Consider the following 71,488-nt stretch of genomic DNA (forward strand, 5'->3'; position numbering starts at 1 on the left):
GGCAAAGCCTATATAAGTTTTCTCCAATAGTGGCAAAAGTGAGAAGAAAAACAATGTGTCATGCTTCAGTGGGATAATACTTTACGAAGGACAAGAGTTTCTCTTTTACAAGGGTACATAACACGAATACGCGAATCATGCATGCATAGGAGGACATCCTTAAATGACCTAGCTGTTGATAGGACGTTAATTAATTAAAAAAACCAGACAGTATAATAGGCATATATGATGCTATTCGCTAACTATATGCTGATATTCAATGTCTTCCGGATAAGTTATTTATGTTTGCCACAATGCTTTATAACTATTTAACTATATAACGCTGACGTTACTTATACCATGCCTTGGTTGTCACGCCCGGGCGGATGTCACCTTGCACAATTGATATACTGGTGGAGCAGCAACACGCAAGGCGTCCATTAATCAATATATTCATATTGAACGTCAAAACGAGATACACGGGCAATTGGGTTTTATTTTTAACACTGCCACTTGGTGTCTGCTAGCTATACCTGTTACCAGGGGTAGAAACTACTTTATGGTTTGAAATTGTAGACATCTCAGTGAATGAAAATGGAAGTAGAATCGGTCGAAGAAAAAACAATCGACAATATGAAAGATATCATTCACTTAAACTTAAGAGGAACACGATTTTCGACGACTAGATCTACTCTTAGTCGACTTCCGGTAGCTATCCCCGAGGACGAGAGGGGTGTTTATGACGAACATCACAACGAGTATTTCTTTAACAGAAACCCGACGATCTTTCAGGAGATTCTTGACTACTGTGAGACAGGACGTCTCCACCTTCCTGAAAATGTCTGCTCGCAGAGTAGTCGGGAGGAACTCGCTTTCTGGGGAATCCCTCAAGATTCCATTCAGCAGTGTTGTTGGAAAGCTTTCTATAAAGTTGATGATGAGATGGATGTTCTCGGCAAACTTTTGAAGTATCTCCCGTTAGAAAAAGGCTCAACACGATCAAGGTTCAGGAGTTCTGCCTTTGGGACCTGTCAGTCAAATCTGTGGCGATTTCTTCATGACTGGACATACTCTAGTGCAGCTAAGGTATTGTATTATTTCTATGAATCACTAGAATTGATCGAACATTATTGATTCATACTCCTTCAAAATACAATATTTTTACTTTTATAACAGGATCGCATACGTACATACCTTATACCATATACATGTATCAATCTTGATTACATGTCTTTGTATTTTAGACGAATATGTGATGATTGCATAGAAACGACACTAAAAGGAAACATTTTATTGATACCAAATCTGAAAATATCTGTAAAATCCTAGATATGAGATATTTATAATCAAGACAATAGATTGAACTTTCTTTTGTTATTAAGTAGCCGTAGCATAGGTATATGACAATAGTTTCATTTCTGTTTAAAACCATCTATATACGAGCTTTATATATAGACAACTATAAAGTTAAGGTTTCATTAACCGGGGATGCCTCCTCGGGACAATTAACGCACCGGATCGATATCCCGACGTCCTATTGTACCACGGCTTATTATACTAAAAGGCTTATCAGAAAATTCTCTAAGGACATTGAATCATGTCGATTTGTACATGTGATCTGATAATACATCGACAATCTGTATTGACCTTTAATAACTTTATATGGAGTTATTAAGTTTATGAACACGTCGATTTTGTTATAAATCTCGTGAATTATGTCATTTTATACTTTATCTATTAATATATATTTTATTTTATTGAAGTCGATTCTATATAAATCTGCATTTTGCAGAACTTCTTGTCATAGACAATCCACATAAGTAGGTTGATATATATCATAAGATTTCCTTAAACGCACATGTATAAATATGTGCGTGTGTGCTTTTTGTTTGACCCTCATTGTTAATAGTATGTTAATGTAAAAAATAAAACAAAACGATTACACTTTAAACGTACTTATTTTAGTGGTAGCTAAATTTTTAGCGCTGATCACGCTGTTTTTGAAGTGCAATTTCATGTACAACGATAAATGTATGATATTTCCGTATTTCTGAGATACCGAACTATCGAATTGCGATAACTATATATATATACAGTAATAAATTATTATTTATCTATTTTGCGTTTACGCTTAAAATCTGCATTAAGTACTTTTCGTACTTGTTGCCGAGAATAAAGCTCGTTTGTTCAGTCTTTACCTTTAGATGACCGTTTTAGCCCACGGTACTTTTTGAGAATTAAAATAATAACGTGTAACACAATATGCAAACGGTGACTTAGCGGATGCAAAAACACAAATAGAGAAAAAAAAAGAATAACCGAGTCTTAGGATGAAACAGATAAGCGAAAAAAAGCTTTACCGTAATCACGATCTCGTCTGTAGGTACATGTATTGCACTCCCACCTACTACCGTATAACATTAGATGTTCGTGTACAGTTTCATTCGTGGTGAGAAGTTGTGATGTGTGATATTTTATATCTGAAGTCTTAATCCCGTTGTTTTTATTGTGCGGTTCCACAGATCACGATAATAACAAAAAAAGTGTACATGATTTAACAATCATTACAAATGTGGAATCTTTAAACAAAGTGTTAAATCTTTCATTCATACAAGAAGTTGGTCAAATCACTAACTAACCACCAATTTAGAATAGAAGAAAAACTTAAGCGTTAATGATATGCAAAAGTTTCAGACCATTAACTCCGTTATGTTGAATCTTTTCATAGACAGTTTTATAACAAATCTTTAAATTTTGTTAGAAACTGCTGTTGCTTTATCAATTTGTAAAAAAAGACCTGATGTGTCTATATATTTTATAATTTCGTTTAAAGGATCAAAACCTGATCCCTTTGATAAAGGCCGCTGAGGTTTCTCAATCCCGCGCGGAATAAAGGGTACCTAGTTTTCTCTTGAACATTAAAAAACGTTGAGATGTCTTCACCACAGTAATCAATGCAATAGATAAACCAAATATTATAGTAAATGTGGCCCGCGTATGAAGACTACTCGGCAATAATAGTTTTCTCGCCCATGAGTGCTTTAATATGACGGTCTGACTGAAATTAAAGTCGAGGTGATGGCGACAATTGGCAGATTTCTCGTAGCAACACCAGACTGATCCCCGGTGATGCCTTAATATTATTGTTACTGTTATTGATTTGTTTTATAATTTTTCAGTCACGCATTATTATAAATAATTAAAAGGTGTGTATCTTCTATTAACGAAGAAAAAGTAAATCAAGCGAACGTGTTATCTAACAGACATGATAATAAGAATGAATAAATGATTGGTTTAGTTTGGTTGATAAACTTCTATAACATACGCTTAACAGAATAGGTATATCAGCACTGTTCACATTTCAAATACACAATAGATAATGCTGATTGAAAGTAATTAAATTGCACATAAAATGACTTCCAACCTTATGACGATTGCTACCTATGGAAGGTAAAGGTGAGTCTTAGGTGACCTTTCGTTAATTTGGAGAATTAAAATACCAATTCATAGAGCCAACTGGTTATTAACTGAGCTATATTTCAGTGTTATATCACTATAAAATAAGAACATATTCTCTCTCTAATCATACCACACTACAATAATGTACTACGGTCCAATTTTCCAATACAAATATTTTGGGTGGTTTTAATATTGATAGGTCGTTCAGCATGATCAAAAGGAATATATATCCAGTCCTATATGTATAATTCATTTAGAAGACATCACGGCTGATTGCTATGAATTTCAGAGTCTACTATCTTATACATATTGTATTATGTTGATAATAAGCCTTTGTGAATTGTTATGAATTGTATAAGAATCATGTGACCATATACATATACATTGATCTTATGTCAAGTATTGAACATACTTTGCCTGTTCGTATTGATGACTAAAACCTTTATATTACTAGACATGAAGTTAACTAAGAGTGCATATCTGTTACAAATAATTAATAACCAAGTTTGTCAATGTTATTGTGTGTGTTATAATGGTTGAAATATTCAAACATTACAACTGTGAATAGTAAAACATAAATAAAACCTTAAAACAATAAATACCATAACTGTGCGAAATTTTCTACATGTTACTTTTTCTAATAATTTATCTATAATTGAAAGCACTATCATTTGATGAATTAAACTGCGCAAATCATTCAAATGTTAGTTACAACACAGTAGAGTATCATTCTTGCTTGTGTGCCTAATACGTATAATACCTACATAAATCACTTTACAATTACTTCTAACATTATGTGACCACAACTTGTCGTTATGGCCCGATCTTATGTACTCATTAATTTCACTGCACTGTCATTTTCAGTTCTAATTGTACATGTAAAATTAAAACCTGTACATTCTAAGTATTGTAATTCCACAAATGTTGGTAATTTTAGCTCCCGAATACTTAAAGGCTCTGTAACTACATGTAACACGTATCTACATGTAACTACACGTAACACTATCTACAAGTGACTACACGTAGCACGTATCTACATGTAACTACACGTAACACTATTAATATTTAACTACACGTAACAAGTATCTATATGTAACTACACGTAACACTATCTACATGTAACTACATGTAACTCGTATCTACATGTAGCTACACCTAACACGTATCTTCATGTAACTACATGTAACACGTATCTACATGTATCTACACGTAACATGTAAATACATGTAAATACATGCAACTACATGTAACTACCCGTAACACATATCACTTTCATACAGAAGACGCCGTGACATTAATATCACGCAAGTTATTACCAACCAACCGATATTCTAACGTATTACTAAAGGTGTTGTGTTTATTTTCTTTTACTCATAACGAGCTTTGTAATCAGGGTAACCTTATCGATTACTTATTACTACTTTCCTTCCCTTTCGTCTAGGTTTGGAGGATTGTGATGATTGTAACAGTACTGGCATCTTTACTGAGTTTCATGTTGGAGAGTGAAAAATCTCTTCGGATTTTCTACCCAATCAACGCCTTATATCATAACTCTACTGGAAACGTCACTGGTGTACCCGATATCATTTATGGATACAAATCTAAGGCTTGGATAGCATTTACAAATATCGTTACAAACACCATTCTGACCATTGAACTGACATTGCGCATAATTGTATGTCCAAATAAAGCACAGTTTCTTCGCAGTTTCCTCAATGTGTCTGAACTCTTTTCATGTGTCGGCGTGTGGATTCTTTTGTATATGGACAACTTTACGGTTCAATTCGACAAGAACGGAAAGAGAACAATCAGCTTTGTTCTTGTTTATCTGCTCTGCTTATTCCGGGTTTTCCGAATTTTCCGTTTTGTCGTTAACAATTCTGGAATGCGAATTTTGATGTTGTCAGTTCGCTCCAGTTCACGGGAGCTGTGTCTTCTGTTTTTGTCATTTGTCAGCTTTGCATTTATGTTTGCAACAATACTTTACGTAGTCGAGTTCGAGGCTAAAACGTTCAGCAGTATATTTGTTGCAGTGTGGTGGGCTTTCATTACCATGACAACAGTTGGATACGGCGATTATGCCCCTTCCACTGCTCTTGGGTTCTTATTTGGAGGAATCTGTGCTATATTTGGAATAATGTTGATAGCAATGCCCGTTGCAGTGACGTCATCAAATTTCAATGACTTCTTTAACTACAACAGGTATCGTTCTCGCCATCACCATCATATGAATACTCCTGGAAAACTAGCATGTGATACAAAAACAAAGGACTGTGTGTCTGGTGTGTTATTTCCCAACGGCACTGAATGTCCAGCGGATCATGGAGTAAAACCTGCTTTCGAATCTGGAGGTATGGTGTCAACAGAACTACGACCGTGCGAAAGCGTATCGAAGACAAAAGTAATGCCTTTTAAAACTACTTAGCGCTGATTTAGCGTCTGATCACAACCATGAATTATCATAAACTTTTTTGTGGTTGCAGCATTGGGACACAATCAACATACGATACTGGATTACACGGCAAGCCTCGTACTGACTAGCTAGATCGTATACTCGATTTTATAGATGTCCACCTGCCAGACCCATGTAGGCTATTGTTAATCTCATATCTATATCTTTGAAAGCCATTTTTGTATGTTTGTTTTGACCAATTCTCAAGTGATAGACGGTTTCATAATAAGAGCCTCTATAAAAAGGATATATCTGATGAAGTTGGACTCGACGTTGGAACGTTTTAGTTGGCTTATGAAAATAACAGAATTGGGATCATGTTTGGATTATCTCGTATTTCCCTTGGAACCAGAACTATTTTACCAAATCTCATTCTTATTTGATTTGAAAATCAAATATTGCTGAAAAAGCAATATTGGAAAATTACAACAAAAATAAAATAAAAGCACAAAAATAAAAGTACATATTTTAGAGTGATTTTCTTTGTGTCGTGAGATGAGTAATACTGACAAATGTTATTTAAGAAAAGACAGACCCAAAGTCAGTCAAATATTCGGTACAGGATCAAGAAATCAATTTTCCTGACTCAACTTTTAAAGTTCAATTAACCCGGTTGTCAGTAAAATGTTAACGAGTTGTTATCCGGTGCCTCATTCTTCAATGTGTGAAAGGACAATAGTTCCACAAGGCAAGAAGACATAACATGAATATACCGCAGTCGCCTCAAACACGCACCACTTACTTAATACACACTACACACCGCAAACATGGGATGCCGTCCTTACATGACCCTGGTTGTTAATGGGACGATTATTAATCAAACAAACAAACAAACGTTCCATAAACAGTAATTTAACGATGGTATCCCAAATATGCAAATTATTGCGGCGTATTATTGTCTTGCGACGCGTAATCGTCTGCCGTGGCGTGTTAGTGTCTATTGTGGCGTGCAAATATCTATGATTTAAGAGGCTGCGGTATATTTGTGTTGGGTCTTGTAATAGTGGAACTCTGTTCCTTTTTATACTGCTATCCCACCGAAGCATACCGCCGAAGACCTTCAACAAACACACTTCATCTGGTCATATTATACTGACAACTGGCAAACCAGTCGTCTCAATCCCTTTATGCTGCACACTTAAGTATGCGTTATAAGAAACTACCTTCAATATAGTGACAACAAGCCGGCTAATTAGTGCTTTCTCCAACTTTTAGCCATAGTTATGTTCGCACTCTAAACAAATGATTCTCATGGGATATTTTGGGCCTGAAACTGAGAACACAAAGTTTACAAAACAGTATTAATAAATCGTGAAAAGTGCAAAGCAATCCATAAATAACTCGTTTATCTCATGGCAATTAATATCATATCCTAGTAGAACCTTGGCGCCAGATTAAGGCACCTTTCCCCTTGCCAAACGAATCTTTTAGCGTATAATATGATACTATATTATAAGCTTTGCGTTGTCAAATTTCAAATTTTCTAGTTAATTTAAAAATCCATCTCGCACAAATATGTTCATAGGAGAACATAGGGGTCAGGGAAGTAATATCAACAGTTATTTTCCATAAAACACTTGATCCTAATAGACGTATGTCTGTAGGATACGAATTACTTAAAGTAGTAAATATAGGGCAAATAAGTAATTCTAACAGTGTGGACAAAAGATTGTTGAATCTTAGAGATCTGCCCCTTTGTCAAGACACAAGAAGAACAAATAAAATTATATGTTAAGAACGTACACAAAAACATGAACAATGTATAAGAGAACATACATATAAATGTACAGTTTACGAAAGATTCTTTTTAATTGTTAGTATAATGCAAATTACAGAACATTCCAATTACAAATATTTATTTTGAAATAAAAATATGTGCAAATAGTTTAAAGGTAAATCTACAGTATTATGAATTGTGTGAAGACAAAATGTCTGCAAAATACTGAAGCCAGGGGATGGTTAGCGTCACTGTACAAATAAGATGCAGTTTAAAAAATCAACTGGACGTAAAAGGGCCATTTCAAGGTCACTTGTAATAAACACATGGATAAGTGAAGTACTATTTTCTAGTATTGCTATTGGAAGCACAGTTATGCCAGTTGGGTTCGATATAGACGTGACATATTGATTCATTTTCATTTGGTTGATCGCCTCTGATAAAAATATATGACGATCGTATCTTATCTTGCAAAACGAGGGAATGTAGGTACGGATATTGTATTGAACATTTTGGTTTTTGTCCTCTGCTAATGAGATAACTGATCGCAGACTCATTACCAATGGATGAGAAAATGATCAGGTTCAAAGGATACCTTAGTACGCTTCACTGAAGCGAATACAGTCCAAAAGACAAAACGCTAAGAATTAGTAATTAGATACATCATAAACTGTCATTTTATTTGATAAAGGTTTTATGAATTAATTATGGTAACGGTAAAACCAGTTTAGCATCACCAAATCGTTCATATATTTCATTTTTTATGATTTTATGGTAGTTCAAATAGGGATAATGATATAATTTTACAGTGTCCACAAAGGTATCATACGAGATCATATCGAAGGACCTAATTTCAGTGATTCACGTGTATTTGTCTGGCCTGTCCATCTGATACAAGTGCCCAGGTCCTGCATAAGTGACATTTGAAAGACCAAAAATTAAAACCCTATTAATATTTCGCTACCAAACCATATCTAGGTGAACTAATTAGCTGATGTCCATCTGGAAATTTGGATAAACATTTCCAACGGTGATTTTAGTTTAAAATCAAATAGCAGGTTTTCTTGCTCTTGTATGGAAATTGTTACTTTACCGGAAAGCTTCAGAGACATTTAACTATTTCTTTTAATTTCTCATTTCAACAGTAAATAGTTGGAATTTTTATTTTCATCATTTATTCATAAAAATGTTTTATTTTTATGCATACTTCCACGTGTAGTGATAGTGTGGTTTCTCTTCATAGATATCATACACAAAACTATCTATACTTTTAAAACTGTTGTTCCTGTAGAAGAAACTAGCTTGGGATACATTTTAGAAACATGCTCAATAAATATTTATTATGACTACAAATATTCATAATAAATGGAAGCACTGTGTAACGGGCAAATGTATAAATTTGTAGAGTATCATCATCTATATTTAGAAAATTAATTAAGAGTCTTAGATATTTTCATTTTTGTGAACAAAAAAAAACCCATAAGATATCATATGACATTAAGGCAATTATATATATATATATATATACATCACATTTTTGAGGAATGTTTTTTTTTTAGAACAAAAAAAGAGCTAAGATGAATAATGTTCGCAGTATTCTGTTTACTGGTGTCACATGATGACGTCACATATAATTGCCTGCCCTGTTCAGGCAATGAATAGAATCAAAACCGTACACCAATGATATTTAAAAACTGTTACAAGGGCGAAGTGACTTTATATGGTAACAAGAGTTTTAATTAGTTAATATGATTACTTTCACTGAACACTGGCATTTACTAAAACTCACATTCAAATATGTAATTAATTGCATCTATATTTGTTAGAAATTGGACACGAATAACGTCTTTTACTTTAAAAAATAAGATGCGCCTTCACTGTCTTTTCAAAACCCACAGGAACAATGTAATATAATTTGCTTAAATATATATTTTTTTCAGCTAATATTTTCAGAGAGATTACTGTATCATATCGACATTGAAGTTTATCTTCTGATGTAACCGCTAGAACATGGAACTGTAAAAAGATATAAAAAGGGCAACAGTTCCACTATACAAGAAGACACAACATGAATACACCGCAGTCTCCCAAAACACGCACCTCGCACAACATACACGTAACACTCCGCATACATGGGAGGCCGTCCTTACATGACCATAGGACGTTAATTAATCAAACAAACAAAGTAAAAAGATATTGTTTTATTAATATTATGAATGTATTAATATACAGTTGTGAATAATTTTCCTGGCTGCTAATAGGGCATTAAAGAGTAGTATGCAAGAATATTATGTTAGTTTGATTTCACGTGAAAAAGGAATACAAATATGTTACCTGACGTAAGAAAGTCACAGATTCAGTCCCTCATTTGTTTGAAAATAAGATAAGAATTAAAGAGATCATCCAATTAACGCTGGCTTGAGTAGAAAGTACATCTGAGTTATTCACTTGCTGTTTTCTGAAATACCTTACAACGTTTAGACAGAATATGTTAATTTATGTTTCCGTTTTCGTAAAAGATGAGGATCTTCTGATGTTAACAGAAGGCAATACACTGGACATTGCGACAATCAACAAACTCAATCCAAATCATAGATTTTCTAACCATGCATACCTAGTTGTGTTGAAATGCAAGAAAACTGCATATGTAAGTGAATTCATTGAAGGCACCACCCACGTCTGACCAATGTATTTGATAACGTGGGCACGAGTTGTTCTTTATAGACACAACACATGGCTACATTAAAAAGCTATACAATTCTTTTCGTATTTATTTGATAAGGGTTGACTGGGTTAAGAAGTCTATAAATAGAATAGATTTACATCATTATCGTGATGGGTGGGGATTTAACATTTAACTTCCGTTTACGTAAGTCGCGTTATTTTTTGCTTTCAAATACTGTTAAAAGAATTTGGGAACTTAGATTAAGATACATATTCGCTCATTTTTACAGGTGTAATACTGGCTGGTCTCGGGTATTATACTTATGTCGTCTGAGGCTGGATTGCATGAAAAGCCATGCCATACAGCCTTGTGACGAAACAGCATCAACAAAATTACTATTTTCTCAGTAACATTTTGTAATTTTTGTTTTCAGAAACGAGTTTCCTTTAAAAGATACAAACAGGATATGCGTTGAATATATTACGCAATTCTCATGCATGAAACATTGACTTATAGTCGTGATTTTTCCGAATATATTTCAAAATGATGGATAATAATAGCAGTAAAATTGCAATAAAACGTCGAGGAGAGAGAAAAATACTTTCAAATGTAGATATGAAGGATGGGTATATTCGACCCTCGAGAGATCCTTCATATTCATATTTGAAAGAATCTTAAATATTAACGGCGAAAGAAGGTTTGGCTGATTCAAACCAATACAAAACGACATTTTATTTTAACTTTTTTTCAGTTTGTAACAACAAAACAGGCTGCCTCGTATTCCTTCAAATATTCAAAAAAATAAAGGTATTTGATACATATAATTATCTTTACTATTTCCTAGTACCATGCAGCCTAAATCAATTTTTAGAGCAATCTGATTAAAATACAGATCCTTATTATCACTACGTTTGATATGAGGATCTGACAATATCCCATTAGGGGTCACGTCAGGATGACCTTTGGAAATGGCCAATCAAATTGACACTGCCAGAATCTTGACTGGGGACGAACTAGTTTGAAAAGGCTGTGCGAATTATTTTCGTGTACGTAGTCATCTCGCCCTAAGTGCACAACAATGCTCAATGTGTATGCTTACTTGGACGAAATGGCGTTAACAATTGACGTAGAAATGTGTAGAACATGTATTTGATCTGGGGTACACGTGATAAAGGGTCATCCGAACGTGACCCCATATGGGGTATTGTCAGATCCTATATTGAACGGAGTGGTTACAAGGATCTGTATTTCAATCAGATTGTTTTTAGAGATACGAGTGAACATTATTAGAGGTCGACAAGAGTACGCTTTATCTTTTCATGTTACGAATAATGATTTTATTTAAGGATGTTCTTCAACAGCTTTGTGTGCATAAGAATGACTTGAATAAGTTGGTAACAAACCTTCAAACAAACAATGCAAAAAACATTGTATAATGTTGTATTAAAATTAACTTTTATGAAGCCATCATCTATATAAAGCTCAGTTACTTCATCAAACTGTTTCCTATCAAATAATGAATTATCATAAATGTACTTGTAGATTTCGATAACAAAAACATTAAAGATGCTCCACCGCTGACAAATGATATTTTTTTCACTATAAAAACAGGAGCAGACGATTTAGTATTTTTCTTCAGCTACAAAAGTAACTTACTTTACACCATTACCACCATTGAAAAGTTTAAGCTTCTAATTTTACTTCAAGCTAAAAATATGAAAAATAAGTAATTGCATCCCAAAAGAATTCCGTTGCACTATATCCTATATGGAATGAAGTACTGATCGCGCATGCACCAAAGGCAAAATAAATTATTTTATATTAGTTTTAGTGGAGCATCTTTCAATTATGTCTTGATTACACACCAATAATTGTTCAAATGATGAATATCATTTATTTTATATTAGTTTTAGTGGAGCATCTTTCAATTATGTCTTGATAAACTAACAAAAAAAACCTTCCCATCATGATTCTTGTCGCTTACATTAGCATCTGGTGTAATAGAATAAAATATTTAGCAACTGTCCTCGTCGCTGTAAACAATAGTTAAGATGGGTTTTTTTTTAAATATGCATGGTGGAACTAAAAACATATTGATGCATCTATATTATAAAGAACAATATATATCAGTGATATCACTAATTGTGATCAACTTTTTTTTCAAACGTGTTAAAAAATGTATTTTTAAAAAAAGAAACTCAGTGCCTTTTTTGTATGTCAAGAATTACTTTAGAATGTAACTGAAATTTAATTTATGACTTCAAACTAAGCCTTGGTATATTAGGGATAACTTCAAAGTAGTTTACAGCTTGTTAATCAGGCAAATACTTACTACAAAATAGATTTTAATCATGGGAATTTATAGACAAAACTATACAGTTGCCAGTAGGCAAATCTCACTTGGTATTTGGCCCAGAAAATGTCTTCATTAAATGTCTACCATTCCATTTGATAATTGTAGTAACGGAACCTTTGATAGTGGGGCAGATTTACTTATTCATGAACTTTATACATATGCTTTAGAAAAATAACCTTCAAGTGAATTCGTCAATATAATACACCAATTTAAGAAGGAATTCAAACGATTTGGGGCTATTATACGAAGTTGTTGCTTTCAGCACAACCATGATATATAGTATTTACCTAAGGCACATAAAACGATAACGAGTAATACCTGCAAAGAGACAAATGACGATTTTATGGTAAAGGAATCCGGTCCGATATCGCTACCGTTATCTAGCGGTCAGATGTGAACTTCCGGTCGAATCAAATAACACACTCATTTAGCTTCTCAAATATTTAGAAAATAAAACATCATTAATTTGGCATTATAAATCCCTACGTGCGTACCGGTATACGTCAGAAGGGAGTGTTTTAGTTAAAATCAGGTGTCTGAAAACTGATTGGTCACATTAGCCATGTTCAGCCGGAATAACATATAAGTATTTTTGCAGCTGTTTTATTTTATATATTTTTGTATACAATTCATCATGAGATTAATATTTCTTACATACGTTTTACTTTGGAGTATGGATGCAGTGGAAAATTTTCATTTGAATGTAAGTATGGAATATATATATTATTTATTTTCCAAGTTTTTGTCTGCATTCTATTAGGGATGAGTTATAAGCAATGTTCCTGACCTTTTTGTGTCATCGAATCTAGTTCCGCTTTGAAATATAATGTATGTAGGTGGGGCATTTGAGTCGTACATATATTTCTGATAATTATTATGATTGAATATGATGTTGCTGCATCTAACTAATATATGTGTCAGTTTTTTGATGCTATATGTCGCGTCTTTTAGAGCTGAGAAAATATCTCAAAAGATATTTTCATTAACACGAAAAATAAAGATCTTGTTAGAAGTTTACATTCATCAATTTATATTATGATTATACAAAATTAAAATGAATACCACTGTGAATATCACCGATTAAACTTAATTAAAATCAATTAATACTATATCAAATTTTATATCTCTCCTATAAAACACATTATTGGTCCTTTTTCAGCTGCACCAATACCATCACCATCGACACGGAACACTATGTAAGTAGTAACTCATCTTACACATGATACACATACAAAACTACCGATGAAAAATAATATTTAATTTAATTAAATTAAACTGCTCAAAAAGGTGATCATGAGTGTAGTATTAACGGTAAGCTAATAACTTTTGCAACTCCATTATCAAAATTATCAATATCGTTTTACATTCCCATTTAAAAAAAATAAAGCCGTTCCGTAAAGGTAGTGGGACTTTAAAGATTGAAACATCTTTTTAAAACAATATATTACAATATTATGTCCATATGTTGCAATGTATCACATCTACAAACACTTAATTGATCGGCAACTCATTTTTTTTTATAATTATCATTGTCTGGAAGAAATATGAAAACATATGTGTATGTTGATATTTCAGCAATCAATGTTCTAGAGAAATTGCGTTCTATCTCCCATTGGCTTGATGGCAGACCAGACACAACGGCATATGACTACATCTATCGAGCCAATATGGGTAAGTAATATAATCAAGGATAAAAAATATTAGTCAGATATGGGTTTTGTTAACGATTGATCTTTTCATACATGGGAAACTGAAAGTATCATAAATGGGGGATGGGTAATCGCGTTCTGTAGAACTTCCCATTTTTTAAAATTTAGCTAGCTAATGAGATTGTTATCAATTTCCCCGGGGTAATATGTGTAATTGCTATACTGATTGCGCCATTCTTTGCAGCAATGTGTTTAAGTTATATATGCCGTATTTTTCATACTCACGAATAAAAAAGAGCTTTTAAGGTTTTAAGTTTAAAAGGACAAAATACGAACTGAAAGTGATTTGCGGCAGCAATGCTGAAGTATTTATATTTACATCTACAATGTAGTGAAATGAGTACATACGATGAGAGTATGAAGCCGAATTGTGGTCTGAAATAGCATTTCACATTTCGACAGTGTTATCAGTAATATAAGTAGTTATAAAGTAATTTCTGCGGGTATGTTTCCATCTAAACATACATTTTAAAGGCATAAAAACAAGATTTGTACAGTGCATACAATCCGTGAAAACTATCGATTATAAGGCATTATGCGTATTTGTCTGTACATCAAACCATATGATTTTCAATATATTAATGAACATAACATAAAATGTAACTTTTTCGCCTAGTTATGGCACATATAGAATGTTTGAAGAGAAAAATCACTGTATAGCTGTTTATATTACCGATTAGGACAACTCGCAAGTTTGTCAGGAAATTTAAACACCAACAAATGACAATTTAGGGATTTACCAACTACACTATATATGTCTAAACACGGAAATTACATAGATTTGTATGATGATTCAGGACATTGAACAATTTCGTTCAACCGCTTTTGTTTATTTTATCCTTATTTTATAGTTTGTGACTTAAGCAATTGTTCTTTTATCATCATACGATGTTCCAATTTTGCTTTAAATTAAAACATAATACACATATAGACATAATATATTTTATGTCAAATTATTGTTAATATTGTTCACTAATCTCAATTTCAAGTTAACAGTTAAAAATTTATTTCTTTTTAATTTCGAAAGCTGCCTATTCTGATCACCTTGAGGTAGATATATGTGAAATTGAAAACGATTTTCCTTCATGACGTTTTACAGCTGCTGGGTTAAATTTATATCAAGGCGATATCGACGGTTTTAACCCAACTGTGAGTAAAAATACCATGTAGCTATGTTTTTAAAACATTACAGACATTTTGTCAAAATAAATTTTGCTTAAATCGATCTGGTAAATGTAACATAGACATTGCAAATATCATTGTTTGGCCAATATCAAACTAAGATGTAATCTCAAAAATAAATCTTGATTTAGGCACGTGTTCAGTACATGTATTTCATATAATTAAACTAACTTATTTTAGAAGTGACACTATTTAAGTCACCATGGTATGTCATGGCGATAGACACAATGTCTCGTGGATTTAGGTATTTTTTTAGTATTTTATAATTAAAACTTCTTTGTTTGAGAAGCGAACACTATTTCAGTCAGCATATATTTTATTGGGACAGTCACGAAAACTTAGGTACTTTTTCAGTATTTTATAATTAAAACTAAGTTGTTTGAAAAGAACACTTTTTCAGGCAGCGTATATTTTATTGTTATAGACACGAACTGCTACCACAAACAAACAACGGCTTTGGAATACTAGGGTTGTACCATACGTCATCGATGCTTTATTCGGTGAGTTCATATGTACAGCGTTGTTACAACTTTACGTGAACGTGTCTTTCTATAATTGACTTAACATACCATGGGTATATTCCAATGATTTTTTCCAAAAGTACAGAGGGACCCACTTAATTTAAAAGCGGTTATATTGCTCAATATAAAAAATATCATTTTCACGCATGTTCTTTGTCATTTTTATTGGTTATATTGAAATCTAGATAATTGGAAAAGATTTTCATTACCCCCAATAAAGTCAATATAACCGGTTTTCGCTGTATATATTTTTTAAGAAATCATTCTTTTAATAGTAATACTTGAATTATGATATTTCGTTCTCTCATTTGATTTTCGTAACTCTATCACTTGTACGCTATAATTTAACACAAAATACAATATTTTTTGTTATAAAATACTGTATATAAATACGAACAGAATGGAAATAAACTCAGTTTCAACCCAGCATTACAAACGACTGCAAAGGATTTAGCTGTTTTCATTTTTTATATTCATTTTCTATTTCGTTATTTCTATTCGCCGTGCTAACTCTATAATACTTTATGATTTTTGTGTGTGGATGAATTGGAGGTTTCTGGTTTACTTTGTATTCATATGGTTTCATATTTTAAAAAGATGATTCAATGAACAATTGATCTTAACTAACTAACATGTTACTAGCGATTTTATTGCCATGTTTTCGGAAAGTTAAAATAGAATTAAAAGTTAATGAAAGTTATTACAATGTGGTTGATAATATATCCTGTTGGAGGATTGCGTGAATGGAAATGATATATCTCACGGGAAAAACGGCAACATTTTCATATTGGACAGGTTATATTACATCTTTGTCATACATATCCAAAAAACATTTCAGTGTTGGTACATATTTAATTATGTAATCTGGTGTCAACTACATATCATAGCCGTTAATAACATTAATATTCTCCAACAAGAGTGTGCGAACTGCAATTTGAGCTTTGACATGCTTCGCGGAGTAAGCAGAATTTAATATAAGCTATATTACTCCCAGCGGCAACATTTAACGTCATTTTTCCGTGAAACATCACATGATCTGTTTTTGCGAAATGATGAAATTGGAAACAATGTAGTTTAGCTATGACAACACCTAAACAAAGAATTATAAATTATCCAAAAAAAAATTATTTACAAAAGCATACCTGTTTGAAATATTGTGAACGTATCGCATTTGCAAGTTATGAAAGAGCAAATGAGTGAAAACGAATATTAGTCTTCGTACGTATGGTTGGTTAATGTTGTATTTTATTTCGATGTTCATTATTTATTCATGTAAACTGCATGTTTACGGGTTCTACCGTGTCACTTACTGACGGGAAGCGATTATTTGTTTACATCGGAGTTCTTTTGACTTTGTCATATTTTAATTGCTGATATGTTATGAAATAAAAATCTAGTAATCCGACAACCGAAAATATTTTGCGAAAAAAAAGGTTGAATTGATAATTTATTCTGTCAGTGCATTCGGCATCCCATCCGGGATTAGGCGTCATGACAACGATCGACCGGATTGTGTAACAGGTATTGGAACTATGGATGTATTTGTAGATCTATAGCCGACTCTGCTTTTCTTTATGTCATTTTTTTAAATGATCTTCAAACATCTTTTCCAATATTTGTTGGTTTACATGCAACATTCGTACAATCCATGATATAAAGAATTTCATTATCTAGACATTATCATTAACACGTATTTCATAAATCACCCTAGAACACCCCGCTACTCAATCTCAATATCTACAACATGCGAGTGTAAACCTAAAGAAATTATACGTTACTGTCAAACATCAAACAGTGCTGTAAATTTTCCCAATAATGCAAATTATTGTCAAAATCATGTAGTCAATTAATTGGAAAATTGTCGCTTTATGCGCGTTAACAATGTAATGACGGTGTGCTCTGAATACATATACCTAACAATGTCAATGAAGTGTTCAGCGATGGTCACGTGACAACATAAGGACATGAAAACCCAAAAAAGTCCTGATGGAGACATCCACCAATGTGAAAACTGCATTTGTCTAGTAACATAGTGATTTTCCTTTATTGAGACGTAAAAAACATCATTAACTAACATGCATATTGTTATTCTAACGGAAAGGACTTTTGTTCCTTTCATAAGATACCAGCGAAGAGCAGGTCATTCTTGCTGCGATAGAGGAATATCACCAAAAGACATGCATACGCTTCGTTCCTCGGACAAACGAGGTAGATTACATACGCCTGACAAAACTTGATGGGTAAGTTGAAGAATTATAAGAACATGGGACCGACACCATAAAACTCAAAGACAGATTTTTTACTCGATTATATGATTTTATATAGACTTGAGTACAAATCTGTCTGGGTAAGTTTTATGGTGCCTGGCCCTGATACAATGTAAATAATGGAATTCATATTTCAAATTTTAAAGATGCTCCACCGCCGACAAACGGTATTTTTCTCTATCAAAACAGAAGCAGACAAATTACTATCTTTCTTCAGTTACAAAACTTACTTACTTTACAGCATTACCAACATTAAAATGTTTAAGCTTCTTATTTTGAGTAAAGATAAAATATTAAAATTGATTAATTGCGTCCCGAAAAAATCCATGGCACTATGCCCTATTAGGAATTAAGTACTAAATGCGCATGCACCTAAAGCTAAATAAATGATTTTATGTACATGTTTGTGTTAATTAGACACATAAACACGATTATACATCATTTATTGATTAAACGATAGGTATCGTTCATGTTCTGTTGGCGGTGGATCATCTTTAACTTCTCATTGCAACTTAATTATTATGAAATATGAACGTTTTATATATTAATGTCTTCACTCAATATTATACAGTTGTTTCATGAATTTTCAGTCAACAATCAAGACTCTTTTACCGAAGTGTAGGGACCAACCCGAGGCCGAGGGAAACAGTTTACAGGGTTGGGACAAACACCGGGGCAAAAGAGTTTTGACTGTTGCCTGAAAAGGCATGAAACAACTGTTTTGTTACCTGAACCGCAATCTTAAACTTATCACTGAGCTTATGGTGAGAACGACTTTTGCCGAAAGAATATCGGTATTTGGGTCGTTCCGGCTCGCCGGTGTTTATGATGTCACCAATTAATTATGACATCAACAATGAAGTGCATGCAACGTTCCACGCCGGTCAACGGTCAAACTATTGACCGGTCAAATAGTAAATCTACTACATGATTTATAATATTTACCATAAAACCTGATAATTAATTTTGAAATGTAATAAAATATAGAAACCTGTGTAATGTAATGATGGAATGTAATCATTTTAACTCATTGATATCCTTTATCGTAGTTTCCTATAAAAGAATACCATAATGACACTATACTTGAACGTAAAGGGTTCAATAAACCGCCATTAATGAGTCAGATAAAACTTTTTGGTATATGTTTGCTGTATCCGCAATGATAAGAACGAAAAATAGATACGTATGTTCCACAAACATGTCTCGACAGCTTTTCAGAAAACCTATATCGGTATGGAATAATATGGTTTTTGGTAATGGTTTTCTGGTCAATTGCTACTCTAAGATACATCAAATAAAAATAACTTTTAATACGTTTCTCAATAGATGTAATATAATAAAGTTGATAACTTATATGTTTACTAATTTGCACAACAAGCACATATATGATGCAATTATATATCGTTTACAGATGTTACTCTAAGATTGGACGTGTGGGAGGGGCCCAGAATGTATCTCTTCTATCTGCTTGTCTCACGACCAAAGGAACTGTGATTCACGAACTCATGCATGTGCTCGGTTTTTTCCACGAGCAGACTAGACCAGACAGAGATGCATGGGTCCAAATCATCACTGAAAACATTATACCAGGTAAATTCACTTAAATACCATGATAGGTTGAATGTTTTCGCCGTGCAGAATAATTGGAGGTCAATCATCATTCAAGTACCGGTATGCATCTATAGTGTCTGTTCATGCTTGACTATATATACATTATGGAGAGATATTTCCATGCGCCGTCTCTATAATGGAATCACATCGCCGTGGAATATTTGTTAAGCATGACGCGGAAATAATTGGTATCAAAAATAAGTTGCTATACAGTATTACAAATAGACAACCACGAAGGGCCAGTATGTGCAGTAACTATACGCGGTCATATTTCGCATGGTTAAGGGTGATTTTGCTGCTAAAAACGACAATGATAAAAATAGAAAAATCATGACTTTATTCCGCACATGGAGGTAAACATTTCTTTATTACAATTTGGTCTCTTTGTTTCATGTAATTAATCGCGATCTGCCATATTCTAATTGTAGGTACCGAACACAATTTTGACAAACTTGACAGCCGATTGGTGGATACATTGGGTGTTCAGTATGACTATGGCAGTGTGTTACACTACGGAAAATTAGCCTTCTCCGCCAATGGCAACCCTACCATCATGCCAACGCGTATGACTCTGGCAACTCTTGGACAGCGGGACGGATTTAGTTACCTTGACCTTCAACGAATCCATCTCCTGTATAGATGTGGTATGTAGTAAGCATGGCAATTGTTCTGATTATTGTATTGATAACTAGTGAACTCTGGCAAAGATAGTTTCTTGTATTTTTTATTTTCTAAATAAAATTAATTAATAATGAAATTCACGTTGTCATCAGCTATAAAGTCAATCATGAACTATTCGTAAGGTCATTCTTGTGTAATAATGCCCTGGTAGATAGTCCCTGAGAGTTATATAAGGCATGGGTTGTCAAAATGTTAAAACCATCATTTCAAAATAATATTAATTTTAAGCTGTAATTATGACACCACCCTGAAGACCATCTAGGCAATGTATTAATGAGAATATCATCATTTACGTGACCATATACTATTATAAAGGACTGATGAAAAAAAAAATCATAGCATATCTCATGTTATAATTATCAGTAGGTGTTAGTTTTTAAGCTGAAACCACACTGACCTTCCGAAAGCGATGCGATTTTTCTTTGTTACACAGTTCAGTTGAATATTATACCGTCTGATATCAAATGTATATTATACCACTAGTGCAATAAACCCTGGAGCGATTAGTATTGGCTGTGCCAGTCAGGAATTCCATTGTGACGTCATGACAGAAAGAATAAATAGACATCAGGAAATATGACGGCGGGCATAATGGCTGCCTCTGCTTAGCCAAGGCTCGCAGATCCATTTTGTAAAATATCATATGAAATAAACCTTCCTTTAAGATGCTATATGTATCAATGTTTTACACTCAGATATCCCTGGACCTCTATCAGTGTCACCACGCTCTACTGCCGCCACCACACAAACTACCACACTACACCCTACACCATTTGTTACACCATCCCGGCCTAACTCTCCACCCACCATATATCCTGTCCCGACGACAATGGTTCATCCAACGCTTCCGCCAAAAACACCTCCTACACCGTATCCAGTACCTACGTCATCACATGTTGTCACACAGGGCAATGTTCATTCTACACAAAGTGTAGTGACGTCATCAGGTTGGTCACAGTGGTCTGTATGGTCCTTCTGTAATCTGCAGTGTCAGAGGACTCGGTACCGGTTCTGCTTCAGTAACCAGCGGTCCAGCTGTCCGGGTGTTAGTGAAGAGAAAAGAGGATGCATTTCGGGATGTAGGGGTACGCTGTATAAGTTGTCAGCTCATAATTCATAATGTTTTATATATTATTTACAAGCAACATGTAAGCAAAATTGTAAGCTATCATTTACAACGCAACAAAATTACTTTACGACTAAGGCATTGTCTTGAGATATTCTGTCTTTGTATGTTAGAGTTACTTCCCTTGCAGGTAGGTACAATGTATCCCATTGTAACGTCATCATTTGTAGTGATACTAACGTCGTTTCATCTGAAAAGTATGATGTTTCGCTCGCAAACAGATAACGGCACACTCAATATCTAAATGCAAGGGCAGATAACTCTGTAATATGCAAATACGGACTTGACAGAGGCGTAAAAATTATCCTTATTTTCTCTAAAAAAATAAGGTCTATATAATTGTACAAGTGCCAGAAGCGATAATTAAGACCCGCAGAAATAGTCCTGTACATGTATTATGGGTACATTTAAAATGATTAATGAGCATCACATTTCATTTACGCTGTTTTTCATTCAGTTGGATCAACTCTGGGCTGCTGGCGTAACAACGTAACAAACACTGCTATTCCGTCTGTGGAAGGTCAGTACCCGACCCTACTGGACCAGCACGATACACGCGAAGGAGCCGTCAGAAAATGTGCTGATGTGGCGTCAGATTCTGGTCACTTAGTGTTCGCTGTCTTCAATAACGGCGTGTGTTTATCTGGACCAGACGCACAAAAGACGTTCTACAAGTATGGACCGTCCACACTATGTAGTTATACAGGGGAGGGTAGTCCGACGGCCATGAATGTCTACACCTTTCAACAAGGTACTGAATGAAAGTTTGAATTTAAAAAACTGATTAAGTTAACATTCGCAAGTTATCATTTGTTTTGCGTATGAATACTGAGGTAATTTGCGACTATACTTCGAACGTCGCTATTTATTTCAACTAGTATAATATTAAATCTTGCGTGTAGCAATGCAATTATCTCTTTTTGACTTAACTCTATAACACTTTGTTACTGATATTAAAGCTAAGTTTTATGAAACATTGTGCTATGATCGGTTTTTATCTAAAACCATGACTCTTAAACTATCGACATGGAAAACCAAAAACCATTCAGGAATATTCATTATTTGATCTTACATACTAGCTTCATCTTTTCCCGTTATAAAACAGATATAGACGGTGCCTGGGGACCATGGACTGACTGGACTCAATGCACGCAGATGTGTAATGGCGGGAGAAAGTACCGCTATCGATACTGCAACAGTCCTCCACCTGTAGGTCAGGGCGCCACCTGTTCTGGATCTGGCAATGAGATACAAGACTGTAACATCCAGCCCTGTCCAGGTAAAATTTTAATTGTCAAGTTTCCATGTTTAGATAGTTTGATATATTTACCGTAATTAATATCACAATTAGCGATTTCAGAATAAAGTATAGGAATCCTAAGACGTCCTCCCGGCTGACTATGCCCGTGGTTACATTTCCACGCAGCCTCGCTTTCAATGTTTTCACCTTTTCTTTCTTTTAATGGTCAGAACTGGGAAACGTAAGCAGACCTTGACCGTCGCATTAATATGTGAGAACTTTTGGAAGGCCAATGAACGCATTTAGACTGGTTTTCTTTGCCCGACTATTCACTTTAACTGATCATTATTTATCTTAAAACCACAACATACTTCTAATGTGATTAAGTAATATTAAAATACGTATTTGATATCCAGGACAGGACAAATGGATTTGTTGCACACACTTTTAAAATTCTTTACTTATTTCGATTTTGCTGAAAGTGCTACTCAAGCACCATCTGAAATGTAATAAAGTCTACGAGAGATGAGAAAACATACTCAACCAAACTATATTATAGCATTAAACAGTACTATATCAATACGATACTTTATCTACTGTAGCGGACACCAAATGTGGAGTGAAGTACCACACAGGTCTGCCAGGAACTTCCGGTATAATTGATGTCGGGGTGTATGATAACTTTATGAGGTGTGAATACGAGATCGTGACGGCTAATAAGGACCATACAATATCAGTGTCAATTACACGTATAGACTTGGAGTATACCATCAGCTGTATGAGTGACGCTCTAATGGTTAGTACAGTTCTACAGTAAACTTACATTGAACGATATAGGACTCATATTATTAGACTAACAGTGGTTCATTTGATTAATTTCTATGGGACTTATTCACGTACCACGTGATAACTGATAACGCTTGTGAAGGCCTATTGCTTCTATTGGTGATGGAATGCCGTCAAAAGATGATATACCGCGCTCTAACGTTTTTTTCAGTGGGATAATTACAAAAAGTTACGTTCCATCACCACTGGGGAGAGATATTATCGGATTTCACGTGGTACATGAATTAGTGCCATTTGTCAACATAACAATTATATACGTTCAGTGGTCAAGCCAAAGTCCTTGGAATAAAACTATCGGTGTGGGGGAAATACATCATATTTGGCTCCGCTTTGTACATTAATCATGAAGGGTTAGTAATTGAAGGTATTTATTGGTAGTTGCCTATTCATTGTTTTAATTTTTGTTCGATATTTTGTTATTTCCCATTATTGTAGAACGCCTATTCTGTCTTTTCAGTTATTTGATGGACCTGACGACAACGCGACGTTTTTGGGGGCACATTGTGGTACTGTCCCGCCGGCGTCTGTGTTGTCCTCGTCAAACAAAATGTATCTAAAATTCCAAACAGACGAAACGACGACAGGAACCGGCTTTACCGTGGTTTACACCATCAACCAGAACATCCGTAAGTCACGTGATCCCCTAGACCATTCTATCATTCAAACATTCAAAATACATATCCCTCTTCGCCTTACATAGGCCGAAATAGAGCTGCAAACATACGAACCGTGCGAGTCTGTCGCTATTAGGGGTTTAGGTACCACATGGTACGATCATCAGATTTACCACAGTGACAATTCAAAGGTATCCATTATTAGGTGTCCTCCAAATTTAGACATATTCTACACATTTTTCTCGACGATCAATATAACAACTTAATATGTCGATTTCGATATACCGACCCGATCAGCCCCACCTTCTGGTAATTGTGGTTTCGTATTTTGACGTGATGGTTTGTGACACCATATTCACTAAAAGGTTGGATTAATCGACAATGAAAAGGCCGATCATCAATTTTGGACATATTGATGCTGAATAGGAAAACTCTGTTTGGATTTCAATATGTTAGGTCCTTCTAGAAAATACATTGAGAATAAAATAAATAAATAAATACGTTACAGGTAAAAGCTGCATACAGCCTAGGAGACCTGGACACGGTCGACTGATAGGGGACTCTCACTTTGCTGGAGATGCTATCTTTTTTGAGTGTGACCAAAGCTACAATCTTATTGGTTCTCCCTCTGTTATATGTGTAGACCAACCGACTTTCGCCATATGGTCCGATGATTTCCCCAGTTGTGTCCAAACTACCAAACGGAAAGCAAGTAAGGGGTTTCTGTTAGTTTGTTAAAATGACAGTTATGATGTTTAAAGATAATATTTCAAATATGAGATTTTGACGCTGCAATCACATTAATATTTTTTCTGTAAGGCCATAAAGGATTCCAAAATGGATTTCAGTTTTAAATGTTCTTGTGTTCTTGTCTTTGATCAAAGTCTTCATGGATGTTTGGTAACATAATTGCGTTATTCAAATTGCCTTCTTTATTGTCCACTTTAATATATTCCACAATTTCTCCGTTGCTGCTTATAACAATGCTCTTCTGTCTTACCCAACATAGAATATTATTACTGTTTATTGATTATACTGGAGAGACAAAAGAATGATGGATGACATTAGATATAATCGGCTATAAAACCTATAACGTAGTATCCAATGATATTGAACATTGTTTTCTTTTGGGTTTTTTTTCTATAGGTGTTAAGTGTTACCTGAACACTCTCGGGAGTGATTGGAAGGTTAACAATTCTCCTCGATGATTGATAGTATGCTGCACGAACAATATGTTTCAGTAATGTAAATTTGTTTTGTAAAGGGAGACAGAGACCTGTCCTTTGTACGTTCGAAGGAAATCTCTGTGGGTTTACGCAGCAACGTAATGATACGAACAACTGGGTATTAGCTAAAGGAGATAAGGGTCGATTTCCACAGCGGCCAATGGTGGATCACACTGCTGGTTTTAAAGGTATGTATCCCTAGGTGTACAGTTATCTTATCAGTGGTCTACAGTTAACATATATAAAATTCGTTGAATTGTAAAGAATTTTGTAACACACTGCAGTCAAAACACCAAGATACCGTTTTGGCCTCAAGGGACCGCCAAGTGGTACAGATGTTCCGACATATTTTCGGTAGCAGAGGCGAATTTTTAAGCCCATTAGGGGCAATTGCTAAGATCTTACTATAGGTCGGTGTTTTTCTCCGGGTACCCCAGATTTCTTGTTGCCAAATCCAAACTAGGTACATTATGTATAAGATAGCGTTGACTTTGTACTGTATTGTCTATGCATTTTTATAAACAATTATAATGTAATTAACATCCAAAACTATGTGTCAATAATCTTGAACAGCATTTACATGCTCAGATGACATCGATTACAGGTTCTGTAGCAATGACATCTATACTTAGCTCTATAATATAAACATTTTAATACATTGAATCAATTCCTTTTTGTGTAAAGTTATGTGAATATCTTATTTCTATCCTTTTAAGCAATATGTATATGACCCTGGCTGTTAATAGGACGTTAACATAATAAACTAAACCAATCCAAATTTTTAATCTGTAACAATATAAGAGCGTGTCTGTTTTTCTTATTTTGTTAGGGAGGGGTCATTTTTTCGTAGCTGAGACAACACGATTTAACCGTATCGGCGACACAGCGATAATCACTACGAAACCAATATATCCCATACATGTCACATTGAACCAATGTCTGACGTTCTGGGTCAGAGGTATTGGTCGAGATAGTTCCCATCTAGATGTAGTCCTCCGATCTCCTACTCACACTGAGAAACTCTTCACGGTATACGTCGACAGTGTGGAGATGGCCTGGCAAGAGTATAGTTCTACATTTCAGTCGGTGGATCCCTACCAGGTAATTCATATGTGATGCTTGATAATTACATTTTTCCGTTTTTATTTCAAAATTCGTTCGTGTAGAAATTACAATTAACAGTGGAAAAAATAGGGATGGGTTTATTATCACAACTTACTGTTTCACCAGTATATTTTGTTTGTCACCTATTATATTATAAATGGATACATGTGTATATGATCTTTAACAGTACTGTATTTAAAACTAAATAAACAAACAATTGATTATATATTTTTGTATATATTACATCATATTTTTATGTCTGTTTAAAATTATATTTATTCATCATTGTATGATATCAAAATCCATTCAGTGAATTTAATACATTGTAATAAAATGTGGATATATCCCTTTCTGTTGTAGGTTTCATTTGAGTATGTAGTCGGCGAGAGTTTTGGTAGTTCAGTTGCTTTGGATGACGTATCAATTCAAGCCGGACCATGTGTGTTGTAAACGTTATCATTTCTGCTTTGATGAATCTCATATCAGCAATAGACACAGCAATATATTTTACGTGAAAATAATTAAAAGAAATGGTAAAAAATGAATACGTTCCCCTCATTGAATGTGTATAAGCGTCGTGTTTCTAATTTGTATGTAATGTTTATTCGACAACAGCTATACCGCTGAAGTAGTAGTCAGTATTTAATAAAAACGAGAACAAGTTAAAAGATTTATAACAATATCTGTGTGTTTCTTGATATTTCATTTAGCGTTCGTCCCCTTGCGGAAGGTTCTGGGTTCTGTCACTTAAACACTTAGACACACCATATTTTAGAGTGTTAGTTTCCGCTTCCGCTCAGCATAAAGGAATTAGGACAAATCGGGTATACCTGTCATTCCGTGTGGAGAAAGGAGGAGGGCACAGTCTCGAGTAGAGGTTGTAACCTAAATCTTGACTACTTGACGATAAACAACCATCAAACAAAAACAAAAAGAATACACAGTGTACCTGCACTGTGTGCACTGTGACCTTTTGGAGTGTACACGAGTCGGTCGGTGTCTTCGGTTTTATGTCTAAGTGAGGTAGCACTATAAATAAGGGCAACATTTCTGCTATTGCAAGGACGCACAACACAACGAAACCGCATAGCCAAAACATACAAAGACATAAACACAATCTACCCATTTCAAACAGAGATCATCCTTAAAATGAACTTAGCTGTGAATAGGACGCAAATCTGCATAAACCATACCATAATGTGATCCTCAGATGTTATACATATAGCTTTTTCTACACCTGTCTGTTGAATATGACATCGGAGTTCTTTGTTTTACCGAAGAGACATTGTCACATAAACCATGAAAATGTTACTTTCATCTATACTTTGACCCCATGCATAAACATATGTTTAGAGGATCTTGTTGCATAACATACAGTCGACTCTGTCTTATCCGAAATCTACCCTTTCATGAACTCTGATGAAACCCGCAACAAATAATTCAATTACAAAAATAGACTTTTTCCATTCAACTTGGTTCTCTTGTGTTATTCTTGGTATTATTGTAATCCAAAAACGATATACATGCGTATTCACTAGAATTTTGGAACTCTTGATATAATAAAATAATAATATTTGAACTCACTAGATTGGCAAATAACAACAAAACGCATTTTAACGATATAATTATGCATAATTTAATAAAACTTTATGACAGTTTTCGATGTACGATGAACATACTTTGTTAAGAGAATTAACGAAACATTATATTTATACTTTGACCTAAAATATAATTAGCTAAATAGTATTCAAGTTTAGACAGAGAATACAGGTTAAATACATTACATATATATAACTAACACAACGAGTCTCACATGAAGAGACAGTTCCGATTAAAAGCTTTACATTTGACAATGAGATATCATTGTGTATAACTGCCACTTTATGAAATAAATCGATATTGTATTAGAGTGATATAAGATAAGGAAATCATACTCATTATTATAATTCTAAGCTATAAATAGGCTAAGCAATTAAAACAAAACCACGACAATTTTTTGTCGATCGTAACGTTGATGCTACATTTGTACACATAATATATCACGAAATAAGCAATGCATGCACAGATATTGTATTTGTCCATACCTACATGTTTATGCTCATATATGAATTCACACGGTACATTATATATATATTACTTCTTTATGAGCATAATAGTATACTTTTATACGACGAGAACAAGCGTTTACAAGGGACTTTTACACATCTCATGTACAAATTGTTATGGGGAAAATACATATTGTAGTATATTGTAGTTAGTAATCAAATGTAAACAATATAATCGCCAAAAACTGTTTAGCAACTGAGTCCTCCTCTTGGTTTTGCAGAAATGCCACCACGGTTTGATCATAAATAAAAATGTCAATCGGCGCCAGCGGTAATGCCCCTATCTAAAACCTCTGTGGCTAATATGTACATTGTTCATATACCATGTATTCTTCGACAACAACGAAGTTTTGTAATCCGTCAAATATAGTGCGAATAATCCTATAATGTCTTACAAAATGTCATCATCAGATGCAAAGTTGTGTCGACAGAATCCTGTATCGCTTTATCAGATCTATTTATTGTAGGTCATTTCCTCCGAAAATATCCAAAATTGGTATATTTAAAACATATTGTAACATACATGTCGAAATCAGGTGAAAAAGTTTGCTCAAACGAATTTCTCCATCACTATATTTCTCTTTATCCTTGATAATCACTTGCTTCATGCTGTTTTAACAGCACAATAATTCCATTTTGAATATCCCTCGCACTTCATCTGATGATAAGTTATAACTATCGACTAGTTAATAAATCCAAACAGTATTATTTTCCAGGTACCGGTGGCGTAGTTTTGTGGTTATATAGAAGCAAAAGTTATAAATGAGTTGTCTCGAACTTCTCCGAGAGTGACTGCCAATCACCGATTTCAATCAGCTCGTTGATCTCCGACTTAATGAGGGTATCATCAGGGGCGATAACTTCTGCCATAAAATTTACCCGTTTTCCCTTCGTCCAACTGAAGCTATTGTCAAAACAAAGACAATCTGGAGAAAAGAAAAGAAAACAAACAACTAGAAAACAATTGTGAAATTTAGTTTCAGGATTGTGTAAGTTATAAAGCTGATAATGGTAAATAACTCAAGTTTAGATATACTGTTCGCTTGTCATCATTTGTTGTCTAATATAAAAAACAATGTGTTGTAAATAAAATTAAAGACCTATAAAAGTTGTCAAATACAGAATAGGATACAATGTAATATTTGTTTAATTATCCATTGATCAATATTCCTTCAGATTTAAATTGAACTTCACCGAAGCAAACATAATAGTGTTCTAACCGATACTCATCATATTTACCATGGTAACCATAGTATATTCCAATCTCAATTTTTATTTAAATGTACAACCTATTATAGAAAATGCATCGGCCTGATAATAAATACATTTGTATAGATGTAACCAATATCATATAAAATAAGATTTTTATTAAATAGTATATATATTCATTACAACAGTTCCTGTAATTACCCTTAATAATGTGCTTATTATAATTTGTGCATTTGTGTATCTATATACACGACAAACACAATATAAAACATCAAAATTACATACAAGAAGTGAACGTAGTAAATGATAATAACTAAACAAATACAACAAAATGAACTAACATCATCGTTAGGTAAGATTGATATGTGTAGGTTTTTTTTTCTATGATCTTCGGGAAATAGCATTGAGGTTTACAAAGTTCACAACAAATTAGAATACTGAGCAAAACATACAAAACGAATTGTAATCTTCATACTTTCATAAATTAAAGTAGGATTGAATTATTCAGAAACATTTTTTTAATTATGCAAGATTACCTATGAATTCACTAATCAATATTTGAAGATAAAAAATCTGATTAATCTGTCTATGTAATGTGATTTTTTTATTTCCTTTTATCTCCGTTATTGAAAGGCGGCTCAAACTTAAATTTTAAATTACGTTATTCTGTAGTCAGTTGATGACATAAAAATATACAACATTATAAATCGAGAGGCACGAAATGTATCGTTTTCCGAAGTACTGCCTAGCAGTTACAAACTTAACACCGTACAACACCACATGCTCAAAAGAATACGATACCAACACTTAAGGTTCTCGAACACCTATACTTGTACTTGTTGACATAAAGAAGACTTCGGCAGAATAATGAATTTTCTTTGATTTAAACCAACTAAATCTATTGTTGAAAATTACTACATCTGAAACAGGAAATGAACATTTGACGCACACATGTTGAATTTTACTGCACATAAGACACACATCACTAATTACAGACAAAGAGAATGAGTGTTCCTTCAATGTTACCATAGCTGTATCTCTACCATTGTCTTCGGGAGACAAAGGAGAAACACTCATAGTATCACTGAAGCATAGCAAATGCAATAAAAACTTTTTCAACTCGATGTCGATTGAAACGTGGAAACACTTTAATGATTCGACTTTTGAAATTAACATATATAATAGGAAGTTCTACACTTCGAATTAAACAGGAATATCGAGTTAACGAAGTTCAGCATGTGTACCGAAAATATTAGTAAATCATGTTAACATATGACATAATAGCACAGAGACCTGTTAGTGTCAGTCATTATTTCCTTTCGATAGAAAAAGTTAAAGACGAATATATAATACAGTCAACCCTGTCTTTGCGACTACATCTGTATAAATAACACCAACTTAGACTATAATGGACCATGTCAATACGATTTGACATGTGTATGAAGACCACTTGCTTACATGTATAAAGTCTACATTGTCTTGATCCCATATGTGGTAGTTATAGACAGGTTTGACTTTGTGAATGTTTTTAGTGAAACTACATCTATACTTACAGGTTCCCAGTTTATCACATGTAACACTGCCGTCCTCTGTTACCACGTGACTGTTTACACGTGTAACAGGCACAATCGGTGTCAAATGGCCATTTTCCTTGTAACTAACGCCGAACCCAATATCATAGTCATCCGTCTGGAACTCCCATCTACAGGGAAAGATTTTAATGTTACATACGACAAAGGCTGTATCTCAAAACCTTATCACTTTCTGCTAATTAAGAAGTTGGGTGAGGTACCGAGCAAATACGTCAGCTTAAAGTACACCACAAAACAGTACATGCCTCGCTGAAGATAGCGTTAACAAAGTAACATAAAGGGTGTCAATACATACACAGTTGGAATATCGGCTGTATACATGTATTTTACTTAGGTTACCAATATTTGACCCACGTTATTGATAAAACATTAAGGCCGTGTCTTTGCGTCAAAAACATAATTTCCTTACATGTACCATATAAATAGCTCCACACGTTTGTCTTTCTTTTTCACTTTCATTAAAATGCAAAGGATATATCTTAGTCTGAAGCATGCATTATTCTTGACATCAAAGCTTACATGTTTAATACTGATTTTGGGACAATACAAATGCAGCAGCAGTGACATTAACCTTATTTAAAATTTCCCTATGAACGAACAAAGGGAATGATTCGACCAAAAAGAAAAAAAAATATGTTAAGACAGCCTTTATTTCTGTATCACATAGTGTGATATATAATGAACTGATATGATGATTCGATCAGAAAAAGAACAAACATCACGCTTAGATACTCATTTCTTTTTTTCGTCACAAAGGGCATGAATATTCCGTCGCATTAAATCAGTGTACAAACCTAAGGATAGAGCCTTGTTTCTCAACATTGTACTCTAAGTGTAACTTATCCCCCTTTGGAATTGTGACTGTCTTCATGTGTTCCAGCAGCTCTGTGTTTTGTAGATAAAATGACTCGGGAACCTCCCCGCCCTGGCATATCTGTAATGAATGGATAACATTCATATTAAATAAATGAATAATTTATAAAGTGGTACGAAATTACCAGGTTTCATTTAATTCACGTTAGAAACAGATAAAATATTCCTAAAACAATGTATTTGTACAACACTGCTTTATTTTTTCTTGATGGTAGGTAACTATTGTTAAGTCATCTTTGTTTGAACGCAACATTATTTGTGTTTGAGACAACGCCATAGTTTCTCAAATATATATAATAAATAAGGAAGAAGGCTTAAAAATCATTTAACATCACAATATGCTAAAGAGAGCTTTAACGCTATCGCACTTTCACTGCCATCTACAGTTGACGCATTGTTTACATTATTGCAAGACTGATATAACATTCAAAAACCAAATAGGCAATTTACACAGTCAACAAATCCCATTCAGGTCAGGCCGACCTTAAACTACCTGAATTGCTAATATGATTTTACACCTAATCAAGTAACAATAAGAATGCATATATATATATTTATTGTGCGTGTAGTGATAAAATATGCCTCATTTAATATTATCATTTTTTTCATATTTATGACGTATTACTCAATAATATACAAATTTTATCTATCGTTTGCTTACTTACTTTGGTGACACACCTTGGATTACCATCTGGGTCGGTAAGTGTCCCGCCAAAACATGCCGGTATGTGACCTGGATCAATATACTTGTACAGCAACTCTTTGTAGTCACCTGTTATAGATCCACATGATTTATTAGTAAATTAATATTAAGAGAGGCAAATTATGTATCCTATTATACCATAACCCCTTTTCAAGTTTGTAGAACGCATCAGTTAGTTAGAAAGTATTACTAATGAAACAAAATGTTAAATGTTTATAAAATGTTGTATAAATGTTATATCAAACAAAAATATGAAGTAACAGGTTATAATCGCCTACCTCCTGCTATGTGAATTTTATTCTTCATATCATCACTGATGAGTGGTCTGGCCAGCTTATACAGCAGGGGAAATATCTTTGGGGCTATGTAAAACAAATATTAAATTAATGTGTTTGCAGATATTTATTAAAATAAACAAATATCCAAGATATAGAATACACGGAAATAAAAGTGTGATACAGACGTAAACACAGAGAAAATACTCTTTCTCGCTTTATGATGAAAATAATGAATACTAAAGACATTGATATATCGGTCTATATCGATTGGTCAGCATCTCAAAATGTACCCCTTCATCAAGCCGTGTCACGTGAGCTGTTTTGGAGCAAGTTGTCTTATATAAGCACACCATTTTTTTTATTTGATCTAAAAACGAGAAAATCATATGTTACCATTTGAAATTTTCGCGATATGGATTTTAAAGGTAGATAAAATTAACGCTAACGATTTCTCATTAACCTTCGCGGATCAATTTTCGCGATTCTAGCGTTAGGGAATGTGCCGCGCAAACGATAACCAAACGTTAAATTGCGTAACGATAACGTAACTGCTACGTAACATGCTACAAAACGAAACGCCGAACGCATGGGAACGAACGCCAGTACTGAAACATTTAATTTCGCGGCTTTACGGAATTTATAGAATTGATACCATACCATTAATGACGAGTAATCGCCTCATCATTTCCGGGTAGTTATCCTCCAGCAGTTTTACCAGGTAAAGATACATCTGCATACCTAGTTAAACAGAACTGATCATTAAAACAGGTAGTGTAATAATGAAACCTCCCTTATCTTAGTGTTATATATACAAATACATAATTGTGAGTTATTCCTTATACATTTTAATGAGATATATGTATTGTATTATTTCTTTTTATTGACATCGACGATATCTAATAATAATGACAGACTTAATTTAAACCTGATTACATGTTCAGCTTACCAGCACCTCTTACACATTGTCAAGATAAATTAAATATTGTAAAATATAGAGAATTATCTTTATTCATTCATGAAAATGTGGCACATATAAAGAGGATATAAAATACATTTATAAGTAGAATAAAGTTTAACTCCAAAGAAATTCGTTTAAATTGTGACTTATTCACTTTTAAATGTCTCAATATTGCTTTAATTATCATTATATGTAATATACAAAGTTCATGTATACTGTGTAACATAAAAAATTCTGGATTACTTTCATTTGAGATTTGAATCATTCAAATAATTCCGTGGTACAAAGAATCCACTATTATTTCTTCGTTTGAAATAATGACCACGACAATCTCATTCCAAAACGTATGTTTTGTTTTTAAATACTACGATTTGAATCTAAAAGTATGTCCAAAAGAAATTATTTTTGCTTTCCAATTACTCTTTGAGAGTATGGTGAAATATAATGACATTATTATCTATTATTGGTAATTGCTTACCAGGTCTCCAAAGCATCTTTGTACTGACACCTTCCATATCAAATATAACCGTCAGTCCGTCCACCCTGGTCCCAGTCTTTATAAAGAGAATAACATGTTGACGTGAATAGTAGCACAATGTAAAACACATTACCAGGTACTTTTTTTAAGTAAAAGTAAAATTGATGAGAGTATTCTTTCTACAAATTGCATTGAATATTTTTACATTATACACACTGTCCATAATGAAAAGATATTCAGCAAAATTTGAAGCAAGAAAAAGAACCAGAATTCGGGTGGCAAATTCAATCAGAAATTTCTTTTTGACAGGGTAATTTACTTTGAAAAAAGTGTTGTAAAAGAATATTGTGAAATCTTTTATTTCCGAAGAGCTAAATTCTCAATTTAAATTTTGGTCCTGAATGGCATAGAACAGAATAAAATAGTTTCGTTTAATTCTATGTTTCGCTGGTATGTATATCCGTTAATCTTGGTCAAAAATGAAAAGCAAAAATTACACTGTATAATGATTTCGCAGTATATAGATGCATGCACATAAAAAGCAACTTCGACCACGCACGTGCTGTCTAGAGGTTATCATAATAGTATACACATTTAAATCGATTAGTGAAGAATCAAAATGTAAGAAGAAAGAAAACAAATTGAGTTGTCTCCCTTCAACTATTACATTTCTAAATATGGAGAATCAATAATACCCCCTAACGTCTATGTGGGACTAGTATCTCTAGTGTTGATGGAATGTTATTATTTGTAATCTTCCCGCTAAAATGACGTTAGCGCGGGACATCTTCTTTTGACGTCATTCCAGCACCAATAGAAACAACAATCAAATAAATCTTAATCGGGTAACACATGATACGTGCGTTATTTACATTAGGACATTGGTATACATAATTCAAATAAAAAAGTCAAATCAAGTTGAATTACCTACCAATTGCGTTCTTTCCTTTAGATCCTGAACTGTCATCTCACACTGGAGGATTTTAGTTTTCTCCAGGTCAGATTTACGGACAGAGCACATGATTCCCTTAATGTCCAGTCTGCCGAACAGCTCTACTCGGATCTGTGAACCGTCCAACGCGTGTCCGATAAAACCTCCGGTTAGATATTTTTTAAGAACCTAAAATGACACACGAAAAATATACTAAAAGACGATTAAAAAAATATACAGTGTATTATGTGATATAAAGAAAAGTTGGAGACATACAACCAGAACAAGGTGTAATTAACTTGCAATCAGCATAATACAATTATTTTGTAAACTTAAATTACGCCAGCACACCTAATTACTGACGTAATTTAATTGTGCCAATTGATTTCGATTTGCAAAGGTTCGAGCTCAGGTTGTCTTTGTCAAACACTCACTCATTACCATATATCAATTAGAGGCGTGACTGTGTTTGTTGCTAAGATGATTTTAAATTGTTTTTGTGAGTGAGTTTTACAGTTATTTTAATTTGTGTCTAACCATTACATAAATTCGTTTCGTAACCTGTTGTGTAATCATTTCAATAAATTTGGAACTTTTTTCTTCTTTCTGTGAGGAGCAAGTGAACAAGCTATTGTTATACTTACAACTTATCGTACGGCGTATCGATTCAATTTTTCGAAATAGTTTAGAATATCTACTGTTTAGGTGTTTTGGAAGCGACATGTTTTCATAGAATGATTTTACTCTTCCCCATACCCCAACAACAACAACAGCAATAAATAAATGAAAAATACAAGAATTACATTTATCATATAACTGGCTTGTCCAGCTATGTCATACGGCTATTATAGCAGTATCGTAAAATAAATGTGTAATAACACTATTATGACGTCACATGTAGTTTTGACGTCATAATATATATATGACATTACATGATTGTTTCAGTAGACGGAAACGTCACATCCTATTCGGATTTCTACTGTTTTATATAGAGACGAATTTAAAGTTTTACTTAAATTTGAAAATCAAACGAGTTTAATAATTTGATATGCCACGAGCCTAACCCAACTCATGTACGATCATCTATGTACCACGCATAAAAAGACGGTAAGTAACGAGAAGCACATACCGGAGGAGGATCATATTCCTGAAGGATACGGTCCACATTCATCTTCTCACGGAAGGCCATACTCTGAAACAAATAGTATAAAATGGATATTTCCGTTTAAATATGTATATTAACGGTATGAATGTATGATAAAATAAATGAATGAATAAAAATCCTTATATGTGTACGCATTTTCGGAACGTCATACTGAAATGCAAGGATCTAGTATCGGAGATAATTAATATATATATGTAATTAACACATTAAGTCTTCAGCTATTTCATTTAGACATCAACTGACTGGAAATGTGAGTGTTGTGATTTCGGTCACCCTTTTAAGATATTTAAAATAATCGGTTTTAAATACAAAATTCAGTATTTTTCCTTTTTATATATTTATTTTTATTAGTTGATGATAAAGTGTTATTAAAAAACATTATGCATCACAGTAGTTCCACTATACAAGAAGACTCAACATGAATATACCGAAGTCTCCCAAAACACGCACCTCGCGCAACATACACGCAACATACCGCATACATGGGAGGCCGTCCTTACATGACCATAGCTGTTAATAGGACGTTAATTAATTAAACAAAGCATCACAGTAATGTAAAAGGAATAGAGAAATTAAGGCTTTCTTTATTTTAACGTGGGACCAAGGTGGATTGTTGATGCCTTTGGCTGGGATTCATACTGGTAACATTGATAACACACGAGTATCACTGGTCAAGACACGTCTTGATTAATTAGTGTTTCAAAGTGGATTTCGGTCGTCAGATACGGCCAGAGATAAAGTCAATCAACAAACAGCAAATCACTAGAAAATCGCAAATCAATACAGATTTTGACTTTGTCACAAGGGACATGCTAATGAGAAGTACTTATTAGTAGAAATACTAATGTCTTAAGTTTAATATGATTTTGAATATGTGACATTTTAATATACGTGTATGTGTATTTATGTAATTGTAATATACCGTTGTCAATAATAGTTGCTATATCTTTCAATGAAACTGGTGTTTAATTGTCATTTATTATGGTGTTCCATGACCTGTAGTTGAGTGATTATTCGTCACGCCATTTTTTCTCTCACCAAGGCGATTATTGTCACTCACGTGTTAATTAACCTATCGCGTCGCGTGACCAGGAAGCCTTTTTAACGGGAGAATACGAGATTTGTCAGAGCAAAGCTAGTTTCTGATTTATCTTGTTTGGTGTGTCTTTGTGTTATATATAACTTGTTCAGTCCAGTTTATACAGGATGAACCACAAAATCTGTATGCCTCTTTAAGCTGAGATAATATTTTACTTACCGTCCGGTACATCGTTTCTGCCTTGTCGATGTCGAAACAGCGAGCTACAAGTACATGATCATACAATTACAACAAAAACAATAAAATTTACATTTAATACATTGTGACATAGCTTATGGCACCGTTTTCTCAAATACAAACTCTGTATGTACATGATAGCTAGATATATTTCAAACACTAATATTGTATTTATAGCAGGAATGGAAGGTTTTAACAACTTAAAAAATATGGCGAACTGGTCATAAAAGTACGGTATGTATTATTTACCCATGGATCACCTTTTTCGAAGATTGAATTTTCTAACATTGACACAAATACGAAACATCCCAATGTAGTACATTAATATAATAAAAGCATCATGATTTGCATCTGAGTGAGTTTGTTATACATATGTAGATCGTGTCATTTTGACAACCATTATACGACAGGCATATCGAAACAACCATGAAAGTTTACATGTCTCTCTCGGTAATCTGTACGTTCTCTTCATATGGTGATATATACCAACAATCCCTTAGAACCGAAAAGGAATGCCCAATATTAATATGGCACCACAAACAGCCTTATTTGATATAAATATGTACATAAACACGTTATATTGACAACTTATAGGTATGCGTGTAATGAATGAAATGGTGCAAACTTTCCGCCTTTCCATTTATTTCATATTTTCTATTTATTCTATAATTATTCTTTTCATATTTATTTCAAATTAAGTGATAAAGATATATTAATATATATATATATAATTCGGATTATGATATAGTACATGTGCTCTACTTCTTGGTGGGATGTTACACGTCAGGACAAAAATATTAATATTATCGCTTCCTTTAATGACCTCTTATAGTTTGCGTGATAACGGAATAGATCTACCTACTTTACGTAACTAACTACATGACACGTGTCAATGCTATAGATAGACAACGTTACACAACTAGAAAACAAAGCTGTTATATTGACATTCAATATTTCATCTTAATTTCTTCCTATGCGTTTGGGTTCGGTCTTAGTTGTGAAGTTTATCCAGGTAACATTAAGTAAGTAACAAACTACGCATATTACATCGTTAGATATTCAAATTTTTATATGATGAGTGCAATGTGAAACAATTAATGACATGTTTACCACTAACTATCCAACATATTCAATACTTTTACAATGTGTATCGATGTACCGCTTGACATCTGACCTTATGTGACCTTAGCTGTCATTGTCTACCTAAACCTGTTAAATATGATTGATATGTAACTATACAAGTATAATGAAAAAGTATAAAAAATGAATAATTAATTCAACAGTTACTCAACATAACGTATTTGGCTAAAGAAAAAAAGAACAATAATTTGCATGATAAAATTATCTCTGAACGCACATGTTTATCCTTTTATTTCCTTGATAAATGATAAACGTTTGTAAATGCACCTGCTCTCTTCATTCTCTATCTCTCTCTAAACATAGATTTATAAGAGAATGACTTACCTTTGAGCCATTTCCGTAGGTAGAAATCATCATGATCTCTTTTAACGATATCTGCTATTCTGGATTTAAACTGGAAAAAAAGGTAAAATGTTGGACCACAACATGTTTCTTATTCTCTATAAGATTTAACCGCAAAATGTTTCACTTCAATGGTAATACACTTTGATAACCAAACCATTGTTTGTGTAACTTTGTCATCTCAGGATATTGAGCTAGTAGAGATACACTGTACACAAACTTTTATGGTAACATAATTAACATTTTGTAAGATAAAAGATATGAGTCAACTCCTATCTCACACATTATCGCTGTATACTATACCTGCTGTTAAATCATTTTCACACCAATACTCACTGTTTGCAAGGCGATATCCTCTTTACTTTCGGACACCCTTATGCCATTGGAGCCGTTCGATACACTCTTGATGGAGTTGGTATCGGCCATGGTTGTGAGGTTGTACTGCGGTGGAATGGAGAGAGTTATTAGCGGCGCGTAACATGTACTATATATTTCAATCATAGCGCGCATGCCGATCCTAGCGTAATCCCTAGACTCTCAGTGTAGGCAGCCGAGGACGATCGCTATACAATAATTGCATCAATTTACACGTAGCATTACTGTAGTTAAAAAGACACTTGATGGGTAATTATAGGGAAATCCGTGTGCTCCTGCTTTGAAAGTCCTGTAGACGTTCCCATAGTGTTAACAGGTCATAACCAATGCAAAACAAAGTTTAGTGTTTAAAGTTGATATCAAAACAAAAATGAACAACATATTGAAACTAAACTAATAATAAAGAATTGATCAATGACACTGCTGTTCAATCATTTTCAATTAATTAAAGTAATATTTTGTTTGAATTGTAATAATGTACGTGTATTTAGTATGCCAGTCTCACTATCTTGTTCGGATTTTTGATTGGGGCCAATTTTTCTCAATTTCCGTATTTTCTGCTATATACGAACTCTCACGTATACGCAGATGGTGTTTTATTTCAATTCATAAAGCCTTAAAGACTCTGGAAATTGAACAGATTTATTTCCCACCGTTACCATTTACGCAATTATGCTAGTGGTACATGTATCTAGCTAGGTAGTTCTGGGTTTCCCTTGGCAAAGCGTCAAAACACTATCTGTTTCATAACCGGTTTTGATTTAGATATTTTAACTGCTATGTGTGAGAACAGTGTTAGAAATGTTGTGTTACGTCGTTATTGCAGTACACATAGCTCCATACTATTTACTAATTAAAAACAACGGATATATAAGACAACCAGACCAGCTATTATTGCTTATTATACCAAGATGGAGCATTTTCGGAATTACAAATCTTAACTTTTTGTCAATTCTTCCTTGGGCTATGATTATTATTTTCCAGCAGGTTTGTTTGTGATTTCTTTTTGATTTTTCTTGGTTATATTGTTTGCTAACACAGTTCTAATCCTTCACAACCTGTCATTATTATTTATGGATATTTCCATTTCCGGTTTTTTCAATTCAAATCAATTGATCGGTTTTTACATCAATCGTAAAATATTGAGAGAAAATTTTTATTTTATAGGAACATATATAGAATTTAAAAGAAATAGTCAGTTGAAATGTAAATATAAGGATTTATTTTTATTCCTTGTTTAATGTACAGTGTGTAGACTGCATTTGCTGGACAAATATTTTAACGCACGTCATTTAAAGTATCTGTCCAACAAATGCAGTTTACACACCAGTAAACATCAAAAAAATAAAAATCATTCCTTAAATAACACATATATACGTGTTTTCCTCACAAAGAATTTTGATGACCAATCCCCAAAATCAGTTCTTGATTTAAATGTTGCGAGCAATCGCGCGAAACATTTACCTAGATTTAATTCGTTTCCAAAGATAGTCATTTGTGTTAATTTTCTTTCTATAACATTTTACCACAAATACAATTTTACGTGACTTAAAGCAAATCTATGTGTTGTCAATATTTTTTGTTTATTTGTCTAAGGTTGATAAATGCTTTTTTCTCTCATGCCTAACGGTGTACAATGTGTAATACTTATTTATACCATGTAATACATTCATGTCGCCTGAGACTGTATTTCATAGCTACCAGTGACGTCACTGCTGCAAGAAAATCACTATATCTCGGTAAAACTTAAATGTTATTTTCTTCATAAACTAGGCTGATTTCACTATAAATGATACAAAAATGGAATTTGTGTTGCATTGTGGTGTAAAGATATCACACAATTTTCATGTCTGGAGAATTGAGTTGCAGTCGCAGGTTCTCTGTTTGCAAATTGGCGTGATATTATAATTTTAAAATAGCAATAAAAACGTCCAAGCATGAGAGAAAAATACTTTTTCATATGTGGATATGAAGGATTATTCTACTTTCGCGATCACAAACCGTTGTAAATCTCTCGACAATCCTCGGGTTTACAACGTTTTGTGATCCTCGAGTTGAATATTCCTATCCACATAGGAAAGATTCTTATATTCTTATAAGAGGTTAGGATATTCCTATCCTTCTTATTCACATAGGAAAGAGTATTATGGTCTTATAAGAGAGTAGAACATCCCTATCCTTCGTATCCACATAGAAAAGAGTCTTATAGTCTTATCGTACCTACCTTCTTCTTACTCATTGTTGGTGGTGGGTGTGTTACGTTAACAATGTCTAGTATCTGTGGTAGACCTAGTCAGCCAGAACATTGCGGTTCCTCGCATCCTTCCATGTGTCCCTATGTATGGTAGTTCCTGTAAAGTAGACAAAACATTTCCACAATTGATATTTACATAAGTAAGTAATCCAGTAAGTCCTGTCCAGTGATAAAGCATTGGTTGTCTCAAATTTGGTAATTAATATAAATTTTTGTATGATTTATATGGACGATTTGTCTGTATATAATAAAAACAAACGTTATAAATGGTGCAGACCATTTCTATAGGTTCATTAATAATCAAATCAATATCTTACGGCCATTTTCTTTTCATCAAGTACAAATCACAAACTTTTATGTAGTTGTGTTTCATAGTGGATATTTGTGTTGATTTTGGAGTTTGTGCGCATATCCCATATAATCGCCATATCTTAGTCACGGCAGGATAACTTTCTATATGCTTGATCAACTAATAATATAATTAAGCATCGTGTTCATTACGGTGAAAACTCAGAGGGGGTGGGTGCGACATTTAAATATACGCGATAACGTCATACATTAGTTTGTTATTGTTTGTTTGATTGTTTGTGTGAGTATTACGGCCCATCGATAACTAAGGTAACTTAGGGCCAAACTACAAGTCATGTATTAGTTATACAAAACAACTACAAATACCGTTTCAGCGAAACTTGTTCTTATAGTACCAGTTCGTCTCTATGTTCTAATGTTCTTCAACGTTGGTTAAGACAAGCAAATATACAGAATGTATAGTAAACTAATACAACACCTGCGGTCCTATGACACCCAAGGGGAATAACTCCCGATATCATTGATATTTATAGAGGTTTATTCATATAAGAATACCTAGAACCGTTTTATTGGCGACACAGAGGAATACTATAATCCAATGATAAACCTTTAACCAAACAAAAATTGATCTTTACATTAGGACGTGGAATTAAGCTGCGGAGGTAAACATGTCTTTTATGTCATTATATCTCTATATCTTTGTCACACCATCCGCAACCGCCTGAAATGGCACAGAGACAATAAATAACAGATACAAGTGGTACGTTTAAAAACAGGAGCATTGTGTAACATTAAATGGTATCATATTCCTGGAAGTACATGTCCGCTTACAAAAATAAATATCAATCAAATACGAACTACTAATAAGTCGCAGTGTTGTTATGAATGTAGTTTTGAATCAATAAATAAATAAATACATAATTAGATGTATCATCAAAAGAACTGGACATATTCGACGCATATATGTATATTTTTTATATGTGTGACCACCCTATAGAATTTTTGCCTTGCAGAGGGCATTAGAATGGATCTTCATTTTGGCCTTCAGGTGAGCGCTCGCCCCCGTAAAGAAGGCTTCGGCTTCTGTATTGTTGCAAAGACACACCATAGTCCATAATAGTCTATTAGAGTGGTAGTGTGATGTGCTGTTTGGTTATCTGACGGTTCGTGTTATTGATATTAAACTATAAAACGGCATTTCCACTGTTACAAAGATCAACGACTAGAATATACCGCCGCCACCTCCTTGAAGATATATACAAAGAATGCACATTCACACTTGGAACACACATAACATGCAGTCGAGGGGTCCTTAAATGACATTAGCTGTTTAAAGTATGTTAAGCTTAATCAACCAACCAATATAGAATTGATGATATGTTCACATAAGATAACGATCTATGTAGTTTGGATATGAGGGTACCGATATATTTAAACATCAGTTTCAGGTACTGTCATAACGAATTACACGTTTTTAGTTTAACCGGGTTAATGTTATAAACATTCATTCCTGTAAGGCATGTGATCTCAATATTGAGAAATACAGGATAGGTCTACCTGTCAAAATTAGCTATTTGGTTTATCTATTTAGTCAGGTACGAACAGTAGCTACAGGTAAGAACATAGGTTAGAGTCAGGAATATTTAGTACATACATCGATTCATTCCCCGACAGTATACAAGCTACGCCGCGCCGCGTGACGTAATGACGTCCAGCGGGCATATAGCTAGAGCGTGATTGTTATCAACCAGATTTACAAGTAAACGTGACGATATGATATCGTAATATTAACCGATACGTGTAGTTAAACCTCATTTTACGATATAGGTATTAGGTAATAAATGTGGTCGTGAAATCCGTCATAATAAACACGTGACGGCTATATGATATTGGTGTAAATTGATAGTCCGTCTTAAAGATGCTCCACCGCTGACAAATGATGTTTTTTCACTATCAAAAACAGGAGCAGACGATTTAGTATTTTTCTTCAGTTACAAAAGTTACGTACTTTACACAATTACCACCATTGAAAAGTTTGAGTTTCTAATTTTACTTCAAGGTAAAAATATGAAAAATAATTAATTGCATCTCGAAAAAATTCCGCGGCACTATATCCTATATGGAATGAAGTAATAATTGCGCATGCACCAAAGGCAAAATAAATTATTTCATATTAGTTTTTGGTGTTAATTAGACAGATATATACACTATTACACGCCAATTATTGTTCAAATGATGAATATCATTTATGCTCTGTCGGCGATGGAGCATATTTAAATAAATCGCACGCGGACTAGAATACTGCGAATAAAACTACTTTTTGTGTCTCTTTTCCTTTACGTATGTCGAAGCGTTATATTTCCACTCAAAGTGTTGTTTAGTACACATAATATGGGTCAGTTAGTACAGAGTACTTATAAGTACAGCCTCTACCTACTGTAACACTACGACACATACACAGTCACTCCTATTTACGATAAACATCGACTGGGAATGGGAAACTATCGCCAAAACACATGTATATTTTGTTATTGGTTTACGTTTTAGTTAATTATCCTTTATTGTATACAAATCATAGAAATACATGTACAATGTACATGTATAGTAGCATGCTTTGTCTGGAATGTGTTTTATATAGAATGTACCTGCTCCACAGCGACAATATTGATATTGGAAGTAAAATACACACGACAACAATATGAGTTGTGAACATTATCATATGAGTAAAATTGAGATCACTCGAAAAAAGGTACTATTGTAGACACCCACGCTGTGCTGCGCAGTTCTACCTCTCTGTACACGAGACTTTGACAGTGACCTTGAAAGGTGACAACATTGATATATATATACAGCTATATTTAAAGATATTGTCAATGAATGATGTAAACAGCACATACCTTGAATGTCAAACTAAAATATTTGCTAATCCCATTCAATCCATCAGTACTTTATCCGTGAAAATGTGTCCCTGCGCACTCCACTTATTTTATGTACACTGTTACAATGACAGGTGTTAAAGTATATGTAATTCCAGATGCATATACTACAAATATGTAAGAGAGACTTAAGTACATACATGTACATCTATAGTATATGTATGTACGGCACACAGTGTGACTGGATGTTGATGTTTCTAGCACAAATAAATATACTCGATCAAAATATGTAGACTGATCTATATCTTAAGCAGACTTTATGCTGTCTTCTGTGTCATTTCGGACAATACTCGGACAGGGACAATTGTCCTCTCTCAGCCGTTACGCTCTAGTTACATAAATATCAGTCAGTGTTAACACTCTAAGCCGTCTGGGACAGGTCGCACAATGACCAGTGTGACGTCATCAAGAGTAATTGTCCAGTCGTCAACAAATAGGACAATAAACACTTGGTATTTAAACGCGGTATTTTAAACTGTGCTAGTACCATGTGAATTTAATATGCTCTGGGGTACACAAAACATTAAGAGAAATAAAATGACTGCAGATATGGATTTGGGCGTCCCGAAAACGAGATACCGTAACGGTACAGGTGTACTTATATTTACCTTTAGCTTGTCGCATGGAGCCTTCTGGCCATGTAATGGCACAACACTCGGCTATGTAAAGTTATATTAACTGACCAAAATTTGCATTTATATAAAAGCTGTGTGGACATTCATTCTTACTGTGTTCAACTTACAACTAAAAACCGACGCTTTCCATTATACATGACAATATATTTACATGGATATCTTTCAGGTACAGCAATGCCATTGACCACAGCGACATGTGTAGTTAAAATACAAAATATATACATCATGTACATTTATCATTTCAGCGCTTGTACTGACCCAAGACCGTGACCTAGCTGACAAATGTCACCATCGTGACACTAACATGATGTACTGACCACAGCCCTAAATGTACACATATAAAACATGATCTTTTGCTAAAATCAGCCAAATTTTATCAAAATAATCAAAAAAATAATAATATTTTTTAAGATCTATACCCACACACAATTAGATTCCTTCAACTATATAGTGTCATTACCATTGTCTTATTGACTTAATCTATTCTTTAATGAAAATAACGATTGAAATCGTACATAAAATCATCCTGAATCTTTTCAATATCAATAGTGAGAATTGGTTATGATGACAATACTTATTAATTTAGACAGTATATTTGATTTGAAAAGCTTCACTAGAGGAAAATTGTTCATTTTTAACATACAAAATGTTGTTGAAAAGGTGCTTATCAAGTACAGTATATCTCTTTTACATTATAAATAGAAATTGAGACAGTTTTAAAACTATGACTATAGCATGGTAAATGATCGGAGAGAACAACGAATCACCGGTAGCAAAATAGTGTTATAGGTTTATACATCTGTCCCTTAGAATTTAAGAAGATTCATTTTATTTAAAACATTTTACTGCTATACAAATAAAAAAACATATATGTGTTTTAAAACTAAGGCGCAGCAGAAAAAAGCGAATTTTTAAAAACGGGATGTCATTTTACGTCTCCTAGCATGATAATAGCGAAACAACATATATTACGAAAATATAAAAACTACATGTGCTTGCGTTTAAATCGTACGAAAAAGACACCACTTATTTCCAATACATGATATTAGATTAACTACAAATCATGTGAAGTTCATCCAGATGACTCCGTTGGATGTGAAATCAAGATAATAATTTTTCACGTGATATTTTTATCTTAAATTCTCAGTTTGGCGTGGAAACTTGAGCTTTATCCACTTCCGCCTGACGCACTTAGGTAAAAACGCGTATTTAAACTTCTCGCATATCAAACAGACCATTTCACGATTCTCCGGATTATGCAATAAATTGGGATTACATGTTGATGTTGTAGATTTTGTGACAGAGTGACCTAAGACCTTAAGGTAAATCATTGTAACATGCATGTAAACACAACCTTTATAGTGACTTTTGCTGCTAATGATACATAATGATTTTACATAAAAGCGATTGAAATATCATAACATCCGTCTGTTACACTTAGTACAAGCCCAATGCTGATACATAAATGTTGTAACATAAAAAAATGTAGCACGTTGTTTAACCGCTTACTGATTCATAAACGTTTGTTAGTGTTCCAAGAAAAATCAATTACCATAGTTATTTAACAAAGGCATTTCTTAGAATTAAGCATGTTATATATGACCCAGAGTTTAGTTACATTTAAATAACCTTAACAAGCTTACTCTCTCTACCAACATGCGTTCTTTTTTTCAGTATGCCAGTGAATTATACAGTCAAATCTGTTTATTATCCTACCCACGGTTAAAGAAAATGAAGATTTCTATAATCACATTGTGGTGCAATTGGCCATGTGAGAATGCTAAAATGCAATCTTATTCCCGATATGAATAACTGATTTGGCTGTGTAGTACATCCGTTGTTAGGTCATGCACGGCCTTAATACTCCAGCGATTACTATCACTGGCATGATATCCACCCCTAGACTATCTCATAGTAAAACTGAAGGCAAGAGCACACATTGGTAATTCGATCCTTTTATGTACATCAAAGGAACCGAGTAACAGTACACTGTGTTTAACAGTCTTACTCTGAAGTTGGGCGTCAATCTCTCTGTAATCTTCAAAGGAAGTGTCAAGTTTTACTATAAGATACTTCAGAGCTGATGTAACGTCAGTGATAGTAACCCCTGGAGTATCGCAGGTGCTTCATTCATAGCGCACAGTAAACGAAGCCATTCTTATTCAGTAAGTAAAATTCATACTTTGGCACTTATTAAATATCTTATTGTATACATCGGGCTGCCTAAATGGAAATCTGATAATGTTCGATTGACATTGTCTGACAATTATACCATTGTGCATTCGTTACATAGATAATTATATAGTTTGGGCTTTACAGTTTCTGCAAATTTCTCTGTCTGTTTGTTCGATTAAATTAACGCCCTTTTAATACACTGTAGCTAGGGTCATGCAAGGACGGCCTCCCATGTATGCGGTATGTAGCGTGTTTGTGGTGCGTGTTTTGGGAGACTGCGGTTTATTCATGTAACGTTAACGTTGCGTCTTCTTGTATAGTTGAACTCTCCCCCTTTTTATAGTGCATATTTTACCGAAGCATGCCACCGAAGACACCTTTCTGACAACTGGCGAACCAGTCGTCCTACTCCTTGTATGCTGAGTGCCAAGCAGGAGCAGAAACTTCCACATGAAAAAGACTACACATATTATCCAGAGCACAGATCCTAAATCCTGCAGTATAAATAAACACCATATCATGTCCTCCAGCTTTATGATATGACAGCGATAGCGACAGCAATTGCGTGATTGACGAATATGTAAATTCAGATTAACATTAAAACTAGTATAGCGAAGCCTAATTGCATATGAGGTCTACCAGAATAAATCGTTTAGCTGTAGAACAAATTCAACTAATTATAAAAAATAAGAGCTGTATAAACTCACAAATCAATAGGAACAGTACTAGAATAAATATATCAAGAAATAGACCAACATCAATCAAAATTACCCGAAAAAATATCTAACTCGCAAATTTGAACAGCTAACCAACATGTCTTTGGTTGCTATCTGTTTACATGGGATCACAAGCATTTTGGTAGTCGTAACATTCCAATGATTTATCTATTTTCTTATTTAATAAACCATACTAAGTTTTAAGTGCGAGGCTTTATCAATGTTCAGACGATATAAACAAAAAGACGTCCATACGATTGTGTAGTGATTCTCATACATCCTTGTATTTTAAATGATATTTCTGATACACATTTTAGAAAATAAAACAGAATTGATAGCGTAAAGTGGAAAACATTAATTTAAAAGCATGTTCCAAATGTTCCAACTGATATGCCTTCGAATTTGATATCTTTTCTCAAAGTGGATATTTTGCCATAACATGTAAACTGTGATGAAAAATTTACTCAGATATATACAATTTATTTGAACAAGATTTTGGATGATGCAGTTGTGGTACAAAAAACAAACAAGGCGATTGTATTGAATAATTTCACTGAAAGTGTTGGATTCATTTTACTGGAGTCTTCCTTGTAAATAACCTAGTTACAAAAAAACCGTACACACAATATTAATACTTGTAAACGTTCTGGATATTTCAAATTCAGAGAAAGGCGTTGTGTCTAATTGACACAAATGTTTGTGTCAAGTGTAACATGATTCATGGGTGGCGAAGTTAAAAGCAAGATACAAGACAAATATGTATTGTCTACGTTGGACAATTGTCATTTTACATTTAATGTTTAAATCAAACGTAATGCATTAAACCAACACTCGATAAAAGCGAATCGGCTCTCTCGGAGTATCTACAATAACATTTGGGTAGACCATGTACATTGTATATTACGTATATGGTCAACAGACAAAAATGTTAAGTCTACATCGACGTCGTTTGCCTAACAGCAACCTAATCATCAAATCATGCGGGAAATAATCTTTCATCTATCAGTTTAGATTAATGTCGAATAAAACCCCGTTTAAAAGACCACCGGGATAAAATACATTTGTAAAAATCTGTCAATTGTACATTTGTATATCGCCCGGAGATATGAGTATTGTTAAGGCCGAGGTCGTCACAAAGCCGTGACCATCTACATAGTATATTGACCTCTATATTAGTTTGTCTGGTCAGATGTAATTGGGGAGTTGAACTAAAGGTTTTAACATTTTGGGGTAAATACTTATCTTATTTTTGTGACAGGGTGGTACATGTTTATAGAACACACAAACATGCTTTAAAAAGAACCTATAAATATAATAGTTCAATAACATTTATGGTAAAAATAAAAGTATGTTCCCATTTACCTGTGGTATAGTATCGTTTATACAGTAGTAGATATATAAAGTAATTTTATAAAGTCAGTCGTAAATACATGTTTACAGAGTTTCAGTATCGTGCGAATACTTTCGATGAGAGTACATTTATAGGGTTTTTTTAACTGGAACGAAGACACAAATAGATCCACTGACAAAAATGCAAATATGTTTAAGTAGATTATTTGGAATCAGATGGACTCTGACAATTACTATATTTCTTTTAAATACGCTACAAGTACAGTACATTAGGTTCCTTTGAGGTTTTCAAAAATATGTAATCTTTTTGATTGTTTGTTTGATATAGATAAAATCTGGTGAATTAATAAGTCGATACTTTGAGTATATTGCAGCTTTACAGCCAATTTAATATAATGTATTTGACATCAGGTAAACTTGACTAAATATACATGTATATAATACCGTGCAATTTTTGTTATAAAAGTATCAGGTGGTTACATAGTAGGTCTATTCGTATAAATAAACAATGTAGCCTTCCCACAGTTAATTGCCTCCTAATCAATTAGCCTTGGGGGAATGACTTTAAACAGGAAAACATCTGTGTGTAAAAATTTAAAATCATAAGGGTCATATTTTCACTGACAAGTTATCTAAATAAATACACTGTCGGTCTTTTTCGTTATAGACAACAGCCATCCAGAACAGCCGTAGACAACATACATGATGTTATTAATTATAAAGTCCCTGCCAGATTCAAATCTATAAAGCCTACTGGTATATCTAGTACATTACCAGCCAAAGTGTTTTATTAGAATCCCATAGTGATAACACGAGCACGCTGGTCGTCGAGTATATATACATATTTGTTTACCGTAAGTGTATGGTATATACCACGAAACATGCTGATATACATTACCATAAACCTTGCTTAGTTTATATAATTCACATGGTTTGTAAACTTTAAACTACATATTATGTATGTAGTTTACATGTAAATAATCTGCTAAGGATTTTATGGAAAGTTTACGCTGATGGATTTTATATAGTTGTTCTGATCTCATTTTCTGTATATTTTCGATATAGCATTTAAGTGCATTTGCGCGAACGAAGTATTACTCTAATCTATTAAAATGCGAATGTTCACTGAAATGTGATTGCTACGTTTGCAAATATCAAATGTGTTAGTTTCACATTTTACCTTGCTCCCTTACATTAACATTAAACCTTTACATCTTGTTTACAAAATCAAGTGTTAGTAACCCCAGTGTGTTTTCAGTATTGTCAAAGTATTAATATACGCCACGTTATGTTCCGATTTATATTGCGAACTAATGTTTATACTTTATTTCTATATTGCTATTTGTGTTTAACGTCCAACAAACAACGTTCCCTATTCCGTCTTGGCATATTACAGAGTTACCTCCCTTGCGGGTAGGTATGTATTGTGACGTCATTATTTTGTGAGCGCAATTCACGTATTTTTCTCAAAAAAATATGACGTAACGCTAGCAAACAGATGACGTCACAAGCAATACATGCCTGCAAGGGCAGATAACTCTTTTATATGCAAATACAGAATAGTTAGTTCTTTAGCAGATGATACAGTGAGATAACACTATAAAATGGACACGACCACATCCTGACACAATTCAAACAAAAACATCACAACAAGAGGGGCCGTCATTATGTGATCTAAGCTGTAAATCCAACGTTAACACAAACGGCCAATATTTCAAGAATTTGAATGCGGAATAAGGAATCTAATTTCCCATAGGAAAATCGCCTACGGAATCTCAGCAGCTGGTAACTGCACCTCGATAAACTTAATGTCTTGTCAAGTATGGTATAATGTGATATACAGTCTCATGAAGATACATGTAAGTTTATATCTATAGCTTTTTTGTGTCATGTGAAAGTTTAAGAGTTTCTGTATTAAAATAATGATCGGATTAAACTCTCAGTAATCTTTTGTTATGTTAGGTTTAACGATGTTTATTAAAAATATAATAACAGATTATTTCCAGGTGTAATAGTTATACCTTTTCTCGATGCTAAAATATCATCATAGATATTTTGGATGCTCTGATGTTAAATATTTTGTGAATAGGATATAGTCGGTTTATAACTACAAATATGAATCTAGCTCACAGCATTTCCAACTAATCAGAAGTGCTGCACTAAAGTGAACTTAAAACGTCTGGTATCCAAGGGAGTTTCATATCTAACCTTGGCACAATTTGCACGTGATTTCCTTTATTACTACTTTCAGGTCCTAGCATGAAGTAAGCGTTTAACTCAATGAGATAGGAGAGGTAACTGAAAAGTGCAGAATCAGGCGGTATTCCACACAATGAATCCTTGTTTTTATCTTGAGTATAGTAGACCTTGGCTAAACCCCAAACAACAATAGGCTTATTTGACCAGGAATGAAACTAACCATCCTTAAAAACATTTTATATGTCAGACAAAATGGTGAAAAAAAACAACATAAAAAAACCCAAACAAAAAAACGAATGACACAAACCGCAAATCAATCGTTCTACTCCATATACTGTATTATGTTTGTACATTTTAATAAGCGAAAATAATGACATTTATATATATTAATGCATAATGCATACATGTCTTAGCACCAGGGGCAGAACCGTGCGTCTTTGTCAGAGCGAGGAATGCTCACAACATTATTCGAATTACTGTAAGTCTCTGTAAGTAATAACGTAAAACCTTAGCCATCCTTTAAATTACATTACGAAAATACTATAGTAAATGATGATTGATACATATGCTTGTAAAGATTAGGCATTATTCATGCAGTTGAATCCTTACAGTGTATACACTACGTATACTTCGAACGTTGTATTTCATGCTTTTATTCTTATATAATTCAATTTTGCTTGTTATGACCATTTTCATTGGCTTAGAAATTTACTTTATAAGCCCATAAAGGAAAAAATGGCGTCGCCGTTTGTAACGTTGCTTCTGATTGGCTGAGATGACGGCGTAATGATTTCATAGACAAAAGAGTCCCAAAAATGAATTTTGAATATTGAAGAAATTATCTTTAGTAAATTGAATTATAAGGATTAATTTGAATATATATTTTTACGTTATGGAAATATAACACAAAAACCTTAGTGTACTCTCATCATAACTGGGTGTATATGGTAATAGTTAAATTAATTGTTATCTGTCTATGGTTGCATGTGCATGTTTGTATATAAATTGTAGTTAGTTTGTGTTGGTAGAGTTGGTTGTTGGATGCCATAGACACTAAACCCAGTAATCCCTTGTGGAGTGTATCTGACTTCGTTGTACCGTCATATAGGCGGGTGCTCCGAAAAAATAAACGGAGGAATTTCCGTTGTTACATTCATACATACATACATACATGGCAATGCTAACTTAATGTGTCATCATTTAAACAATACATACAAATTGTATTAGTTTATCGAAAATACACAAGTATATGTGTTTTGTTATGTAAAATGTGTCATAAGTAGAAATTTGAATGTAAATATAATGAAGAACTATCATGAAGAATATATTGACTAAATCATTGAATGAATCAAATGTCGTAAATACGGGCTGACTTACCTGTGATCTCCACACAGAAACTTTCACAGATAAAATGGAGCATTCACAACATTTTGACAGTTTTAACAGACCAGTACGTATATACACACTCCGCCAGATCTGGATCCATTAGCAGTCATACACAAATCGCATCTGGACTGTACAGATATGCGCGCTATAAATAATTGTATTTAAAGCCTTTAAAGGTGAGGATCAGACTGGACAAAGCATTAAGTGAGGGGACTGTGCACTGACCACTCATTACAAATTGTGGTCGAGGGGTACCTAAGGTCAGCTCGGTCCTCGAGGGGTCAAAGTCGGGGTCATGTTCGGGTCAGAGTAGGCGAGTACACCAATAAAAAAAGAAGTAACGGGTAGAGCGCCTATGTCTGGTGTCGTTTGGGAGTTTACTGTTCCAACCTGCGGTAAGATATCATAAACAAACAATAACAAAGACGTCTCGGTAAATACCGGCCAATCCACCTCTCAACAGCACATGAATGTCACTTGTAATACAACTGTCATCCCATCAGCTAATAATACCGCCACATTGTGAAGAATTGTAAGAGAAAACGGACACGACCAATTACGACGGACGATTGGCATTGGTCATTGTCCGGCGTGGTATGTGTCAGTGGGATTGTGATGGTCATCAACAACCTTTAGAAACATTTAATTACGAAACCTACTGAGTTCGTAAAGTACTCGTGAAGGGTATCAAATCTACTGAAAATTCCTCAAATTGTCTGTCCATAACATATAACGTTTTCTTATTCTGTAAAGATAAATTTTAACTTATCATCCAACAACATTAACAAGAGGTATTCGTTAAATTAGTTGGTTTTAAATCCTTTTATATACCTATCCTTTTTCCCTCTCTCTATATGTACATAAAACATGTTTCACGAAAGATGTTATTTAAAATATCCTAAAACACATATACTAACGTCATGTTGGGGAATAATATTGCCACGCCTGCTTTGTCACATCTGTATCTGGATCCATAGTGTCAGTCGCTGTTATCTTGAAGCAACCGTTTTAATTCAATTTCAAGGTGAATTTGGGATCTAGAACGTCTGATGACATATTTTCCTATAATCTGTACAGGAAGCATTCCTATATTTTGTGATATACATGTATTGTAAAAGTATAGATATCTTCGCATGCGAAGTCAGCTTTCGAATTATGTTTTTGTTTGCTTGATTTATTTTTCGCGTTTTACTTATTTAATCTAGTTATGTCAGATTGGGAACTTTTTAATGTTCGCATGTGGATATATTCACGGGTATGTTACGGAAGTGAATTAAGCTAACATTGCCATACCATGAATAATTCAACTTATATAGTACACTTTTTACGTGAAAAAGATGCTCCGCCGTCGAAAGAGCATAAACGATACTGATCAGTATGAACAATAATTGGTGTTTAAAGGGACAATTCGCTCAGGCTAATTCTTTTACATAATCAAGAAGCACAATATGGCATAAATGTATTGTTCTACATTTCTTATGAAACATTTAACTCAATATATTGACAAATTCCACGTCATTAATAAGTATTTTAATTGATACCGTTGTAATTACAAATCGTTGATCAATACGATTAAGCAGGTACAGTATGTACTCTGTACCCATACCCGAGCCAAAGTCACGCATGTTAAACAAATGAACTACATAACCACTGAGGAGGTAATAAAATGATTTTAGGCAAGACAATTCACCTAATAATGTAAACCACTACTGTCAGAGCGGTTTGAGCAGTTCTAGACAAAAGTTGCATTACTTTACGAGCAAAGGACAGGGTTCGGCATACAAGAAGTTCGACCACAATGTGTAATGGCGGGCAGCGAGCGAGTTTGAACATCTACACACATGTCACCACCATGGGCTTTTCAGGCATATCACAGTAAAACCGACTGATCTAATTTCCATTAGAACTGGGTTTTTTCCCCGATATATGTACTAATTTTAATGTTCTCTAAGATTGAATTGTCCCTTTAATCGTGAATATATACGTGTCTATTTAAAACAAAAAGTTAAAAAACAATGTGTTTTGCTTTTGTTGCATGCGCAATCAATATTTTATTCCATAGGACATGTTCCGTGGATTTTGTTCGGAGCGCAAGTAATTATTTTTAATATTTGTTATAAGCTCAAAGTTTGCAATGTTAGTGATTGTGTAAAGTATGTAACTTTGTAACTAAAGAAAAATACTAATTCGCCTGCGTCTGTTTTTTATAGAGAAAAAACACCAACATTTGTCAGCGATGTAGCATCTTTAGTACAAATACATTATAGTATATGTTTAACAGCCTCTTCAGCTATTACGTAAATGGATGTTTTAACTCAGGAATCTAAGATTTGCTCATAAAGTGATAAAATATGGAATCTGTATGCATGGCAATAGATACCTGGAGGTCCATGATGTCATTAATATACGATAACAAACCCTGCGTTACCAATGGAACGAGAACAGGCAACGCCATACCAGACGTGACTACACACACAGGTCAGTGTATTCTTTGACATGTCATGACGATTGGGTGACATGGGCGAGGTCTTCCAATTCAGTTGGCACCATGAAGCAAGGGACGCTTTATCAAATGATATTCTTTTTGACAAAGTAATGACGGATCTTTCTTTCGATGGGAAATTTGGAGATAATCGCTACCGAGGTCGGATACGCTGTTCTTCGTGTTCACAATGAGATATGTGGGAGAATTGTAAATATCGTCATTGCGATATTTTAAGTTATCACAAAAATTAACATCAACATACAATGTACATGTTAATGAAGATTACCTTAGGAATGCTTCAAAATGGGTTTTAACATATCGGATATACAGATATATTTACATATGGCCCTATACAGTCAACGGGAGGGGGGGGTTGCATTCAAATTAGCGTAATCGCAATGACGTATGAATATAAACCCAGAGCAAGATCGAACTACTTCTAGCTCATGCTTCGGTAAGATTTTGCGTGACATGATAATCTCAATAAATTTTAATTACTTAATTTACATTTAACCTTTTCTCAAATGATAGATTTGCTTTGAATTGACAATAAACTAAAATACGATTTTGGTCTTCTATTGGTTTCCAGACTGATCCTTATGTAGCACAGCAATATTATACTCGTCAGTACTCAGTTTACAGCACTGTATGAAGTGTAAGCAAAGTTTCCTCTTGACGGGGTTCAAAATAACAACAAAGGGTTTGATCAAATTAAATATGAATTTGACATCAAAACAGAATATGTGAACAAGCAGTGTTACGGTAATAAACAACAAAACGAATCACTGGTCGGGGCTACAACCGGGGGGCTTTCCTCAGGAATATTCGGGGAATCCCATAGTTACGTCAGTATGTGTGTACGGTCACTCCTATCACCTAAATATACAGAACATTTGATTGTCGGAGAACAATTATGTCACCGTCTAAGCGAACAATATCATGCACAGGTTTCTAGAAGAAATAAACATTACATGTAGCCTATCCGAAACTGTATCATCAGCTGAACCCCCCGTATTTGCCTTCAAAATAGGCTACACACACCATGCAAACACATGTCTATCCTCCGAACAATAAAATAAAAGTCATGACTTTAGTCTATATTGCGTTCGTACACCGATACAAACATAACAAACATTCAGCAGCTCAGCGGCTCGCTCCACTTCTGACCGCATCACTACCCTGACAATGATATATACCGTTAGTCGGTCCGCCTCGGTTATCTCATTTTTTATTCGAATTAGATAATATTGATATATGATCAAATTGGGAAAAAAACATATTACAAATAATTGAAAGTTGCCATTGTTATATTTCATATCAAACTGCAGCTATAACATTTAACAATCGGAACTGTATCTACGGCTATCCTGACTACCGTAGTAACCCAGTTTAGCAACCAACATCGTTTTAATTTTGATCACGAACATGTAAAAATAGATTTATTTATGTAAATAAATAGATTGAGCAGTTTTTTTGAATATGTCTATATCCCGTTGCGTTCATACCACCTTAAATGCAATCAAAACACTATTCGATCTCTTTGTAAAAAACTATTTTTTTACTCATACGATTAGGATTGATAAGTACAATTGTTCGATACAACCGAGCATGGCTGGATGATGAGACATAGTTTACTACATTATTGGACAGTGTTTGTATGCTGTATCGCCTGGGGATAGTCGATCCTGGCACGAAGACTGCGTATCATGCATTTCACGTATTGGTATTAGGGAAAGAAATAATACAGCTTGATATATTTTATGTATGTTAATGTTGAAATTCACGTAAGTGGTTACTTACATCAAAACACTTCTTAAACACCAAACTATCGCTTTTAAGTTCGTAACCACTGTGAGCATCCTACGCCTGTATCGGAAAAAAACAGCTAAAACGCGCGTGCGCGGATCAATGATGAACTTTATCACAATAATTTTACTTTCACATATGAATATGTATTGTCTCATTTCCTCACTATAATGTAACTACTGCACAAATATCTCCATATTGGGGAAAATAAAGATTGCTGATGAATCCGCATAAGCAAGTGTTCCTTGTACATACTATAGACCCTAGTAAACCTAGTGGCATGATTATTTGGTGACAGAAATATGTATTGAACCCTGTGGATTTGCTAAACTGACATTTGTAATTTTTGCATATTTTGACAAAATACAACTGCGGTAATATTTAAGGTTAGGCCTGATATATAGACACCTATTGTCAAAATTTACAAGCAACATAACAACCTACGATTCAACAGGAATACCTAAGGTTAGACCTGAATCATGTACCAGTAAATCTAGGAAGTGATATAATAATTAAGCATACAAAATATCACTGGTTTAAGTAGTGTCTAAAATCTTAGGAATCGATTTCAGTTGTTTCCAATTAATCTTTAAAGGCTTACTTCACATAAACCAGAGTCATTGTATATGACAGTTTGATTTTAAATACTTCAGTTCACCATGAAAAAGCGAACATGTATATATAGAAGCTATATGTTTAACATAAAACAGCGACTGTCTTATACAATGTCAACACATATATAGGTCCATATATACATGTGTAATATGTAGTGTTTAAACACCAAGCGACACATTGATTTGAAACAAAAGGACCACTAATGACGCATAATGTCATATTTTTGTACATTGTGAAGGTAAAATTGATACGTTACTGCATCAATACACAAATATGTGTAATAATTGTATACTCACTTTGTGTTTGGCCTTTGGAGACGTCACCTTATATGCACATACAGAGCGTAACATCACCTGTATCTGATTACCGACGGTGTACCCTAAATTGTCTCGCTTTAATGAACATTGAACATTGCATTCCTACGTTATTCAAGAGAGACGGATTACAAACCCGTAATATCAAATAAGTTTTAAAGACCATGACAGCACACAGAACTAGACGGGATCGTAAGTCGGACTGCATGCTTGACTGGTTATTACGTACACATGTACATGTACTTACATACATATGTATGTATAACACGCCAGATTACACTACAAAGCGCCCTATTTCTGAATATTTTTCTTCGTCAACTAGATACAAATTTTTCGTTTACATTACATTTGTAACAGTCTGCAAAAATATCGAAAGCTAATTTCGTAGTTTTGCATATACATTATGTATCTGATATCGTTTTACAATCAACTTACGTTAATTTCACTTGTCGAGATAGAGTTATCTTCCCCTAGTAACCACGGGATATTTTTGTGAAGTATGGGAGAAAAATAAAGCTGTATGCAAACCACGGCCATTTGCAGAATAATCTGACAGCGTGTCTTGGTAATACTACCAAGGCATCTATTATAATACATGTATCTTTATTAAAAACAAAAAGTATGCGCCAGTGATGTCGAGTCGTCGACCATGTGAGCTACATTATGTATGACATGACCTGTTGACAGGGGCATTTGAGAAATTTAAAAAGTTAAGAAAAAGTCATCACTTAAGTAAAATAGAGTCAGTATTTTGTTCTTATACGTTGCAAATGATTATCGGAATGTATTTGTAAAATCTGTGCGACACTGGGATAGAATATCTTTTAGTAGTTTACATACGGCCCGCAATGTTTATAAACGAGTCTATTTAGATAAAGTAAACATTATAATACAGATGTATATTTATTAGCAATATAATCACTATAGCTTGTAATTTGAAAAGCATCATCTATTCTATTCCAACGGGGATAAAACATTTAACTCTATTTCAAATACATTGAATGTTAGACAATTAGCTTAGCTTAAGTATGTTTTCTTCTGTTTTTTTTTAATTTCATGAATATTAGACAAATAGCTTATCTTTTATATTTTCTCCTTTTTTTTATTTTTATGAAGCAATTTTCTTCATTCCTCTCATTTCAATGAACAAATACCATCTATTTTGTAGCGGTTAACATGTCGGTGTTTTGCTAATCTTTCAAACCCTTTACCGACTGTGATCGTATCATTAGTTGACCGATCATAGCACGTGTCGGGAGAATTCAAAACAATTTTCGTAAAAGTTTGGGAATTTACACAGATCGATACCAATTCAAAACACATTGCTTTTCATTTATCTCAGATGATAATATGGTAATGAAACTAACAATATCTTTTGAATATAACATAATAGAAAATAATGCCTATAAAAGTATTTAGAACCCATTCATACCGTAATTAGTGACGTCACAATGATAAGTTAAGCTCCACCCACTGGCGGTCTATTTTTGGTGGGTTGGTATTAGAGCGTTAATTTTTAATTAATAATTTCTACCTTATTTTACGACCCATCCTTAAATGTCATACACCAAAATGGAGATGGGATTTCGCTGACATTTCTGTGTCGATAGTTATAAACTTACCACCAAAATGGAGATGGGATTTTACTTACTATATGGCTCTACTGCACCCAAGCCGATTTAGACCACCAGTGGGCGTGGCCTTATCTTTTGTTCTGACCAGTGTGACGTTAGTCTGAATGGCCAATACTAAGACTGTTTTTAACGATTTCTTTCTTTAAATTGTTTAAATATATAACTGTTGTTTGATTTCAAAAAGTATAAATAGTGCATTATGTTATGTATGACACTAAATACATGTAGTTATGAGATAAGGGAGATAACTCCTATAGCTTTTTTTATCAATACATCCTATGAAGGTCATATCATTGATTTAGGTTATAGAACTTTCTAGAATATAATCATGTATAAACAAATATGTTTGTAAACATGTTGATTTTAAGTAGAGATCTAGAATGATCTATTTCCAGAAAGTTATGTGTGTTTACTTGTTTACTGTTTTTAGTTAGATATTTCTAGAAGTAGGAGGTTCTCCAATATTCTTGAATTACGGTTTAGCTATATATACTCCAGCTGCCCAAGGCTAATCAGAACTGTAATGAGACCTGTAATAAGACATATCAAGAATTGTACAGCGCCATATAAGATTCTATTGGGAGAGCTATTGTGACTTTATCTGTGGATTATTACAACACTTTGTGTGGAGTTATTCATATTGCCTGGAACTTTACAAATCATCGGTGGACATTCAATTTCCTTGTGGATTTGTGATTATTGTTAATTTGAAACCTGGAAGGATCAAGGATTATACCAGGACATTCGCATACAGATAAGTAACACTTTAAATCATCGTACTAGTCTTGTACCACCACCAATTACTTTAGATATTGTAAACCATCTCTGTATAATATTGTATATATAATTAAATTGTGTTTTGAATTTAGCTGCTGGTTTCTCATTTCTGTTATTCTGGGTCATAACAGAATTGGGGGCTCGTGTCCGAGATCGATATTCAATTTGTGAAATCTAACTTTGAAAAATTAATTAAGAAATTTTCAAAATTTGTGTACAAACTTTGAGTTTACATTTGAAACCAACAGCTAGATAAATATGACTACTATGCAGGTAGAACAGTTTGTTAAAGCGCCATCCCTGGAAGTTCTTTTGCAAGTTAGTAAGAAGGATTTACTGTTATTGGGTAAACATTTAGGCCTTACTATCAAAACTAATTTGAGGAAAGCTGAAATTAGGAATGTAATTATAAGATATTTTGTTGACAATGACAAATTTGACTCTAGTGCATTAGATAGTATAGAGGAAACAGTCAGCTCAGAAATTCAAATTAGACAAATGGAACTTGAACATGAAATGAAACTAAGACAAATGGAAATAGAAAAAGAGTTAAGAGAAAAAGAAATTGAAAGAGAATTAAAAGAAAAAGAGATTGAGAGAGATCAGATGTTAGAGCTAGAGAAGCAGAAAATTCAAGCTGAAACAGAACTTAGAATGAAAGAATTAGAGCTAGCTTCTCAAGACAGTTCAAGTAATCTAACTTTTAGGGGTTTACAAGGAAACAGAGGTTTTGATGTCAGTAGAAACATTAGGTTAGTTCCTCCTTTTCAAGAGAAAGAAGTTGACAAGTATTTTCTACATTTTGAGAAAATAGCTGATAGTATGAAATGGCCTGAAGATAAGCTTACAATGCTTCTTCAAAGTGTCTTGATAGGTAAAGCTAGAGACATTTATTCTTAATTCTTTATCTGTAGATGACATTTCAAATTACCAAGTAGTCAAGAAAGCTATTTTGAAAGCTTATGAGTTAGTTCCTGAGGCTTACCGCCAGAAATTTCGAAACTCGAGAAAGAGAGATGAACAAACTCATGTAGAATTTGCCAGAGAAAAGGAACAATTATTTAATAGGTGGTGTGATTCTAAAGAAATTGATGAGGATTTCGGTAAATTGAGGCAATTATTGTTGATAGAGGAGTTTAAACGTTGTGTCCACACAAACATAAAAACTCATTTAGATGAGAGAAAAGTTGAAACCCTTAGTGAAGCAGCTACAATGGCTGATGATTACGCTCTCACCCACAAAGGCTCATTTGTTAAAAACAGTTCTCAAGACAAAAACAGTACCACAGGTACTAGTAAATTTGGTCAGCCTAGGAACCCAACCTTTAGTGGCCCTTCCAACGACAAACCTAAATTAGGTGATAAAACTAAGTCTGCTTCTAAAACAGATGATAGGGTAGGTGTGGGGTCTCCTTCTGGTCCTGTTTGTAATTACTGCAAGAAAGTAGGGCATGTTATGTCTGAATGTTATTCTCTCCAGCGTAAGGAGCAAAGGCGTAAACAGTCAGTTCCTTCTGTGTTAGCTATGTCAAAGCCTAGTCAGAAACTTAGTGATATTGTGGAAGATTCTAAAGTGTCTGTTGAGATTAAGAGCTCAGAGTCTGATAGTGTCTTGGAGAAGTACTCTCCCTTCATTTCTGAAGGTTTTGTTTCACTTACTAGTGATATTACCAACTTGAAACCTGTGAAGATTTTGCGAGATACTGGGGCTTCTCATTCTTTGATATTAGATGGCGTAGTGCCTTTGTCTGAGGAGACCTCATGTGGTAGTAGTGTTTTGCTTCAAGGTGTAGAGTTAGGTTTTGTTAATGTGCCTCTCCATTCTGTTTATTTAAAGTCAGACTTGGTTACTGGGCCTGTCACCATTGGTGTTAGACCGGAACTTCCCATAGAGGGCGTGTCGCTCATTTTAGGCAATGACTTGGCTGGAGAGAAAGTTAGGGTAGATCCCTTAGTGTCCAGTATTCCAGATAAAACAGATGATGCTGAGTCTATTCAACAGGAATTTCCTGGTATTTTCCCTTCTTGTGCTGTAACTCGTTCAATGAGTAAGAAGGTTTCTGATGTTGCAGTAGTTGAGGATCATTATAGTCCAGGGTTAGGTGACACTTTCTTGGCTCATGATATAGAGGATGTCGGGAGCAAGTGTGATCTTTTGAGCAATCCTGTAGACTTTGATAGTGATAGAGTTGTTCCTAACAAGGGTACTTCTTTGTCTGACATGATGAGCAAATCATCTTTGTCTAGAGAGGAGCTTATAGTAGAACAGGAAAAAGATCCTGAAATCTCCTTATTGTGTAATCGGGCTTTGAGTGAGGAAGAGGCTGAGAAAGTCCCGGTTTGTTACTTCCGTCAGTCAGGTGTGTTGATGCGCAAGTGGCGCCCCCCTGATGTGTCTCCCGAGGAAGACTGGAATGTTGTCAATCAAATAGTTGTCCCACCGAGGTATAGGCAAGATATTCTAAGTTTGTCTCATGATGTACCTATGGCAGGGCATCTAGGTGTGACCAAGACTTATAACAGGATCTTAGATCACTTCTTTTGGCCCAAGTTGAAACGGGATGTGGCTGATTTTTGTAGGTCTTGTCATACTTGTCAGGTGGTAGGGAAACCTAATCAGAAAATCCCTGTTGCACCTTTGCACCCCATTCCAGCATTTGAGGAACCATTTAGTAGAGTCATTATAGACTGTGTAGGTCCTCTACCCAAAACTAAGTCTGGGAATGAGTATCTTTTAACTATTATGTGTGCTTCCACACGCTTTCCTGAAGCCATTCCACTCAGGAATATTAAAGCCCCTAACATAGTCAAGGCTTTGGTTAAATTCTTTACATTGGTTGGTCTTCCAAAAGCTGTCCAATCGGACCAAGGTTCGAATTTCATGTCTGGTATTTTTCAACAAGTCATGTACCAGCTCCAGATCAAGCAGTATAAGTCTAGTGCTTATCATCCAGAGTCTCAGGGTGCTTTAGAACGTTTTCATCAGACATTGAAGAATATGATGAGATCTTATTGTTTTGAAAGCAAAAGAGATTGGGACGAAGGTATACACATGTTGTTGTTTGGCGTTAGAGAATCTGTACAAGAATCTCTTGGCTTCAGTCCCTTTGAACTTGTGTTTGGACATACTGTACGTGGTCCTTTGAAAATTTTGAAAAGACAAAATTTTGGACGAAGATTCTAAAGTGAATCTCTTAGAGTATGTGTCTAACTTTAAGCAAAGGTTGACAAGGGCATGTGAACTGGCAAAAGAAAATTTGGCCGTTACTCAAACCAAAATGAAAACATGGTATGATAAAGATGCCCGTGCAAGAAGTTTTGATCCAGGTGACAAAATTTTGGCTCTATTACCAATACCGGGTCAGCCTTTGCAAGCTAGATATTTTGGACCTTATGTTGTTGAGAAAAAGGTCGATGATGTTAACTACATTGTACAAACTCCAGGGAGGCGCAAGAAAACTCAATTATGTCATGTTAATATGCTTAAGAAATATGTAGATAGAGAAGAGAGCAAGACCTCTCAACCTATTGCTACTTTGGCCTCTGTACCATCACAAAGTGAAAGTACAGCTGATATTTGTAAATTAGACTTAGATGGTGGTGTACAAGATGTAGGTTTAGACTGTGGTGTTAAGTTACGGAATTCAGATGTGCTCGCGAACTTGGACAAGAAACTATGTCATCTATCGGAAAAAGAACGCAATGAACTTAAAGATTTGATACTTGAGTATAAACATTTGTTTCCGGATACACCAGGCAAAACAGATGCTATCTATCACGACGTGGATGTAGGCGATGCGCCACCTGTCAATCAACATCCTTACCGTGTCAATCCTTTGAAAGAAGAACACTTAAAGAAAGAAATTCAATACATGTTGGACAATGATATTATTGAACCAAGCAAAAGTGAATGGAGCTCTCCATGTGTTCTGGTGCCAAAGCCAGACAAGACATACCGGTTCTGTACTGACTTCAGAAAAGTAAACTCTGTCAGTAAAACAGACTCTTATCCAATTCCAAGGATTGACTCATGTATTGACAAAGTTGGCAAAGCCAAGTACGTAAGCAAGTTTGACCTGTTGAAAGGATATTGGCAGGTGCCATTAACAGAAAGAGCTAAAGAAGTGTCGGCATTTGTAACCTCGCAAGGTTTTGTACCAGTACAAAGTTATGCCATTTGGTATGAAGAATGCCCCGGCAACATTTCAACGTCTTCTTAACAGCGTGATATCAGACCTGGAAGGCTGTGATGGATACATTGATGACGTCATCAACTACCACGACACGTGGGAAGACCATCTACGCGGGATTCGTGAATTCTTCGAAAGACTCACTACCATGAAATTGACTGTAAACTTATTGAAATGTGAATTTTGTCATGCAACTGTTGAATTTTTAGGCCATGTTGTAGGACAGGGGCAGGTTAAACCTGTTCAGGCCAAAGTAGAATCAATTATAGATTTTCCAGCTCCTGGAGGCAAGAGAGAGAGCTGATGAGGTTTCTTGGTATGGCTGGATACTACAGAAAATTTTGTCAAAATTTCTCTGTTATAGCAGCTCCACTTACTGCTTTGTTAAAGAAAAATGTCAAATTTGTCTGGTCAGACGAATGTAAGTCTGCCTTTGAGAAATTGAAAGCCATACTATCAAACTCACCAGTTCTGACTGCTCCAGATTTTAATAAACAGTTTAAACTGTTTGTTGACGCCAGCGATGTAGGTGTTGGTGCTGTTTTGATGCAAGAAGGTACTGAACAAATTGACCATCCAATTTGTTATTTCTCGAAAAAGTTTGACAAACACCAGAGAAATTATTCCACCATTGAGAAAGAATGTTTAGCATTGATTTTGGCCTTAAACCAATTTGATGTGTATCTATGCACTACAGTTGTGCCTGTGTTGGTCTTCACCGACCACAACCCTTTGACATTCATTGGGAAAATGAAAAACAAAAATCAAAGAATTCTCAGGTGGAGTTTGACTTTGCAAGAGTACAATCTTGACATCAAACATATCAAAGGGAAAGACAATATTCTAGCTGATGCTTTATCAAGGATTTAAATATTACTTGATATGTCAAGAAAGTTTCCTTTTCAAGAAAACTTTCTTTTCTTTAAGGAGGGGTGTGTTATGTATGACACTAAATACATGTAGTTATGAGATAAGGGAGATAACTCCTATAGCTTTTTTTATCAATACATCCTATGAAGGTCATATCATTGATTTAGGTTATAGAACTTTCTAGAATATAATCATGTATAAACAAATATGTTTGTAAACATGTTGATTTTAAGTAGAGATCTAGAATGATCTATTTCCAGAAAGTTATGTGTGTTTACTTGTTTACTGTTTTTAGTTAGATATTTCTAGAAGTAGGAGGTTCTCCAATATTCTTGAATTACGGTTTAGCTATATATACTCCAGCTGCCCAAGGCTAATCAGAACTGTAATGAGACCTGTAATAAGACATATCAAGAATTGTACAGCGCCATATAAGATTCTATTGGGAGAGCTATTGTGACTTTATCTGTGGATTATTACAACACTTTGTGTGGAGTTATTCATATTGCCTGGAACTTTACAAATCATCGGTGGACATTTCCTTGTGGATTTGTGATTATTGTTAATTTGAAACCTGGAAGGATCAAGGATTATACCAGGACATTCGCATACAGATAAGTAACACTTTAAATCATCGTACTAGTCTTGTACCACCACCAATTACTTTAGATATTGTAAACCATCTCTGTATAATATTGTATATATAATTAAATTGTGTTTTGAATTTAGCTGCTGGTTTCTCCTTTCTGTTATTCGTTCATGTAACAATTATACATGTACACCTTATAAAGTGGTGTGATAAGTAAATCATTTAACCATTTATTATTATTATACGTTATATATGTACAGATGTATTTCAAGTTTGTTTTTGGGTAAATAATAGCGTATATGATTCAAATGTGCGTCTATCGGTATTGTTTATTCATTTTTAGTCCATTTTTCTTCATTTGATTAATATTAGTAACCTCATTATTAGTTTTAACGAAATAAAAGTTACAAAATCTTGGGTTGTAAATATACACTTATACTCTTATGCCGATTTTGATCTGTGTTTTGGGTCGTTGTCCTGCTGAAAACGATGACCGTTTGGAAATTTCTTCTTTATGAAGGGAACTTCTTTCCCAGTATTTTCGATGTATAGAACGTTGAGTCCATTATTCCATCAAAAAAGGTCATTTTGGTTGGTCATTTGCGGCTAATGCCAGCCCAAACATGGAGTTTTAGCGGATGCTTCGGCTTTGGAAACACAGTTTGCATTTTGTTGTCCTTTATGTAAACATTTTTTTTGGTGCAATTGGATAGTACTTTCGTCGGTGAACATGATGTCATCAAAATTGTCATTGCTTTCAATTAAATGTTTACAAAAATCAACACGTTTGGTTTTGTTTACGTCACGCACCATTTGTTCATATCTTGGTTTAGCACTTTTAAATCCAGCCTTTTTGATAACTCGTTAAATTATGTTTTGCTTAGATAGCATCCTAAAGTCGATAGTTCTTGTTGAACATCCGTTGAAGACAAAGTATTCGTTTTTCCAATAAGTTTATGCACATAGTCGGTGTTCAAAGCCAGTTTTTTATGTACTTGTCACCTCTATAAGCACCGAAACGACAGCTCAGGTTGAACTTGATGAGAAGGACATCACATAGCTAGTGCCTAATGACCAATAAGTACATTTGTGTAGTCGAACCCTTAGCTTCAACACTTACAATGTGAGGAGAATGTGATGACAAAGAATACACCTAGGACTGAAGCCATACCATTAACAGGGGGGGGGGGGGTTAAATGTGTTTGGGAGTTTGGTGTCTTGACCTTTTGTTACATGTATATAAGGTTGACAATTTGTGTCATAAATAACCATATGTTCTATTTCATAATTGTGATTTTTAACATTTCTGTTGAACTTGTTTGTTCGCTATTTAACGTTACCAACACAATTGGCATTCATTTCTGTACATGTATAAACGTCACTTTGTCCGAGGCATTGATTCAGCAAAACCCACCTTTTAAATGTATGTCCTACATGTAATTTCAAATTTTCAGATTAACTCATTCCCAAAGATTCAAATCTAATGAAAATGTAATTTGGAAATGTTGATATTTGAAATGTTTCTCAAAAATACCGTTCATACACCAGTCAAGATTAACCAATCCGTATTCAATATGAATAAACCATACAATGTAGTTTATTTGTAATCTCACCCAGGCTTCCGTTACTTTAGTATTGGTTACACCATATAGTTTAAGTAAGCTTAAAATGCTTCTGATAGATTCCAGGAAATTGCACAGATAAAAGGCAGTGATGATTTCTAAGGTTTCACCAGGGAACATATCATGTTTTTTACAGCTTTACGAGAACACTTTGGACGGATATTGGGCAAACGGGCGCGGCCATATTAGAGACAGCTTTGCAAGAATCGAGTTACCATTTAAAGGATGGTACATGTAATTTTGTTGGCATTTAGTTCGAAAGCGTGGGTGGTTGCAATCAGATTGATAAATGTAGGGATAAATATGAAAGAGGCGGGGATGGATAAGTATTTCCATACAAGAAAAGAAATATAAACATGAGCTTAATCTAGTTCAAAGATGTTTTTCCAGTTGTTGGTACTTATTTATTATATCTGATTGGTTTACAGATTGAAATCAATATATACGGACAAAGGCGCAGCAGTAGTGACGTCAGTCGCAGTCACGTGTCCTATTTTCATGCTGTTCGGCAGAAAACCCAAGGTTTAAAGAGCTGCTTTGATTTCACAAATCACGCAAAAACGGAAATGACATTTGCGAACAACAGTGATTAATATATCCATAATTTGTCTCTGCTTTCATTTACTCGTATGATTGGGATGTTTTACAGTAAACATGAATTTAAAGGTTCAAATTGAGAATCATATTAAATGTTTCACTGATGTGGCTTCAAATGTCATGTCATTAATTTTTGTCGTTTTTTTGTTCAAGTGTAGACAATAACTCCTGTGTCACCTGTAGGTATATTCAAAATAACAGGGAGATATTTAAGAATTTTGGCCTTTATGGATATTTTTGTTCGCTGAGCTTGGCATTATCTTTGACATCCGAATTATTTTCTTATTGATAATGATTTTATCTATAAATACGAGGCAGGACTTTTACCCATGAATTCTACCTTACATCAGCTTATTGAAATCTACCACTCAATAATTACCTCCTTAGAAAAGTGCAAACATTCCATTTTGATATTTTGTGATTTTTTCGAAGGCTTTCGACAGGGTATGGCATAAGGGTCTCATACATAAGCTGAACAATTACGGTATATCAGGTTTACTTCTTCGATGGATAAGTGACTACTTGTGTAACAGAAAACAAACGGTTTTTGTAAAACAATCATTATCTCTTTTAAAACAATACTTGCTTGTGTTCCTCAGGGTTCTGTACTCGGACCCTTGTTTTTCCTGATATACATTAATGATATCTCTTGCAATCTTGCTTCTCTAACTAGGCTCTTTGCAGACGATACCTCACTCTCTTATTCATCCTCGAACTTACTTCTAATCGTGAATGAAGCAAAATCGGACTTAAGGAAACTAGAAATTTGGTCGAAGGATTGGTTGATGAAATTCAATACCATTAAAACAGAGGCTCTAGTCACATCTAATCGTCAGTTACCGTATAACCCGTCCCTTACTTTCGATAACACTCCCTTCATTTTACTAATAATCACAAACACCTCGTGGTGTTATTATAACTAACGCGACTGTAAGTGGAATATCCATATAGAATATATCACAAGTAAAGTAACTAAATACATAGCAACTCTACGCAAACTGTAACTTATTCTAAAAAGAAATATATACGACCTTTGCTTGAGTATACGTGTGAAGTATGGGACAACTGCGGAGTAAATAATTTTCTAAAACTTGAAAATGTTCAGTTAGAAGCGGCAAGGATTGTTACAGGGCTTCCATTTTTTTTTTACTAAAACTGAGTTTTTATACCGTGAAACCCGGTTGGCGGCCACTTTCTAAGAGACGAGAAGCTCGTAAACTTTCGATGTTATATTCAATAGTCCATGGTATGGCACCAAGTTTCCTCATAGATATATTGCCTGATGATATTGGTAATTTAAAACCTTATAACTTACGAAATGCATATCAATTAAGAGAACACTACTATCGTTTACAATTATCTCAAAGTTCATGTTTTCCTTCTACTATACATCTTTGGAATGTTTTAGACCATAACATTAGAAATTCTCCTTCCATGAATTCTTTTAAATTCAATATAATGAAATCCATGAAAACAAATACAAATTTTAATTATCCTTTTGCAACATATGGACCAAGAAAACGTAATATCCTCCATTGTCGTCTAAGAAACAGAGCAAGTTCCCTAAATTATGACCTTTTTAGAGCAAATCTTACCGATTCTGCATATTGTCAGTGTGGACATCCCTGTGAGGATAGCTATCACTTCTTTATTGTTTGCCCTCTGTATGCCAATCATCGCGGAATTCTCAATACGGAGTTATCATGGTACGAAGGCGTCATTTACGTTGATATTCTATGCAAAGGTGATCTTAACATTTCAATCATCAATAACATGAAAATTGCAAAAGCTGTACAGCAATTCCTGGCAAGAACGGGTAGATTCGATTGATCGACTCTCTCTCTCTCTC

At 34.2% G+C, this 71,488-nt stretch overlaps 3 protein-coding genes across 6 annotated transcripts; 2 read left to right on the forward strand and 1 right to left on the reverse strand.

Annotated features, from left to right (window-relative positions):
• The first annotated feature begins 466 nt into the window (after positions 1-466).
• On the forward strand, positions 467-6,328 carry LOC138330895 (potassium voltage-gated channel protein Shaw-like). The gene is made up of 2 exons (XM_069278383.1): positions 467-1,065; positions 4,880-6,328. Exons 1-2 carry the CDS (start codon positions 568-570, stop codon positions 5,861-5,863), a joined length of 1,482 nt encoding a protein of 493 aa, XP_069134484.1. The 5' UTR covers positions 467-567; the 3' UTR covers positions 5,864-6,328.
• A 6,869-nt stretch (positions 6,329-13,197) lies between these two features.
• LOC138330897 (uncharacterized) lies at positions 13,198-27,435 on the forward strand. The gene is made up of 17 exons (XM_069278384.1): positions 13,198-13,331; positions 13,788-13,824; positions 14,204-14,299; positions 15,437-15,486; positions 15,944-16,019; positions 18,163-18,280; positions 19,719-19,897; positions 20,347-20,562; positions 21,295-21,684; positions 22,183-22,476; positions 22,831-23,004; positions 23,568-23,761; positions 24,269-24,437; positions 24,934-25,137; positions 25,690-25,839; positions 26,481-26,752; positions 27,116-27,435. The coding sequence occupies exons 1-17, from the start codon at positions 13,263-13,265 to the stop codon at positions 27,203-27,205; spliced, it is 2,778 nt and encodes a 925-aa protein (XP_069134485.1). The 5' UTR covers positions 13,198-13,262; the 3' UTR covers positions 27,206-27,435.
• Positions 27,436-28,372: 937 nt separating this feature from the next.
• On the reverse strand, positions 28,373-59,500 carry LOC138331788 (retinal-binding protein-like). Of its 4 annotated transcripts, none has more exons than XM_069279559.1 (14): positions 59,343-59,500; positions 42,405-42,531; positions 40,142-40,246; positions 39,788-39,857; positions 38,306-38,349; positions 37,012-37,074; positions 35,883-36,071; positions 34,952-35,027; positions 34,173-34,253; positions 33,516-33,599; positions 33,200-33,306; positions 32,456-32,595; positions 31,623-31,771; positions 28,373-29,786 (listed from the first exon to the last, which is right to left on the reverse strand). In XM_069279559.1, exons 2-14 carry the CDS (start codon positions 42,417-42,419, stop codon positions 29,617-29,619), a joined length of 1,293 nt encoding a protein of 430 aa, XP_069135660.1. In that variant the 5' UTR covers positions 42,420-42,531; positions 59,343-59,500; the 3' UTR covers positions 28,373-29,616. The 4 variants fall into 4 exon arrangements, with proteins under 4 accessions (XP_069135660.1, XP_069135661.1, XP_069135662.1 ...); XM_069279560.1 differs by lacking the exon at positions 59,343-59,500 and adding an exon at positions 54,132-54,262; XM_069279561.1 differs by lacking the exon at positions 59,343-59,500 and adding an exon at positions 46,288-46,354.
• Between the last annotated feature and the right edge of the window lie 11,988 nt (positions 59,501-71,488).

This window comes from Argopecten irradians, chromosome 9, assembly GCF_041381155.1.
Source record: "Argopecten irradians isolate NY chromosome 9, Ai_NY, whole genome shotgun sequence".
NCBI lineage: Eukaryota > Metazoa > Mollusca > Bivalvia > Pectinida > Pectinidae > Argopecten > Argopecten irradians.

Coding starts and splice junctions, on each gene's coding strand:
- LOC138330895 (XM_069278383.1), top strand. CDS start 568: ATGAAAATGGAAGTAGAATCGGTCGAAGAAAAAACAATCGACAATATG. Junction 1,066..4,879: donor CATACTCTAGTGCAGCTAAG/GTATTGTATTAT, acceptor CCTTTCGTCTAG/GTTTGGAGGATTGTGATGAT.
- LOC138331788 (XM_069279559.1), bottom strand. Junction 39,858..40,141: donor AGGATATCGCCTTGCAAACA/GTGAGTATTGGT, acceptor CTTTTTTTCCAG/TTTAAATCCAGAATAGCAGA. Junction 35,028..35,882: donor TAAAGGAAAGAACGCAATTG/GTAGGTAATTCA, acceptor CTCTTTATAAAG/ACTGGGACCAGGGTGGACGG.
- LOC138330897 (XM_069278384.1), top strand. CDS start 13,263: ATGAGATTAATATTTCTTACATACGTTTTACTTTGGAGTATGGATGCA. Junction 18,281..19,718: donor CGCCTGACAAAACTTGATGG/GTAAGTTGAAGA, acceptor TATCGTTTACAG/ATGTTACTCTAAGATTGGAC. Junction 20,563..21,294: donor CCATCTCCTGTATAGATGTG/GTATGTAGTAAG, acceptor TTTTACACTCAG/ATATCCCTGGACCTCTATCA.